The 72,089-nt window shown below is 38.6% G+C and overlaps 2 protein-coding genes across 2 annotated transcripts; both read right to left on the bottom strand.

Annotated features, from left to right (window-relative positions):
• Positions 1-22,796: 22,796 nt before the first annotated feature.
• Positions 22,797-27,318, bottom strand: sost (sclerostin). Its single transcript, XM_084435199.1, has 2 exons — positions 27,024-27,318; positions 22,797-24,736 (listed from the first exon to the last, which is right to left on the bottom strand). Exons 1-2 carry the CDS (start codon positions 27,262-27,264, stop codon positions 24,342-24,344), a joined length of 636 nt encoding a protein of 211 aa, XP_084291325.1. The 5' UTR covers positions 27,265-27,318; the 3' UTR covers positions 22,797-24,341.
• An 8,333-nt stretch (positions 27,319-35,651) lies between these two features.
• dusp3a (dual specificity phosphatase 3a) lies at positions 35,652-71,580 on the bottom strand. Its single transcript, XM_084434910.1, has 3 exons — positions 70,978-71,580; positions 44,989-45,215; positions 35,652-39,523 (listed from the first exon to the last, which is right to left on the bottom strand). Exons 1-3 carry the CDS (start codon positions 71,142-71,144, stop codon positions 39,315-39,317), a joined length of 603 nt encoding a protein of 200 aa, XP_084291036.1. The 5' UTR covers positions 71,145-71,580; the 3' UTR covers positions 35,652-39,314.
• Between the last annotated feature and the right edge of the window lie 509 nt (positions 71,581-72,089).

The raw sequence follows: 72,089 nt of genomic DNA, 5'->3' as shown, positions 1-72,089 counted from the left end.
AAGGTTTTAAGCCAAAAGTGTGTTTTTTCTTGCAGTAGTTTTGTATGTTGGTTTCAAAAACCAAGTAGTCACACGTATTTTTGTTTTAATTATACAATTTATTTTCAGTATTAGTTGGAAAAAACTAAGGTTTAAAGTTTTGTATTTTTGCTGTTTCAGGAATTGTTTTACTATTTAAATTTTGAGTATGATAAAAATATACAGTCTAAAAAATGCTGGGTTGTTTTAACCCAATGTTGGGTCAAATATGGACTAACCCAACGTTGGGTTGAAAATGCAATTTAAAAATGGACAAACCCAGCCGTTGGGTTACATTTTTAATGTAACCAATGCAATTTGTCAATTTTTTAAGTGCATTTTTGTCCATTTTTTATTTTGACCAAAATGCAATTTGTCCATTTTTAAACTGCATTTTTTAACCCAACGTTGGGTTAGTCCATATTTGACCCAACATTGGGTTAAAACAACCCAGCATTTTTTAGAGTGTAATAGGCTGTTTAATGGTACATTCCACTGTGACATATTACCTCACATAAGGGCTTTTCACACTGCACTTTAACCCTGGATTATCATCATTCTAATCCCCGCTTTTAACCCTGGGTTTTTTAGAACTGGAGTTTGCACTGTTTTCCCAGGGTTATGAAACCCTTCTCCTGAGCAGGGTTAGCACCGCTTTTGCTGTCTTAACCCCAAACTTCTACAGTGTGAAATCACATGCTTTGGACAGTCACGGAAACGGCACACGTTGTATACAAACAGGCATTTCAGCATTTGGGGGGACAAATGTCGAATGGTGACAGAAAACAGGACAATTGGAATAAAGAAGAGACTGTTTTCTAGTCCGAAAAGTCCATAAACTTAATAGTACAATCGGCAATATGTAATATAAGGATCCAAAATGTTACAGCTTTTAAACAAATTGCGTTCTGCGTTTGTCCAATGAATGACAGTGACATCTCAAAAAAATGCAATAAAAACATTAACCCAGGGTTTAGGAATGTACATTGTGACTGTCAATAATCAGCATATGAATACCCAGGATTAATTGTTAATCCCGGGTAAATTATGAGCAATGTGAAACGTAAAGCAAGATCCCAGGATTCCGTTTAACTAATTCAAGTGTGAAGATCCCTGTAAAGCCTGGTCTAATTTAGCCTGGTAATACCAAACTCTGCTACTTCACTTTGCTTCGTAGAAAGAGTCTGGAAGGGCATAATTGAAAAGCGTTTTCTTTCTCGCGGGGGGGGGGGGGGGGGGGGGGCGCTTGTCTGAAGTTTAAAATCATTGGTTACCCGTAAGCCAATCACATAACGTTTGGTTATGGCGTGTGTTATGCGCATGCTCAGCTGCATCTAATGCTGGGTACACACCAAAAGATTTTTTACATCTTATAAGATTTTCAAAATGTGACAGACCACAAACATGAGGACAAAAAATCCTAGATTTAAGCGTTTTGCTCATATAGTGTGTGGTGTGCCATGATGTGACAAAGACAGCACACCACACACAAACAGATTTTCAACCAGAGTCTCGACTATGAACACAGGAAATCTCGCAAAATATCGTGAGACTTCAGAATAAGCATGACGGACGATATGCAGGAAGAAATTGCGATAGTGTTTGGAATGATTTTCACAGAAAATTCACGTGAAAAAAACATTTTACCTACCATTATATATAACCTTTTATACAGAAATATATTCATTCTTTATTGTCTTTATTTATTCTTTATTGGATTTATTGTCTCTTTAGAAAAAGTTATTTAATCCCTCTAGTCTATAGAACCTCACTGAACCCTTAACACTCAGCTTTTTTTTTTTTTTTTTTTATCTTTTTTTTAAATTGATTTTAAGAATTATACAATTACAGTCAGGGGGGTACAAAGAGTAAAGCCGATAAACAAACATAAAAAGACATATACATAAACAGTGACAAACTTAAAAGTTAAACAAAAATTTGAAAATGTTTACAGATTGAAACGCACTTTGCAGCTTTCTTATTTTTCAAACCCAATATTGTGTTTAGGTATTGTAAAATTTCTGCTCTTAAAATGAAAAACAAAGGCTTGTTTCCTCGAAATTTACACTTATGAATACTAAATCTTAACATTAAGCTTCCTGCAAGTGTGTGTGTGTGTGTGTGTGAGAATGACCGTGTCTTCCATCATCTTGCTTTCTGATTGGATATTGTTTCGTTTCACGTGATAATCTCCAGAGCGTGCGCGTGTTTGTCCTCGGAGTTCCCCCCACACATCAGGATTTCTGATCATAAATATTAAACATGTTTAATATTTACGATTCGCGATCGGAGCGGCTCCGACGTTCTTCCGAGCAGGTTCGGACACTCTTAACACACCTCACACCAAGGGAAAATCTGATTAAATAATCTGTTAAACCATCAAGATAATCGGGACATAGCTAGGATTGTCGGAAGGGGAGAAATCGGCCCAAAATCAGCCCGATTATCTTTTGGTGTGTAGGCTACCCAGCATTACTTAACACATGATGCGAAAACAAAACCATTGAGCGAAATACCGGAGTGAACATGGCTGTGAACGACTTTTGCAGATTATGTGAAGTAAATCTACGCATCCACGGTACAATCAGCGTCTACGTCACGGCTCTCAGCCCGCCCTCTGTTCGTTGATTGGCCGGCTGTTTTGGGGCCGGAGGAAAACGGGGAAAACGGTCGCTATCTCAGACTGATTACAGAAGCGAACTGAAATTGAGCGGAAGTACGAAGTCTGACGTAGTCAGGCTAGGTCTAATTGTGTTAAAACGTACATTTTTGTATCTTTGGTTAGATGCTGAAACGTACAGTTGTTCATACGTAAATCATTTACATTTTAATGCTGTCAATACATCAGTATTGTACGTGTCAGTGTGTATGACAATTTAAGTAAATGTACGTGTGGTAGAACAACACATACTCAGTTGCCTTTATCTTTTTTCAGGGAAATAATAGTGAATATGTTCAATAGCTTTTTTTTGTAGACAAGACTAAGGTATATTGCTACTGTATACAGAAATTTACTTTCAAAGATAAACTTGGATAAAAAAGTGGATTTACTAAAGTAAAAAGTGTGACAACTTGCCCTTGTCTCCTTTATATAATGTTTATTTGAACTTCTAAATACTCAAATACTTTCTTTTTTAGTTTAAATATATATATTACTATGAATCTCTGAATAATAGCACCACAGAAAATGTTCTTGTAACTAATTGAATTTGTCACTTGCAAGCACGATCGTTTGTTAAATCCTCAGGGAGCACACATCCTTGTAAATGTGTAACTTGAATGAAAGTCACTTTGAATAAAAGCGTCTGCCAAATGTAAAAAATGTCAAGTTAAAGCACAACTAGTTCACTATGACTGATTTGAGCATTACATCTGGCAGCCTACACACATCCTCTCCAACAGAGCCAAGACCACGTCCTGGTGGGGGACTCGAAAGTTTAATCTTCCATTACCCATCTTCTCCTTTTCCTTACCTCCATTCTCATCCTAAGCAAACAGCTCAAAGTATAGTGTTACCGCCTACCAAATCCCCAATAAAAAATAAATTTATATGCTTTTATGTAGTCACTCATTGGCATGCTGGAGACTTACGTAGGCCCGGTATCGGGAGACAGCCGTGGTTAAGGCTCAGGAGTGTTAGATGTCCTTCAAGAGCTGAAAATGCATTCAAATCAGCTTAACAGAGCTTAAACTTAATGGCCAGTGAGAACACAGAGACCTCAAGGCATTAACAAAAGTTGTGCACCTTAACATGCGTATACCTTCTATGAACACCTCAGAAAGAACAATGATCAGGTGTACTTCAAAACAAGATTTTTTAATTGGCTTTATTTGGATTTTATGCTCTCTTTATTATTTCAACATGTTTTAAAGTAACGCTAAACGATCTTTGTTTCCTAAAAACCCATTTGTAATTAACTGCAAAAAGCTGTTTTCGCGGTTTCTACTGTGTATCAGTCTGGCTTGCAGTTGTGTTTCTGAAAGCAATCAGCTTTAAAAAAAAACGTTTTATGATTTAGTGAGTGTTGGACGAGTCGTGATCCCTGGACTTAACAAACAGCCAGTGGCAGTAAAACACACTCCCTGAATGTCACCCACCCCCCCTCATAATGAAACAATAAAGCAGGCCCGTTCTGACATGCACAGAACACAGCTGAGAGAGTGGCCTGTTCTAATCGGGTCCCTGGAGAAAGACCCGCAACCAGACACAGACACCGAGACACTTAAAAAGTTCTGAGACTGCAGAGACAGGACAGAGAGTGACCGTGCGAGGCTAATGGGGACCCTTCGTAAAGCGCAGGTGCAGATGTGTATCCAGGACAAGCAGGGTAAAGGGTTACGCACACAAGCCCCCCATGACTCCTCCAGGGGCTCTTTGCAGAACGAGTGCGCGAACAGGTTCTGGGAGTTCATTCAGGCTGAACAATCTCCGCATTCGTCATTGACGAGGAGAATGTTTTATCTGCACAGTCAGTCTCTAAATTCACTGGTTTGCCGTTGTCGCGAGGGTTGAGATGCTCTTTCTGGCCGCAGCACTGTTAAGAAGACAGAGTATGTAAATTTTTATGCCGCTTTTCAAAGACGACAAGTGAACCGGACGTAGGAGTGCATGATCCCTCTTAACCACCTACAGAGGTTAAATGATTTATCGTGTTTCATGTGAGCATTCTGGAAAATCAGAACACTCTTTTGGAAAGTCTAGCAGCAGATGCCGAAGATTTCCAGATGCACGATTGCCAACCGCAGGTTTAATGGAATGACTCTCTTGATTTTTTTTGTGTTTTTCTTTCTCTCTCCAATCTGTCCCTTTCTTCCCAGTCTTTCAAGGAAAATAAAATCTCTCTTGGCGGCAGATTAAGCGTTCGATGGGGTGGGTCAACCTGCTGATGTCTTTTCATTGTAATTTATGTACCATCTGTCTGCTCAATCAGCACCTTAGAGACACAGGGCCGTAATTCTCTACAAGTGCCTTCAATCTTAATGGATATCACAGCACTTAACAATTACTTCCCAGCACTGTTAACAAAGAGCACAAAGAACATTTTAGTGACCTACTGATAGCAATTTCAAGGAGGATTATCATGAGACTTTTCGTCTTGTGTTTTATTTATAGTGTGCACATTCTGTATTTCTCGTTTAGTTTTAACTATAGCCTTTTGCACAACTCATAACCATTCAAATTAAAACGGTGTTCATTTTTACAGATTTTTTTGTCATAGTTTTTGCCTTTTTAGCAAAAATGACGGTGGCTGAGAGAGCTCAACACGCTGCAACTGAAGAAAACACATGCAAATAGAAAAAACACCTGCAAATTAAGAAAACATCATCAGTTTTACAACACACGTGTGCTCCAAATACTCACAACACAACCAAATACAGAGACGCGCTGCAAAAGTTCACAACACAACCAAATGCAGAATTGTTCTGCAAATAGCACAGACCACAACGGAAATTTTTCCAGGGGACCCCAATAAGTGACGAACCCGGCTGGGGTTTTACTTTTTTTTTCTTGCAAAACATACAGAGATGACATGTGTTTACAATATACAAAATGTATTAACAATATGTTCAATGTCATCATACAAATGAGAAAAGAAGATAGATACAGAAAAAGAACATGAGGGTAAGATATTAATCTATACATCAGTTACATTGTAACATTGTTGTCATGTAATGTTTAAATAAGTTGCATAGGTAAGAAATGTTAGGTAATGCAGGGTCCAAAGATGAGACGGTAAGTTTTAAAATTGAGCCACACACACACAGATGCACTCACCTAAAGGATTATTAGGAACACCATACTAATACTGTGTTTGACCCCCTTTCGCCTTCAGAACTGCCTTAATTCTACGTGGCATTGATTCAACAAGGTGCTGAAAGCATTCTTTAGAAATGTTGGCCCATATTGATAGGATAGCATCTTGCAGTTGATGGAGATTTGTGGGATGCACATCCAGGGCACGAAGCTCCCGTTCCACCACATCCCAAAGATGCTCTATTGGGTTGAGATCTGGTGACTGTGGGGCCATTTTAGTACAGTGAACTCATTGTCATGTTCAAGAAACCAATTTGAAATGATTTGAGCTTTGTGACATGGTGCATTATCCTGCTGGAAGTAGCCATCAGAGAATGGGTACATGGTGGTCATAAAGGGATGGACATGGTCAGAAACAATACTCAGGTAGGCTGTGGCATTTAAATGATGCCCAATTGGCACTAAGGGGCCTAAAGTGTGCCAAGAAAACATCCCCCACACACCACCACCACCAGCCTGCACAGTGGTAACAAGGCATGATGGATCCATGTTCTCATTCTGTTTACGCCAAATTCTGACTCTACCATCTGAATGTCTCAACAGAAATCGAGACTCATCAGACCAGGCAACATTTTTCCAGTCTTCAACTGTCCAATTTTGGTGAGCTCGTGCAAATTGTAGCCTCTTTTTCCTATTTGTAGTGGAGATGAGTGGTACCCGGTGGGGTCTTCTGCTGTTGTAGCCCATCCGCCTCAAGGTTGTGCGTGTTGTGGCTTCACAAATGCTTTGCTGCATACCTCGGTTGTAACGAGTGGTTATTTCAGTCAAAGTTGCTCTTCTATCAGCTTGAATCAGTTGGCCCATTCTCCTCTGACCTCTAGCATCAACAAGGCATTTTCGCCCACAGGACTGCCGCATACTGGATGTTTTTCCCTTTTCACACCATTCTTTGTAAACCCTAGATATGGTTGTGCGTGAAAATCCCAGTAACTGAGCAGATTGTGAAATACTCAGAGCGGCCCGTCTCGCACCAACAACCATGCCACGCTCAAAATTGCTTAAATCACCTTTCTTTCCCATTCTGACATTCAGTTTGGAGTTCAGGAGATTGAAGCAACTGCCATGTGATTGGTTGATTAGATAATTGCATTAATGAGAAATTGAACAGGTGTTCCTAATAATCCTTTAGGTGAGTGTATATAACGCATATTTAAAAAAAAAAAATTCTAAAATGTATATTTATTTGCAACAGTTATGTTAACAGCAATAATAGACATTTCTGTCGTAAGAACAGCTATTCAGCTGATGGACACCGTGCTGCATTGTCATGGGAACATCCCAGGTGAAAATAATGACGAAATTACGTTGTCTTTCGTTGCTCCCTTCGCCAAGTGCGTTCCAAACGGCTACATAATGGCACACACGTGCCCTGCTCACTCCAAATTCCCCACTTCAAGGGCTTTGCCCATCGAAGGGAGTAGGGCATAGGGATGCTCACTTCCAAGCAATAAGCACGTCCCAGCCGGGTTCGTCACTTATTGGGGTCCCCTGGAAACATTTCCGTTGTGGTCTGTGCTATTTGCAGTGCGTTTCTGTATTTGGTTTGTGTTGTGAACTTTTGCAGCACGTCTCTGTATTTGGTCGTGTTGTGAGTATTTGGAGCACACGTGTGTTGTAAAACTGATGCATGTGTTTTCTTCAGTCGAGGGCTCTCTCGGCCACCATAAAAAAATATCCTTTAGATTTAGTCAATATCGTGTCATATCGTATTCATTCATTTTAGTTAATTGTAATCTGACTGAAATGGTATTTAATTTTAGCCAACAAAAATAATATTTAGTTGACAAAAAATTAAATAAATTATATTTCTATTATGACAACTTATGACAACTCTGAAGACTTTTAGCATGGTAATGGATAAGACAATGTTAATGTACAGTATATGGTCTTCTTGGCAGAATAGAGCTGCTGCAGAGGAACTGGTTTCTGCCAACATAAACCGATACGCTTCTATGAGCATGTAAGACATGCTGCTGCATAAATAGCATATAAAATTACCCATGGCAGATCTATACAGGTGGAGCTGGGGAAGGTGAAAGGTTTCAGAGGAACGCTGAAAGCGCACTGCAAACTGCTATAGTTAATGCTAACCAGCTAAATGTTGAGCAGCAAGCTCATTGGCTGCAAATGCGACATGACCCAATCAGCTTGTGCAATATAGTTAACAATGTTATTATTATCAGGTTCCATTCCAAGTACAGCCTGCGCCACGTAGAGTTTAATGACATAACTTGTAAATATATATAACACTTTAATTATGTAACAGTTGTATAATTATAACCATGATCCACATTTTGTCTACTCTTATCGTTGACGAAATAAATAAAAAATCATTAAGGAACCTTTTCATACACAAAAATAATACTGAATTCAACCGTGGTTTATGAATTTGTAATGTACACTCTAATATAAACAGATGAATTTCATGTAAGCCATCAGTGAATTACATACTGGCAGAAACGCTATGGAAACAAGCCTGCCTGGTTATCAAATACATCTCAGCATGCAATATCCAGTTACTCATCCCTGATGGCTGTGTTTTGGCAGCGAATCACACGAGACTATACGCTATCAGCATGCTAAATAGACATACCAGATATTTAAATATATTCAAACATTTTTGAGAATCAACAGATGATATCGATGTGTATGAATTACATACAATTGGTATTCATTTATCTACAACAATAACAATAAAGCTGAAGAAATGTTCTTTATTCTTCTGTTTTAGCGATGTTTGATAGCACCGGATGTATCTCACTGTGAAAACATTGCTTTTGAAAGACAGATCTCCACAGCGGCCCATAGAGGTGTTCTGAGTGTTTAGACTGGAGGCTGTTTTTCCTCTGTCATATGAAGTTCATACAGAATTCATTCTACAGTCTGGAGGATTGGGGCTTCCAGGCCTCGTCTCCAGCCAGTGTATGATAAAATAATATGCGCACATTACATCTGTTTGGAGTGAGTAATACTATTTCTCTGTTAATAAAAAGAATACATGACAAAAATGAACACGTGAAACCGTCTTTATCTAAAAGCACGCCCATTGTGTGTGATGAAAGATGACACATCTCTCAATCTCCCTAATAACAAATGAGAACTTTTGTGTAACTTGGCAGATGCCTAAATATGGTGCTCGGTTCAACATAACGTTGCCTCTGTCTGGTCTGTTCTTTTTGACTTTCTTTTTATTTGTTGTGACACCTGATATACTTTGAACACCTATTTCATTTAATCATTCTTGAATTGTGTGACACTTCCACGGTATGTAAGACCGGAGCAGCTCAGCTCTGGGGAGTGTTACAGTAATGGTCCGCAGGTTGAGTCCAAGTGTGTGAGGGAGATCGGATCCGTCCTGACGCGGGAGGCACCTGTGGAGGGTAATGAGGCAAGGCAAGTGGGGGCAGGGGCAGTCAAGGGCTTTCCCTTCATGTCGACTTATTTGTGCTGTCAGAACGCGGGTCCACAATCAGCCTGTCACGTATCCTGATGGATCCCAGGACGAGGGAACCAAATGAGGCTGTCCGTCTCTCGGGCGATCTACCCCCATGAGCTTGGCCAGGTTCAGAAAGAGGATTTGTGTGAACTTCAGTTTGTGTCAGCAGGAATGTTCCTGTGCCGGTTGTCTCTTAGAGTATCAGCAGACCTGCTAGTTTAGAAGGCTTTGGAGGGGAGAATTTTTTTTTAACTTATTTCCATTCCTTGTCTGCTATATTTGGTCAAAAACCTTCAGGTATACTGATTCTGAGATACTGTACATAAGGTCCAAACACCTAGTGAACTTCAGGCAACATTTTAACTGAAATGGAACCTCAGTAGTAACTGATTTGGAACACTCCACATTAGCAGGAATTCTGTCGTATAAATACTGCTCTGCACAGCAGACATAATTTAATGAGCATACACAGAATTTTCATTATTTTATTTTATATAATATTATAAATTATGTTTTAACTGTTTTATAATATATACACCACTGTTAAAACATTTAGGGTCAGTAAGATTTTTTTTTTTAAAGAAATCAAAATGCTTATTCAGCAAGGACTTTCATTGTTATAGTTTAATGTAGTTAATTTCTATTTCAGATAAATGCTGTTCTTTTGAACTTTACCATTTTTCAAAGATTCATTAGATAAAATGTATCTGGGTTTATACAAAAATATTAAACAGCACTGCTGTTTTCAACATTGATTTTCTACATTGATGTTTTTTAGCGGAAAATCTGCATTTTAGAATGATTTCTGATGGTCCATGTGACACTGAACACTGGAGTAATTATTAGTAAGTATAATTTTATAATTTTTATTGATAATTTAAAAGTCTTACATTGTTTGCCATCTTAATTTTTTTTTTTTTTTTTTACTGAGCTTATAGCAGTGCATTTTGGGATTGCCTTCTTTATGAATCATATGTGCAATGCTGCTATATGCTTTGTTCAGCTTAAGTCTTTCAAACTGAAATTCCGAATTAAATGTGTTACAAGGAGTACACACATCACGCTAAATTTAATTTGCAAATTGCAATCAAATATAATGCCTCAATGACTGCTAAGAACATTTTTGTTAACCCGCCATCATCTTGGAATTCCCGAAAGCATTATTTGTTATCCGACTTCACAAGTCATTCCAGTGGTTATATTTAAACAGGAGGTGGGGGAATAGTCTGAAGCACAGTATTAGAATTTGGCAAAAAAAAGAAGAGACAGCATAATTAAGTTTCCAGTGTTTCGAAATATCCTTTGTGTCGTGATCCCTCCTATGATGCCTTAAAATGCAGCCTACGGAAGGGAGTACACTGGTGTTTGGAACGGAGCTTGTGATTCCAAACACAGGATGTTATACAAGATTAATAAAATAGAGATGTTTGTTGACCTTCAAAATATTTAGGAATTATGTAATGTTTGTCATGGCGTGTGCGATTCTACCATGTCCTTGTGCCCCTCCTGTGGAGAATGTGGGGTATGTGTGTTGCTGTTTTAAAGGGTTAGTTCAAGCTATGTCATATACAACCTATGTCTATATGACTTTCTTCTTTCAGCCAAGCACGATCGGAGTTATATAAAAAAAAATATCCTGGCTCTTCCAAGCTTTACAATGGGAGTGAATGGTAGGCCTACCTGGATGTATTTTGAAGCCCCAAAAAAGCGCATCCATCATAAAAGTAATCCATACGCCTCCAGGGGATTAATAAAGGCCTTCTGAAGCGAAGCGATGGGTTTTTGTAAGAAAAATATCCGTATTTATAACTTTATAAACTATAATATGCGTACTCATACGCGAGTCTATTTCCTGCGGTAGAGGAACTCGTCTGACCCGACACATGGCGTAGGATGTAGGTCTAGCGTAAGCTTAGGTGAGAGTAGGTTTGCGGTTCAAACAAATTGGGCAACAAACTCAAACTCCATCATTTCTCTTTTAAAATGACATTTTTAGACTTCTAATTCGTGACCGGTGTTTTGCTCTATCCTATACGCTTCCGCGTTCATCAATGCGTCATGCGTCGGGTTAGATTTCACTCTTCCACCAGAACTATACTCGTGTATGGCCATTACCGGAAGCAATTGATTATAGTTTATAAAGTTATAAATATGGATATTTTTCGTACAAAAAACGCATCGCTTCGCTTCAAAAGGCTTTTATTAACCCCCTGGAACCGTATGGATTAGTATTATGATGGATGGATGTGCTTTTTTGAGCTTCAAAAACTCCATTCACTCCCATTATAAAGCTTGGAAGAGCCAGGATATTTTTTTATATAACATTATGTTTGGCTGAAAGAAGAAAGTCATCGATGGCTGGAGGGTGTGTAAATTATTGGATCATTTTCATTTTTGGTTTAAACTAACCCTTTAAGGCAGTGTAAAAAGCAGCCACCTCTTCTGCATATGTGTACTTCACCCACGCTTTGACTTTAAGGGGAAAGCACCTGCTGGACGATTTGTGCTTTGTCTCCACAGCAACTCAGAGTTCACCGCTTTCTGGTTTCATTTATCAGGCCCAGGCAAGATGAAACAACCGTAATCACCGATCTTGGCCGTTAGAAATATCAGGGACATTTCTGGATGTGTCCTTTTATGGGAAAAATGTGCTCGCCTAGCTGCAGATGTATCTTTTATGCGCAAATGATCCGATTTTTCATTAAGTGGTAAGCGATCACAAGACAAATGGAATTTGCTCCGACCCACACCCTTTGTTTGTTATTTGCACGTCTCTCTGGTCTAGCTGCTGTGGGGTTTATTGTCCAGATGGATGCACTGAAGCCAAGGGAACCTGCAACATGCTTCACAGATTTCAACACTTGCGTTCACCCATAAAAGTAGAACGGCTCATTTAGAGAGGTGACCGTAGGGGGTGTAGGGTAGAGCTCTGATGCTTCCCCTGTTGACTACAGCCCTAGGTCTCGCGGATCTCAGGATAATTTATATTCAACAGCACACGTGCACTGTATGTCTAGGGTTTACCATTGCTATGGTTTCCAGAGGACTCTAATGTTTCAGAGGGGCCTCAAAACTATTCCGACAGATTGAAGCGTTCAAACTATTGACTTTTTGAAAGGAATGACTGATTTCAATAGGACATGTAGGAATATTGCTATTCGAATAATAATAATAATGTTGCCGTTTTTATTTTGTTATGCAGCTTGGAATTGCTTAAAGCTGTTTGAAGTTGTCTGTTCATATTGTGAATATTTCATATGATGCATTTTATGGCTGAAACGTGATGATAACCCAGGGAAAGTGAGAAAATAAAACAGCCTTTTGACTTTAATAATAAGAAGAACAAAAACTTGACAAACTGCCTCAGAGAAGCTGGGAAAATTGTCTCAATTCACTCATCTGGTGGGATTAAGACTGATTTCTCCAAGGGTTTGGTGACGATAGGAAGTTTCAAGTCAGAGCGTCATCAGAGAAAGTGAAATTCCTGGTTTAGGTATTTGGGTTCAGCCTTTCCGAAGATGTTTTGTTATGAGCTTTCTAGTTGGGTTTGATACCTGTCAGTCAGGGGCTGAACTGAGCTTTAGAGTCACTCCGGATCTAGTGGGATTTACAAACTGTAATTTTAGCCAGTGCCTGGTAATGTAGTTCACAGATCATAAGGCAGGTGACCCTTAGACTGGGTTTCGATTACTTGAGTTTACATAATATATTGACTTAACTATTATAGTGTGTTTAATATCGGGAAACAATTGCATGCCATTATGTCATAAAATGTTTTTTTCTTTTTTTTTTTTTCTACGTAAACATTTACATTTAATTTGTTGGCAGCTAGAAAAGTATTATTGTGCAATTATAATAATCTCTCTCCCTCCTTCTCCATCTGTCTCCATCTCTTACACGCTCTCTGTCAGAAATCTCAGATGGTCTTAGATTGATAATGTGCTTTGCATATGTTTGAAGAAAAAATATTGAAAACACATAGTTAGGATGCATGTGAGGAGGACATGATGACTTCCATCACATTTATTTTCCATCTGGCTTGATGCTTTGACAATTTTTCTTAAAGAAATATGTGGCTTATGTCTGTTTTATTAACTGAAAAAAAAAAGAAAAAAAAAGTTTAGTTACCCTTAAGTTTAGTTTAGTGAAGAAAAATAGCAAATTCAACCAAATTCATAAAAATAATAGTACGTTTTCTGTCCAAGTCTTTCGGAATGACCATGGCTGATTGAGTGGAAAACCAATATGCCAACTTGCATGTTTTTCCTACATGATTCTCTTCTAAACATTTTTGTTTTTTATTGATGGATATGCATCTGCTAAAATCATCCCCTTGCAGGTCTCCTCCTTCTGAGATTAAAATGGGATATTTGCCCATCTTCATTCCATCTTCAAATGCAAGCTCAATCGAGAGGAAAAATGAAAGTAAGTTCAGATATCTCTATGCTTCAGAACTCAGGGGTCTTCCACATCTTTGAGATTCTTAATATTAATCAAACTCTGGAGAGTCAAACTTTGGCCAAGTCAATGCATATTACATAATTCATCAACGTTTTCTCTGCTGAGCCCTGCTGAATTATATATTCTCTATACTCTTACAGGGATTTGGATTTGGGTTTTTAAATCAAAGTTTACCTCTGTTTGGTATTTCAAGTGAGGGAGTTTGCATGGACATTCCCAGAGGCTGTATGTCATCTGATAAGGCTAGAAAGCTGAATTGATCACTGCATTCAAATCCCTGTAAGCTTCAGAGATCCAAAAGATAGCTGCTAACCCCCTCTTGGGCTATGCACCAGGCCACACGGATAGGAAACAATTTTCACCGCATTTTTACTGATTGCTATTTTTTTCCTTCTTTCTTTTTTAAAGGATTCAAAAGAGACTGATTGAGCACTCAAAATACCAAAAATCAAAACAGTTCCCATCTGTAACACAATCAGATGTAACTCACACAATGACATGTTTTTCAAGAAACAGAAGACAATGGTGTCAGGCACTTTGAAAAACCCTCGGATTGCGAGCTATGGACGCCAAAGAACTTTATAACTCAATATTTGCTTGCTGGTCTGTTAATAAATGTATGCTTTGCTACGTTATTTTGCCCGAGACTTTCTGGTAGAACTATAACTATCATGTTCACACAACGCCTCTGCACCTCACTCCCGATTTCTCTCAACATGGGGACAGGAGAGCTGCCAGTCAATAAATGGGAAAGCAAAGGAACTTGCATTACTTATTTGAAAAAGCTCAGATATTCTGTTGTCAATTTAAAAGTAATGTGTTACTTTACTCATTACTTGAAAAAGTAATCTGATTACATAACTCTACTTGTTATGCCTATGCCCTCATCAATTGTATTTGTGTGCTATATTAAAAATCATGTAGATGTAGATTTTGTTTTACCGGTCCCTAATCCCAGAAGCAGATGTTCAATATTTAACTATAAAAAGCGATTATAAAATATGAATTGTTAAATAAAGCATTTAAAAAAAAAAATGTTTTACATTAAAGGTGTCATTCCATGGATTATTTTTATTATTTTATAATGTTTCCAGGGGTGCCCTTATAATGTTAGTATGTTTTTTAGATCAAAAATTGTTATAATTTAGAAATAAAAGGCATATTTCCTAGCCTGATTTCATTCCCTGGTTTGAACACTCTGTTTGAAGGGGCGTGTCTGCTGTGAGACTTCAGTGTAAACGCCCTCTGCTGTGATTGGCTGACATGCTTGCATATGAAATATCTGGCATTACATGTGGAACTATCTGGAAAACTTTTACTATTACAGCTATTATACGTTTTTACTATTACAGCTATTGGGATTAACGAATCATGAGAAGTTTTTTAAGTATTTAGATCTATTACCATCACATAAAAGGTTGCAGTGATGAGCACTGAGCAGATGACAGTCTGTTGATCGCGTGAAAGATCTTATCATTGCAACGCAGTTTCTGCACTCTCACTAATGATTTCACCAATGCAAACATGAGGCATATAAATACAGTAAGAGCTTCGTTGTGCAGTGTAACAGCGTCATTGATTTCATAACGAGTTTTGGCAAGTGTCCAGATAAACTCGCGCTGTGTGATTGATAGCTTGGGCGATTGGAAAGGGATTGTTCTTTGATCGCTTTCTGTATATTAATCACAGTTTAAGTAAGATTATTTTCATCCTACTAAGAGAAACGAACGATGTGAAGAGTGATCGCTACTTCCATATTAAATCACTACTTGTACTTACCGCTTGCTGGAATATAGTTGAAATAGTCCCCTTCGTCAGTATGAAACGCTGAGAGAAGTCTGCTTGATATTATTCCAGGTTAGAAAAACAGTCCGTGGTGAAATGGACAGAGCAAACTAACAACTTCGAATTAAACTTTTGCGGTATCCGATTATAGATAAACATCAACCACGTCTGTTGACATTTCGCCATCAATACGCCTGTGTTCCTGTGGGCGGAGGTTACGGTTCTAGTGACATCATTAAAGCAGGATGTAGAGGGGTGTAGTCCAATCCAGCCGTTTTTTGTAGTCAACTTCTGTTAAATAAAATATCTCGCTTGGCATTGAACTTTGAGCTTTATAATTTTACAGATATTATTTATACTCTAACAACAACATTACACACTAACTAAAGTTTGAAACATGGGATCACATAGAACGGGACCTTTAAATGGCTTCATCCTCATTGTGGTGTCATTTACAACAAACTATTTTTATGATATTTCATTAATGTCAATTATTATTATCTAATATTTTTTCAAATATTAGTGTACTACCAGATAACAGTGAAGAAGGTGCTTTAGAATATGATGAAACCCAAAGTAAATGTTATTTGTGGGCAGTATATTTTTATTGTATCGTTTCCAGTCAAGCTTTTGTCAGGAAGTGTTTTTTAGGATACATGAAGTCCTATACTTTAGCTGAAATTAGCATGTTTATCTACTGTTGGACAAATTAAATCAATAGTGAGAGGATGAAAAGTGTTTTAAGAGTGTTATAAGTCCAGAGGAAAAAAACGAATTACAAAGGTGTTTAGCATAGTGAAAACACTTTTGCACACATTATTGAAATAATTTAATACATTTATTGACCAGAATGTGCACCAAGAGAAGTAAATATCTGCTCTTTCAGTAAGAATAAATTGAATCATCTTGGCAATGATGAGGTGATATCTTAAAAGTAGTTCCCAGATTTCTGCATTTCTTCTTAAGCTGTTTTTGGGATGTTGAAGTTGTGGCATTTTTACAGAGACACAGTGAAACCACCATTAGAGCTGTCAGCCCCTGTGTTGAGTGGTGAGGTAATGCTACAGAGACATATGAAAGCTCATGGCAAAAAAGTAACGTTGTGTGCAAATCGAAACCGTTCTGTCATGATCAGAACCTGCTGTGGTGCACATCTGGGTGATGAGAGGTGGGCTTGGCCTGCATGGGTTTTCAATGGTTGGTACCATATTTTATATCCAACAGTGTGATTGCTCTTTGTCAGCAAATGGATAGACATTATACAGGCAATCATTTCCCCTACATTTTTCAAATCTAATCAGAGGCGGACAGAGTACACAGCTTCATTACTTGAGTAAAAGTACAGATACCCCTTGCTAAATTTTACTCAAGTACAAGTAAAAGTACTACAGTCAGATGTCTACTTAAGTAAAAGTACTAAAGTACTTGTTTTTAAAAGTACTTGAGTATCAAGAGTACAAGAGTACATTTTCTAAATATTGCATTACTACTGCCACAGTGCTTACATTGGTAAACACAGCAAACACTTGAAGCGAAAACTATCATTAACTTCTAGTCTGGCGAGGTGGGGCCATGGCTTGGCACGATATTTTTTTTCCCAGGATGGTAGGGGAAGACTCATGAATATTCATTAGGGAAGTCATCCCTGATTGGTCTGATGACCTACCCCTAACCCCAGCCCTAAACCTACCCGTCACTGGGGATCTTATGACCTCCATAACCCCGCCCCTAAACCTACCCGTCACTGGGGTTAAGACCAATCAGGGATGACTTCCCTAATGAATATTCATGAGTCTTCCCCTACCATCCTGGGAAAAAAAATATCGCGGGAAAGGATGGACCTGCTGCGTCTTCATCCATTGTTTCGTCCATGGTTTCTTCTCTTATCTAAATCTGACCATGGAGTTGACTTTGGCGGAAAGCTGAAGGTGATTGCTGATAGGCACAATCCAATCACATTTGAGAGGGTTTCCGAAATGTTTCTTTTTTCCTTTTTTTTTTATTACTTTTTTTTAGAAGAAGTAACGGGTACTCACAGTTATGGATAGAAATGTAGTGGAGTAAAGAGTACAATATTTGCCTCTCAAATGTACTTGAGTAAAGTCATGAGTACTCCCCAAAAATGATACTCGAGTAAAGTATAGATCCCTCAAAATTGTACTTAAGTACTGTACTCAAGTAAATGTACTCAGTTACTGTCCGGCTCTGAATCTAATGCATGCTTGATGCAGGCAGCGTTTTTTTTTTTCTCAGCCGTTTTGATTTGAAGGCCCCCTACGGTCCAACGCAATAGCGAAGGCCCCCCTTCTGTAGGTTAGATAAATAGTTCTGGTGTTTCTTCTGTAATGTTTGTTTTTTATTAACAGAAAATTGCTCTGTCATATTTTCCTGTCTTAGGCAGAAAGAATAAGACTGATTTCATTTGTTGTTGCTCAAGACATGCCATTCCAGAATATGTCATACAAAGTTCCATACATAATGAAGACTATATGAGACTTTCCATAAACATCAGACTGTGCTTATGTTAACTGCCTAAGCTGTAGAATTATTATATGTAATCAGTTCAACTTTCTGTATATTGGTAGCCATGACATCATATGTTGATGTCACACATGCGTATGGTGGCCTTTACCTGGCCTTTCTCCTTCCTCTCTGATGCAAGAGTGTTCAGCGCAGTACACTCACGCCATTTGGCATGTGTTTATTGGCAGAGCTGGGTTATGTTCAAGGTGTCTGTTTGACTTGGATGGATTGTAATCTTTTAAACAAACAAACTGCAATCCAGAGCCAAGGCTCGACACCCAGCTGGCAAGGCCTGTGGTTAGCACTGATATGAATGTTACCTCGCTTCCCACACAAACACATTGCTTGGTGTGTTTCTACAAGAAACTTCCACTTCTTTTGCCATATTGGTGACAATTGAGGCACAAAATGTCAACCAGTGCATATTTGTTTTGAGTTAGGATTTTAAATGTTTATTAACTATCCAGTTTCTTTTCCCGCTGCATATCTTTGGCCTAGATCGGATGCTGCCACTTGGTTGGGACGGTCAAGGCTCATCGAACGCTGCTGACCCGTGATGTTACCATCCACCCCTGGACACATCCGTTCTTCCCCCTTCACTCGAGTTTCCCACTGAGCCATCCTTCATGGATCATTGATAGGTGGACCTTTTCCACTCTTAGACCCAGGATCCGTTCTTTGAATCCAGTGAGCAGTGGACACTTAAAAGCCTTTTATTGGGAGGGGGGTGATGGAGGACATGCTGAGTGGCTCCAGTCTCTCTTTTCTGCCCTGACCCTGGCCTTTCCCTCAGACAACCCTCACCACCACCAGATCCCGTTCTCTTTCCTCTATAACACTTCCCATGTTCCCAGGTCTATGCCAAGTGCTGCTCTGCTTTGGATTTGTTAGAAGCTGTTAGTTCGAATGACCTGATAAGGGAGGGGCTGAACATCCATATCCAAATGTGTCCGTCATAACCCACATGTGTTTGACTTTGGAAATGAGTTTGGAGTGTCTGGAGTGCCTTGAATCAAGGATTTAGGGGGACTGACTTTGCTTTGAGTTAAAGTAATCCCTAGTAATGCATCCAATAGCATGGATTGCATCCATGTCCTTTTATTTTGATATGCTTTATATTATGGCATTGTTTCCTGTCTTTTGTTTCCTTTTGCCATTTGTTTTATTGTTTCCAGGTGTGTTTTGTTAATTAATCTCATTATTGTGACTTATTAGGTCATGTTCTTGAGCATTTAACTTACCCTGTTTGTTTTATCTTTGTTTGGACTTTTCCTATACAGATGCACTACTGAAAATGCATCAATTTTACATTTGTATAAAAAGAAATTGTATTTTTTTATAGCGTTCAAAAGTTTGGGGTTAGTACGTGTTTTTCTTTTTTACTTTTATTTAGCAAGGATGCATTAAATTGAGCAAAAGTGACTAAATTATGTTCTTTTAAACTTTCTATTCATCAAATAATCCTGAAGAATAAAAAATGTATCAGGGTTTACACACACACACACACACAAAAATGGATAATAATGAGAAATGTTTATTGAGCACCAATTCAGCATATTAGAATTATTTCTGAAGGATCATGTGACACAGATTTATGATGCTGAAAATTCAGCTTTGCCATCACAGAAATAAATGACATTTTAAAATTTATTAAAACAGAAACTAGTTATTTTAAATTGTAATAATATTTCACAATTTCACTGTATTTTGATTAAATAAATATAGCCTTAGTGAGCATAATCTTACTGACCCCAAACTTTTGAACGGTAGTTTATATATAATCTTAAATATTTCATTTTCATATCCAGTAATCAGAAATTTTCTTTCTTTTTGAGCATTTTGAAAAATGTGAAACTCTTCACTTCTTTACTTTGTTTATTTTCAGATCTAAATTAGATTTTGAATCTTTCCTCAAACTTTTGGGACACATTGTATGTTGTTGTTCCTTGTTTCTTGGATTTGGACAAACTCTGTCCTGACAAACTCTGCTTCTTTTATATAATATTTTGCTCAGTAAATATACCCACCCTAGGAAAAACTTGGACATTGATGATGACAGTTATTATGCAAGTCTAAAAGGAAACTTAATATTCAAACAATTATTTATGAGAATTTGGCCTTTACTTTTTTTTTTTTTTTTTTTTTTTTTTTTTTTTATTGAGCCAAAACTTACAACATAATCCCAGCTAACAGAGCAATCATCACAGAAAGATGATGTATTTCGGCTTTTGACATAAAATGTTAATCAGCTGATCAGATGGAGGATTTTTTGGCCTTCATTAGGAAGAAGATTACTTCATTAATGACTAGTGTAGCCAATCTATCTACTCATACTTTGTCAGCATGACAGAAGTGCTTGATTTAGGTACTCAAGCACTTCTTGAATTTCATGGGATAGTAGACAGCAGCTCCGTAACATTTCATTTCAAAAGCAGTGTCTTTAATTTTGCATGCATGCAGTCTGACCAGGAGGAAGTGACATTCTGGAGCAGTTCAGTGAGATTTACTTAATCACCATCATGTGTTGCTTGTCCGCCATGTACCACTGAAGAGGTCCACCTGTGAGCTTTGAGACACTAGAAGGTAGACGTCATCTTAGGTTATAATGACTTATTCAACAATGTATGTCTTTAATATAGTCAAGTGGATAACAGGGTTAAATGACACTTAGAGTTTATAGCCTCCTCATTTTCCTAACCCTCATACTGTGCCCGCCTGATCCTTGGATCACATTCAACACAAATTGAAAACTCATTTAAAAACTTCTTGAACTCTGTTTTTTCTTCTTCTTCTTTTGTAGTCCCAAAGTGCATTGTGATTTAAATATATATATATATATAGAGAGAGAGAGAGAGAGAGAGAGAGAGAGAGTCTACAACATAATCAGTTGCTAATATTTCATTGGTTCTCTCTTGCATGTGTTCATAATTTCTTTGTATTCAAGCCTGGCCAAAAATTATGTCTGTACTATTTAGCATGTTTCATTGTGTTGTCACACATAAAACAATGTTGACTTCAAGCACAACTACGCAATATGCTTACAAATTTGTAATAATATTTGACATAAAAGGGTGAAGATGTCAATTTTCATAGGCCGGACATCACTTTTGGCCACTACTGTATATAAAACTTGGACATTGATGAGTTATAGTTTGGGCGTCTAAAAGGAAACTAAAGACTGAAACAATTATTTGTGAGAATTTGACATTTACTTTTTTTACTAAGCCAAAACTTACAACACAATCCCAGCTAACAGAGCAATCATCACAGAAAGAAGATGGATTTTGGCTTGTGGCAAAACCATTTCTATAACATAAAATGTAAATCAGTTGATCAGATAGGGGATTTTTTATTTTTTTTGCCTATATTTGGAAGATCACTGCCTTCATTAATGACTGATGTAGCCAATCTATCGACTTGTGCTTTGTCAGCATGAGTTTATATACTTTGCAAACTCAAGCACTTCTTGAATTTCATGGGATAGTACACAGCAGCTCCATAACACTTCATTTGCAAAAGCAGTATATAGTATATATTAATAGATTTTTCATTTTAGTTTTTTAAGATATCAAATAATGCCATAAACAGAGAAGACATTTTTTTTAAGTGCTTTTCTTGAAATTGTCCCATAGCCAGTGTTCTAAATATCAAAAACGATTGTATTTATAGCATATTCATCAGCAAAAACAGGTCAAAATTGCTCCATGGACAAAAGAAGGGTTTAGAATCAATGTTAAACAACTTGTATTAGCATGCAGAAGTGTATGCGAGAAATTGTCTGCTCTGGCTGACTGGTTTCTGGAGGAGTTAAGTGTCTGAGCAGTGATGTGGCGTCTGAGATACTGTGGAGCAGGCACAAAAGTGTTAAACACACACTGAGGAGTGAGTCCCAGCTGACCTCTCTCACACACTCCTGCTTTCCCTGTGGCTGTGGAGGTCCGTGCCAGGTCCCTGCTGAGTAACGACTGCAAACAGGGGCCGTAACTAAGGTCAGATGCTTTGTCAGCATCAATTTATTTAGGAACTACTCATGTGACACATTCAAGCACTTGTTCTTGATTTACTTGGAAATGCTTCGGCCTGCCAGCTATACTTTTGAGCAAAAGCATGGCATGTCAAGCGGCCATGAATTTGGGACGATTATAGTTGAACTGCGGGAAAATATGTTCCCGATAGATGTGAACTAAATGAAAATCATTTCGTTTAGAATGTGTCCTCAGAGTTTGCTCATATACATCTTTTAGTCATTCTGTAAGATACATAAATGATTCATAAAAATGAATATTTGTTTGGTTTACAGCACAGAGACTCTATGTCGTTTTGTGTACTGAGCAGCCTGGACCCAGTTAGACTAATATAGAGAGTTTCATCATGAGAGAGCATGCAGACAAGATTAGAAGGACTAAAACAAGTCGGCCAATACACATTTTCTTGTCAATCTATGGCTCAGACTGTGCAAGCTTAAACAAACAAATAGATGAATGGAGGCCTGTGGGTTGAGTTCACCATACCGGACAAAAAGAGCTGTATCTGTTGTGACTGTAACGTTCCCGTCTGACGAGGAGATTCTTTCCTTTTCTCGCCTTTTGTAACGTGTCTTAGACATTCCAAAGTGCTACAAAGCCTCTACTTCCTAATTGCGGAATATTGTTTACAGAGGGTTCATTGAGGGCTGGATTTAGCGTGCGGGCACGGCCCAACAGGAGAAAGGATCTGTCAAAGCAGTCTGACAAGAATGATAACAAACACACTTCTTTTCACATATATACGTTGCTTAACTTTATTCATGTACTCTTTTTCGGTATGAAATTCACTATAATTACATATAGTACAATACTGGCTATTATTTTCTACAAAAAAAGATTGCATAAATAATTTAAATGATGAAATTGAAAAAATAAATATGCAGTTCATTCTTTGTAACAGTCTTTTGGTCAAAGAGAGAGAGTGGATCCATTCATCGAGGAGGATGACGCTCAATGAGACCACACGTACAGTATATACAAGTTGCTATTCGTGGCAAGTCTGCTTACATTATAAAAAATCCCTTCCAGTTGCTATTTTAAATACACAATTGAAAAATAAGCAAATATTATCAGCGCTGAAAAAACAAAAAGAGCTGGGGACGTCATGAGCAGAAAATGTTGAACAATTGGCATTGGCTTAATCTCTTTATCCTGTGTAAAATCAACATCCAGCCCACAATCTCAGAGTTTGGTTCACTTATTTGTCTCTTCTTTTTCCGGTCAAATGAGGAGACAGGAAGGATGACACCTTTGTTGAAGACTTCAGTAATGGATGTAGGTAACCTGCTAGCAATCGCAGATAGCTGAATATCTCCAAATGGTTTCCATTGAAGGAGGGTGCAGAAAGGTTTTTTGCCCGCGAGGAATTTTTGCAGATTCTTGCGCACATGTGGGCCTCTTTTTCGGGTGTTCTAACAAACAGGAACTGACCATTTCTAGAGGAAATGGCTTTTTATGACTCAAATCCTAAACACAGGAATGGAACTATTTGGTAATTAGGACAAGTCACAGGAATATCGTTTGCGGTTCTTGACCTCCGGGGACTTGGACCGTGGAGGGCTGACACAACTTTTCGAACTCTCCATAACGCGGCTCTAACTGCCAGTTCCGATCAGTTTCTTGTGGAAATGTGAAGTTGCAGAAACTCACATGGTGCCTGGCTCGGCTCCCCAGCCCGTCAAGAGCACTCATGGGCTGGTAAAACTGACCAAGGTTAAGAATTCTGGGCCTCAGCGATCTGTCAGCAGCGGCGTGTCTTTTGGGCCCGACACGGCTGGACGGTCAAATCATACGCTGATCCAAGTCCCAAAAGAGGAGGACAAATCTGGTGCACAAACATTCACATTAGCGCTTGGTGGATTGGTTGAGCGCTCAGTGTGTTCGCCCGTATGTTAGCTTACCCTTTCAATGAACTTCAAACTTGAAATGAACTGCTTGGGTAAGAATATGTGGAGTTTTGCCTCCTCCCTCAAAATATCATGAACTATCACATTCCCTGAACTAATCTCACATAATTGTATACGTCTTTTCACTCAAGCATCCATTAGTCCACTGGCATTCTATGATCAAACTGGGACTATTTAAGCTCAAGAGCACATTCAAACAGTGAGACATCTGAAATACATTGGAAACTTCTTGGCGTGCCAATAAGTTTGTTAAATGCTAATGTGTGTATTCCTTCCCTTGGATTGGAGTTTCTGAAATATGTGTGCGCATGTATAAAGGTGTATTTGTATGTGTGCAAGAGAGAGTTTCTGTATCAGTTCAACTTTCCCCCTCAGTACGAATTCCTGCTGACTGAGGGCGCTTTGCTACGGTGCTTCTTATTGCGCCGTGGCTTCTTAGAGGGCAACTCCTTGACATCCGATTGGTTGTGATGGCGAGTGAAGCGTTTGCACTTGCAAGACGTGACTACTCGGATTTTGTATGTCCGGTTTGGTCCGTTCGGACACTGGAGTTGTATCCGCTGAGTGCGGGAGTGAGCTGGGATGCAGCGGTAATCGGAGGAGCTGCTTCTCCACCATTTTCCCCTGAGAATTGAGTTTGGCATGAGATGAGCTGGAAGGCATTGACCAGAACACACCAGTTCCTTCACAGGTTTGACACTGCGGCAGGATCCATCAGTAACGTAGCGGGTAGAACGCAGCTCCCTGCAGCTTAGTTCAGAGGCTCCTGGAAAAGAGAGCAGAACCAGAACAGATTAGTTAAATGTTTATAAAATGGTTTAGGGATGCATCTTAAATAAAACACAGCTACCAACGCTGGTATTTATTATAGCCTGTGTGACACACAGGGTTTTGGATTGTTCGCAACTAGGATAAACAAATCAGATTTTATTTTTCATGTTTTGTTATATAAAGTACATTTCCTAAAGTTGACTTTGTTGTGTTTTGTCGAGTTTCCCAGAAAAATTTGCTTTGTGTCCATCTCGAGAGGAAACGCACGATCACAGTTTTATATCGGCTCAATATGTTTTTGTTTTTGTATTCAATCTGGTTTGGATTTGGCCTCTAATTTTTAGTATGTGCTCTTGGTTGAGGCTGGAATTGATGAGAAACCCAATCAATTAGAAACCCACAGACACTAAACAACATACATTTACCAGATTGTTCTGATAAGTACAGAAAGGACCGAATACTTGTAAAGCAGATCAAGAGACTTCTGTCTGGGTAAGAGCTAACATTTTCACAGTAATCTTTGAATTTAATGTAATCTCCTCAAACAGCATCGACAATGTCTTCATTTATGTTTCGCATTTTATGTGTCAGTTAAAAAGATGAAACTGAGAGTGAAAAGATCTATTTCCTTCTTCAGCTCCCCTCCTGGAGAAGAACAAAGGATTTATGTGTGTGATGAGTTCAGGTTCTGCCTCCCCTGATTCTCAGAAAATCTGATCTGATGTTTTATGAGGAGCTGGAGGAGAGCCAGAGGAAGATGAACATATCTCAACATGACCCCACACTGACCACCAGAGAAAATACACACGTCACCTCTTCAAGATCAGCACATGAGAGTGTGATTTCTCTCTCCAGCCCATCCCACCCCCTGACTGGCAAGTGTAACATACATGCTTGGCTTGAAAACTGTTTCCTTCTGCTGAAACACAACATCATTTTAGGACTGGTCACTGACATAACTAGTTATTTGGAATTATCTTGCATCTTCAGTTCACTTAACAAATTGCTCAATCCTTAATTATTTTTATAACCTATTATCGTGATAATTTCATTCATCTGTGTAATCTGGAGGATTGCTTATTATTATTTTTGGAAGTTATCAGTGTATTTATTTAGCAATAAATGTAGACATTCCAATTACTCAAACACAAGGCTTTATAGTCCAAAGTCTTGATTTGTGTTCTGGAAACAAGTTCTAAGGGTGTTTTCACAAGAGTCCTCTTTAAAAGAACCAAACTAAGACCCCTGAAAAGGGCCGATTGTGTAAACACCCATCTTTTTCTTTTTTCCCGCTAATTCGTACATCCACATACACAAACACACATTGTACATTGTTAGAACTACTGTTGGTTTGAATTCACAGTAGTTTTACTTTTCACAGGTGGGAGTCATTCTCATGGCAATGCCCTGAAGAAATGACCCCTTAGAAAAACTTCTCACATTTTCAACTACCCTAAAACCATACTGTTGCAATTAGATGGAAAGGCAGACCTTGTCTAATTATGTAAAATTGGGGATACAGCAACAAAAAAAAAGGGGTTATTGAAGTTAGTGTATCACTTGGGCTGGTGAAAAGGTGGAGCGGCATGCATTCTTTCTGAATTTGAGCTTTTATTTAAAAGCGGCACATCTGTTTAGAGCCAGGATATCCAGTTTTGTGGAAGTTTATAATGATTCTATGTGCAGCCTGTATACATTACACTATAAAATGCAGGGTGGATTTTTAAAGTCATTAGTTTAACAAATTACTGGAGCAAATACCATTATAGATAGGCTTGTTTACTTTCAGTTGCTGAAGTCTAATCCGTTTTAGATAACAAAACCGTGTAGGTCTCAAGATCTATCTAGTGAAAATCTAATTCTAATATTTGAGACTAATTTATTCATTTATTTAACTTGCAAACACGCAAACCCTCGCCAAGCAGCATATTCCTGTTAAAATGTTCAGATATATTTTACAATCTGTACTTGTCTACATAAAATATCTAATCACTAATGTACTTTAGTGCTTGCTTAATCAAATAGCTTCAAATTCATTAAAGTCAAAATTACTAAGTTACATAATTTTATATCAGCATTAGGTTACCAGGGGGGGTTATTAACTTTAAAGAAAACATTTTTAAAATACTTTTCTATTTGATTACAAAAGAGCTCAGAAAAAGAAAAGAAAAAAATCCATGTTGAGAATTGGAACATCCATACAGTATTATGTTAATGTTGGTATTGATCTATTTTAATAGAGCTCAATACTGTTAATTAAAGATCTGTTTCTTGTTACTTACCATAAATGCGTGAGTTGGCTGATGATCTCCTTCCTCCGTTCTTAGCCCGGTTCATTGTGTTATTGTCAGAAAGTTGTATCTGCTCCTCGGGTTTATTCGTGTCCTCCGTGTATTCTGGTATAATTTCTGTAGCATCATTTTTTAAAGCCCTCCATCCGTGCGCAGCAGTGAAACATCCCTGTAGCAGCACCAGCAGCAACAGCCGCGCGCCGCAGTGCACGAGCGCTAGAGACACCTGCATACTGAAATAACGACACGTTCAGCGGGCAAACTCTGACCGGTTTTCTTCTCTTCGTGAGAGGCTTTCCCTTTTAAAGTACCACAGGTTTCGGTGGGGGGGAAAAACAGATAATTTAGCGCTTACACGAAGTGGGAGGGATTTAGGCAAAGTAGCTCATTCAGAAACTGATAGGGAGGAAGGGGCACCCGCAGAAGTGTAAGGTCAACCTGAGAGGAAAGTCATCTTTTTTTTTTTCCTTTCTTTCTTTTTTTTTTTTTACCAGAAATTAGACAGCGTGTTACTGCTCTATTTCATGTGTCGTGTGCTGTTGTCTTCACTTCGAAAGATCACAAAGAAATATAGGCCCTGCTACAAATCAGAATTTTGGACAGACCTTTCCATTCTTTAAAATGTAGGCCTATTTGTGCTATTATATTATTTATAGCCTTCAATTATAGTTTTATTATTATTGTTGTTGTTGTTGTTGTTGTTGTTGTTTTGTGTGCAAACTATACAATGGCCTGAACGAGTAGGCTAATACACTTTTCTTTAGAGGAATTCTCAGCTAAATCTTTCAGCAGACACAGTCGGTTGATAGGCTATTTCTCACAAGTAACACGAATTATAATATAGCCTAGCATACATGTTGTGACATTTAAACAGAATACTAAAGTTTTTTTGCGATACATTTATGATAATAAATTGGGGCTAGAGATGCAATAAAGTAGGCTAGCTACCGATCGCAATGGAAAACGTGTCTTGTGTAACTTGTTATTTGGCGACCGGTGAATTTTATGTGCTATGATGAACTGGAACTTTTGAAAACCTTACAGGCTATAGGCAAGGACAACTTTTACTAACCCATCCCCCTCTTCCTTTGACTCTATTTTTGTGTGAATATTTTAGGGACACGTGCATTATCAGTCTGGCAGTAGCCTATAAATTAAAGACTAGGCTACTATGAATGAGCAGTTGGACACGCACAAGATACAGATGCTTTATGTCACATAACTGTCACATCAGCGTTAAACGCACCGCTTTGTACAAACACTGCCCTCTTGAGGGAGCCCAAACAAGCAAAAACCTTGAAAGGATATTATTTCTCTTTTATTGCATACATATAGGAAAACGTTCTGCTTGTCCTGTCTGTTGCATTATTTCTGCATGAAATTCTTAAGCTAAGCAATTGTCAGTGTGCATGAGACTGGTTGAGCAATAACTTCTAATGCTACACTGATACATTGTGTCCAGCCAGTCTTTTAAGCTTAGAAACCACTTTGGCAGGATAGATGGAATTCTTCTGCGATCTATTGTGACTCTTCTTTTTGGCCCTGTCATCATGAAGAAAAAGAAAGATCACAGTGTCCACCACAGGCCCAGTCTGATTGTAGCCTATACTCTTTCCCTGTCATTCGCTAGCTGTTTTTATACCTCTTTGGGTTTGTGCACAGAAAACACAGTCTCCAGGCATGCTTTATCAAGATAGCAGCTTGAGCATAAATAACACTTAGATGTGTTCCAGATTTACAAGGGCTGCCAGCAAAAGATATTTGTATAAAAAAAAAAGGAAAAAAGGGCAACACTATGTCAAAGCCACATAAACAAAGCATTTAACTCATCTGGACTGACGGGGCTAGACTCTCAATGCATGAAATGCAAACATACCAACTTGCAGCTGAGCATTAAAAGTTTTCAGATAATGGAACAGGGTCAAAGTTGAGCAGAAACGTTAATCTTGCGAAAACAAAAAGTGCTCTCGGGCCCTGCTAATAAGTTTCTATCACCAGATTCATGGTTAAATCTTGTATAATAATAATATAAATATTGCTTATTTAAACATTTATAATGGTGGCTCAAGTGTCACTTACATTTATTTACAAGATCTTACATGGGTCATAATAAAGTGTGAACATTTTCTTTTGTATATGATAATCAGGGCAATTTTTCAGTCAGCAAAAAGCTTAGGAGATACTCTGAGGGATGTATTCATAACATTTCACAAAGTCTGATAAGAGGATACACATTAGTGTGTATGAATATAATGTGGTAAATTGAGTAGTTTGCACAAAACATTAGTGATTTCTACTTTCAAATGCGCAGATTACACCATTTCCAGCTGTCCTGGGATCTGATGTCTCGTTTAGAAATACAGCCCTGACAAATAGTATTATAAATGAAGCATCTGCGCAATGTTACTGAAGAAAAACATTTATGGATCATATTTTATCTGTACAAGTACCGCTCCCCTGCAGCTTATGAACCTAGAATATTACAGTAATACCTCACATCTCAATCTGCCAAGTCATTTCCATTTGTCATTAGTAGCACATTTGTCATTCTGGATATAATAGTCTGAAAATTTCACAGAAATAGAAACACATTAGGTAAATAAGCCATGACTAGCTGAATCAAGCACTTCCAAGACTAAATCATGTTTTAAAAGAGTTCATTTGAGTTTAAGAGCAGCGGAAACCTCAGCTGTGGTTTTGCTGAGAGTCTCGGCAAACCTTGCTTACCGCTGGGTCCATGTGTTAACCGCTCTTTAACCACTCTATGTACAACAGAGCTGCCACAAGTGCAATTGTAAACAGTGATCACCTAGCCAATATTTATCCACTGATTCTTACAAGATATGCACACAGACTGCTAGTGTAGTTGCAGCTATAGCATGGTGGGGAAAAATAACAAAATGCCAAGCCATTAAACTCATTCTGACGAAATAGAGTTGTGGGAGAAATATATCGGCAGTGATTGTTATGAGAGAATATTATTGAGAAATATAGTGCGTCATTGTTCTCTGGGTCACTTTGTTACAATCCAGATTGCTAGGTTTCCTAAATTATTTATTTATTTATTTAATCGAATCAGATCCAAGGTTACTGGAAGTGAGACTGTGCAGAACAATGTCAGAACAACGTCATTTCAATGTCTTGAAATTATCAAGCAAGTTGGCATTGTCATTTACACACTGTTACCGTGATTTTGCCAAGTAAGAAGAAAGTAAGATATTTTGTCTTAACCATATCCCTACCCCTAAACCTAACCCTACCTATAACTTATCCCTAAAATCAGAGGGAAATGATAGTTGAATAACAAAGCACCTAACCCTGGTTGAAATTGAAAATGTTGCACTTGGTGAAATCATGTTCACCTTGTGGGTCATTATGATGTTCAATCTTAATGTAATGAATAATTTTAGTGTGTATTAATACCTCAGCATTGTACTTGTTCACTTGAAAGGTCGCTTGATTTCACAAGATGTAACACATTTTGTGTGTTCTAATCTTTGACGGAAAACTCAAAATATGTGGATCAGTAACTCATGATATTTTGCAACAGTTTGTAAGAGCCGAATGCCATTTTCATGAGACATGAATCATTCTTTCAGTGGCTGTTAATTTTTTTTTTATGAGTGGAAGTGTCTCTGAATTTATTTGGAAACTGAAAGCGACTGTTGAAATCTGAAGCAGATTTTTAATTGCAGAAACACACAGCGATGATGTGCTCTTCTGATGGGGCGCCACCATTTCCCAGAATGCTCTGTAAAGGTGTGTTAATTAGCCATGAACGTATAAAAAGGCTCAGATGTTGAGCATGCAGGAATTTATTTGGGTTCTAAGAGAGGGAGGGGGGGAAAAGGAAGTTATTTCAAGAGCATGTTTCAAAAAGCTCCACAAGTTTACTTTTTTATGGGATCAATAAAACCAGATAACAAGCATGTGAAAATAATCTAGCTCTCTGGTATCTAATCCAATAAAGACTAATTAAAAACAGGACTAATAAACAGGGTCATGACACTGGCTGTCATGTGAAGATAGCTGATGATGGAGTAGCAGGAAAGATATTCCCACTGGCCACCCACACTGAGGAGACTGTGCTGAGAAAATAAACCTGCTTTGGGAAGGGACAGGTTTCAGACACCTCGCAGTGTGGACTTTCCTTCCGTCTGTTTTTGTCAATGCTGTCGATTTGTCACGGACTGCCTAATACAACAGATGTGTATGTAAATCCTACTTTGTGCTGATGTATTCTTCGTTTGAGTTTCCTTTACATTTACATTTAGTCATTTAGCAGACGCTTTTATCCAAAGCGACTTACAAATTAGGACTAAATTAAGCGAGTCATCATGAAGAGGCAAAAACAACAACAACGCAAGAAGTGCTCAAAATACGAAGTTAAGGCATTATTCAGAGTAGCATAAGCACGATAAGTGAGGTTTTAAAGGGAAAGTTTTTTTTTTTTTTTTTATGAAGTTAAGTGCTCACGGAAGAGATGGGTTTTCAGCTGTTTTTTTAATGTTGTCAGGGATTCTGCATTCCGGATGAGGGTGGGGAGAGTGTTCCACCAGCATGGAACTGTGAATGAGAATGTTCTGGAAAGTGATTTTGTGGCTTTCTGTGATGGAACCACGAGACGTCGCTCGTTGATCGATCGTAGGCGTCTGGTAGGGATGTAGACTCGTAGGAGTGAGTGAAAGTAGGAGGGAGCTGAGCCTGTGATAGATCTGTAAGCAAGCGTCAATGCCTTGAACTTGATGCGAGCAGCGAGAGGTAGCCAGTGCAGAGATATGAACAGAGGAGTGACGTGGGCCCTCTTGGGCTCGTTGAAGACAAGACGAGCTGCAGCATTCTGGATCATCTGTAGAGGTTTGGTTGCACATGCTGGAAGTCCGGCCAGAAGAGCATTGCAGTAGTCAAGCCTAGAAATGACCAGGGCCTGGACGAGGAGTTGTGTTGCGTGCTCAGTTAGGAAAGGCCTGATCTTCCTGATGTTGTGCAGCGCAACAACCTTTGACCTTTAAGTCAGAGGTCACTCTAAAAGGTCATTTTTACTGTCGCCATGGCAAGTGAAAAGTGTTATTATGTCAAACTAAATGCATACAGCAAACAATTGTAGTGGTTCCATGTTAGGGCTCATTGCGTTTTTCATTTCCCAAGCATTTTATGAATATTTTTGGTTGAAATAACTTTTTGAACTTTTTGCCATTTTGGTTTTCTGCCGCCCACATTGAGACTTCGATGTCTTCCAATTCTAGCTAATGGATTAATACTTGACCTTGCAAATATGGGTCAAATGTGGAGTCTGTTCTTCATTAACTCATGTTTCTCTGTTGTATCTTAGCTCTGTCTTTTATTTATGCATAAATAACAGAGCTGAAAATCCCTTTTCATGTGGTTTTTGTGTGCTTGGCTAATCAGAGATAATTTCGGTTGATCTTCTAAACCGATGAAGTTGTGCTTTAGATGTGTCTAATTTGTTGTTCTACATGACTAGGAACAAGTGCCGTGTGTATATTTCACGCCTAAAATCAAACAATGGCTTTGGAAAAATAACAGCGCATCCAGCTTTCCTTCCCATTTGCTTCCAAATCAAACACTCCCGGCAGTATCTCACCAGCAATCTGACTTAGGAGCCACGCAGCCATATTCTGCTGTTTTTTACATGACAGTTCTTTAATAAATATCAGACGCACTTGGCAAGGCAACGCAGGAACGCCACAACAGCAGAGTGCAGGAAGATGAAACGAGCAACACCACTGCGGGCACAAGTGCTTGGAAGAGGATCTGAAGCCCATCCATTCCAAGAATGTTCTCTCCCATATTTCCCAATAATTAGCGCTGCTCCACAGATGTTCCTTCTTTTTTTTTCTCTCCAGTTTTCATTATGGGAGCATGCGGTGAAATGGAACAAAAAAGTGGAAACATCATACGATTTTCATTTAAGCCAGTCATTAAGGAAGACGACAAAGCAATAGGGGGATATCATTCACAAGAAGTGCCGTTAATAATGAGATTTTTAAAAGATTAGTTGTTACTGAAACCATGTTCTCCTGCCAAATTATCTATCTGGAATTCGGTCAAGCCCAACTGATGGTTACACAATCTGTCAGGCAATGTTTATAATAATATAAAACACAATTATACTTGTCTTGAAATAACAATTTACCTTTCTTTCTTATTAATTTAACAAATTTACACGGACATATCATCCATGACCTAAAAGAATTAGTTAACCCAAAAATTCTAATTCTGTCATCTTTTATTCCTCATCATCTCGTTTTTGTATTTTTATTTTGGAAATTATTAAGTTTATGTAAAGTAATTAAATTGAATTTAAATGTAAAAAAAAGTATGTATAAATATACATATATATTTATAAAGTGCTGCTTGAAAGTTTGTGAACCCCATGCAGAATCATATTCAGAGGGATCATACAAAATGTTGTTTTTTTTGTACTGTCCTGAATAAGATATTTTACATAAAAGATGTTTATAGTCCACAAGACAAAAACAAAAAGCTGAATTTATAAAAATGACCCTGTTCAAAAGTTTATGTACCTTAATTCTTAATACTGTGATCCATGATTTATTTTTTATTTTTTTGTGTGATGGTTGTTCTTGAGTCCCTTGTTTGTCCTGAGTAGTTAAACTGCCCAGTGTTCTTCAGAAACATCCTCCAGGTCCCGTAAAATTCTTCAGTTTTCCAGCATCTTTTGCATATTTGAATATTCCAGCAGTGACTTTATGATTTTGAGATCCATATTTTCACACTGAGCAGCTTTTTTCACAACTTAAAAAAAAAAAAGGTTAAAACATTCAACAATGCTCCAGAAGGAAACACGATGCATTAAGAGGACATTTTTCTTATGTTGTTTAAAAATATCTTTTCTTCATTTAGCAATGCCCATTGGAAGCAACAGAAGAGTTATTAAGTACAATTTACCTTGATCTTCAAATTCAAAAAGTTTTCACCCCCCATGTGTGTCTGTGTCTGTTTTAGCTGCTGTGTTTGTCCTGACGTCTGAGGTGCTTTGTTTCTCCTTCGGGTCGGGCTCTGTGGTCCTGCATGGTTTGTGAGTGTGACAGTACAGGGTGGAGACCCTGGACAGAAGTCTCTAAGGACCCCACAGCTGGGCTCGGGTAATTGCAGTCTGCACAGGGTCATGGATAGAGATCGGCCCTAGTGTCAGACCAATTGATTTGAGCGTTTTCAATGATCCTTGTGGATACATGAAGTCTGAAGCTGGTCATCCCCAGCGCCAGGTGTGCTGAACAAATGCTAAAGGACCTCAAAGACCATCCGCTTCAAATCACAGGGAAATTGTCCTCTGTGATTCTGTGACAAAGTGTTATATGAGTACGTGGATATGAGTATGTACTGTGTGTGTCAAAAGAAAGTGTTTTTTTAGTGTGCGGGTCATGGTGCAAGGCGCACAGGGCCCCAGAGGAAGACAGATTTATGGAAGCATTTGTCTCCATCTGTTGGAGACAGACTATAAACTCTTACCATAAAGCATCTCTCAGATATGTGCATAAATAACGTACATACTGTACTTCCATAAATATTCACACATCCTGACCCAAAACCTTAACCCTGCTCTCATATTTTATAATGATCTCTTCAACAACATAAAACATGATGATATATGCATTAAATCTGGCTGTGAATATGAAGTCCTTCATTTGCTCAGTCTTTGTAGATTTGCTGAGGCGACTCAAATGTTGCATTAAAGTCTGTACGCAGCTGAATGTTACCCTACTTATCTCTGTTACCTAACAGGAGTAATTAGGGGCTGTAGTAAGTGCTTTTTCATGTGCCTCATTCTGTTGTAATCAAAGACCGCAGAGGCCCACAGACATGGACTGCTTGCAACACATAAGGAGAACTAATAGTGTATTGTCATGCAAACTACTCCTGCACATGAGAAATGAGTCTCTCTCATGCTTCTAGGAGGAAATGCAAAAATAATTTATGATTGCATTGAGCAATATGAGTAATACGAGACAATGAAATGTAATATTAAGTGTTTTTTTCTGGCTTTGGACTTTGGAGAGACAATACAAGAAATAAAGAAGGGTGAAAAAATGTGATACATTTTGATATTATACTCTTTCACTGTCATATATTATATCATATTTATATATTTATCTGTGTACACTTGTGGTTGATACGATTTTTTAAAAAATATTTTAACTTTTAAAGCTGAATTTTCCGCAGCCATTACTTCTGTCTTCAGTCTCACATGATCCTTATGTTAAAAACAGCTGTTCTGCTAAATAATTTTGTGAAAACAATTATACATTTTTTCAAGATTCTTTGATGAACAGAAAGCTGAAAAGAACAGCATTCATGTGAAATAGGAATATTTTGTAGTGTAACTTTTGTAATATATAGGCTATATATATATATATATATATATATATATATATATATTTTTTTTTTTTTTTTTTTACTGGCTTCAAACTATTGAAAAGTAGTGTATGTGATGTGTACAAATGGTTCATCATCCAAAGTGTCATCCACAAAAATAGACAACTTAATATTTGTATATTAATTTGTAATTGTATGGGTTTAACAATGCATACTCACAGGTAGGAATCGCTATCTTAATAAATCAAAGACAAAAAATTGCACATTTTAATTTCAGACATTTATTTTGACATCATAAAACAAAAAAACATTTTTCCAATGTAAGAAAAATAACTGTGATTTAATCAAGTGCACTTCAACAAAGTGTCTGTAGACACGTCTGTACACCTTGCTTTGTGAAGTGAAGACATGAATCAAAAAAATATATATAATCCATCTTCAGGATAAGGCTTTAAGGTGGGATGTTTAGACAGCCTGTGTCATGTGAATGCATTCAATTGACCTCCGTTTCAAGCATCCTGTAAATCCTTTCCCGATTGAGTCAGATTAAAAAACAAAACCAGAATTCTGTCATTTAGCCACTTCAAGCAACTCCCTAACTCAAAATGTTAAACATAATTTGAGAGTGTGAACATTTGTGCCAAACTCTTCTGCCAAATATGCAGCTGCTGAGGTTTCCATGTCCTTTACAACAAACAAGTGGTCAATCATGTACAATATCACATTACAGCAACAACACAAAGCATAGGCCTACAGGAGTAAAAGACGGCACATAGACGATATAGAGTTACGTTTAGTCAGCGGCGTGCACACATGAATGCAACTATGTGCTTGTACGCGTGGACAAAACAAATTTCGACGCAAAAATACAGACAATACTTCGCACCGATGCCTAAAAATGCACGTGCATCAAAAATGCATCACTTATGCATGTCGACGTGTTAATCTACTTAGACAGTGTGTGTTCAGTCTTAGGTAGTGTTCCTTCAGTGTTATAGAAATAAAATGTAAAAAATATATTAAATAAAAAACAATCACATACTTAGAATGGGACATAAATACAAAATGGCCAAGCAGCATTGTGATTCATTGTTATATACTATTGACATCATCAAGCCATATAGTGGTAAAACCGTTTTCATTTAATCTTCCCTGTATAATTACACTGTTTACAATTTCTATACACTGTGTAACATACAATCGGATACATATGAATAAAAGGCAATACATAGCAGGACAGTTTGTGCAAACCACACGGGTTATCAACAGCAGATGGCAGTGTTTCTCCTTCCACAGATCCATTTCAGAAAAGGGAGTGTCCTTCATCTGAAGCATTGAAGCCAACAGCGCCAGCAAACATATTTACGTTGAAATTTCCAAATATGCTCATTCAAAATGCGTCATTGTTGCTCTTTGAGGTTAAAAGTTGCTGCTAAAAACTCAGGCAGATTTTGTTTGCCATTGGCACAGACCATCCTCATTGGTTCACGTTTTTTTATGACGGCACACAGGGTTCCATAGCTACAGTTGGTTAGGTTGTATAAAGCCTAGGTCTCCAGATTATAATAAAGGAATGTTTATAGTTTGAATGCTTTCATACATATAGGTATTTGTCCATTTTAAATATTCTTAGACAAAAACCCAAGGATAAAATGACTATGGGTTAGATAAGTAGCTACAATAGTATGAATGCTGTGAGGTAGCCTGCATCAATGTTAGCTGTGAAAACAGACTTTGATCCTCTAATAGGCCTACAACAAAAATAATATAGCAAAACGCACCACTCTCCATCACAGTGAAAAGAAAAACAGGATAATATGGAAGCTTTTAGCAAACAAAAATTGTGTCTTATGGGTAAATGTGCAATGGCATTCATGGTGTTTTAAAGTAAAGTGAATGTTGACAACAATATATTAGATATTTCTATTGTTAATAGATACTGGTCATACACAAATATTATGGACAGGTCATATACATTCATATATGTCAACATCTAAATATGTATATACAAGTATAGGCTATATATCTGGAATATAGAAATATAAAAAAGAGGCATAAGTAGTGCTTTGTGTTATAATCTAGCCTACGATTTGTACTATTATTTCCCCTCAGTAATAAATATGCAGAGGCCCAGGGGCTATTAATACTGTTTTAGATTGATCAAATTTGACAAACGAAATTAGATTAATTCAAAACGCTACATGTTCGAAAACTGGCGCATGCACTTATTCCAAATTAAGTAATGTTGGTTCACTTCAAAGGGGTCATATCATGAGAAATGTATAACTTTAAGGAATCTAAAACACCCTTTACTAAAGCCAAGCTACAAAAAAGTCTCATTCTGAAATGTTTAACATTTAAGATGCCAATACTTTAACATTTACACATCAACATGGCTCAACCAGTCCCAGAAAAGCTACATGGACAAAGTATGATAGATCCTGTTATTTCTAAACAATAGAATAATCATAATAATGATAAGAGAAATGTTCTGTGGTGTTGTCGTCTGCCTGTATTTCAGTCTGATCTGAAAACGGCACATTTCAATGTGGACCATTGAGTGAACCTGCTGCTGTCGGTAACTCATCAATCGAACTAGTTTCATATGCAAAGAGGATGCTTACATAGAAGTCTTAAAGGCACAGCAGCAAAAACGGCCTGTTTAATTGGATTAACGTTATAAGTGTACCTCTGGGAAAATGATTAAATGATATAAATATGTATGATATGACCCCTTTAAAACCTGAAACAAGCCAGGAATGCAGCAAACCGAGTCAATTCCAGTGCTAAAGCGATGCTGTTTAAAAGACAAAGCTGGGCCCGAAGTAAACCTATCTACCTTTAAATATCTACGCTCCACATGCTTTGCACTCCTTCCTCTGATCTTTGAACTAGCAGTATAAAGGCGCACAAAGCCTCTGGGGTAACAAACCTTGTGTAAGGGCACATCATTAGGCAGTTGGCATGGCAGAGGCTCTCCACCTATCGGACGTGTCTCTCTGGTCAAGGCTGACTGTGATCTTGGGGTGGACAAAATGTGGCATGAGACTTGGCAGTGAGAGACAGTGATTCCAGAGTAAAGAGATCTAATGGGGCTGATTCATTATCACTGCTGCATAGAACCGGGTTGAACCTGTTTGTAGCGTCTGTTGAAGCCGAGCTACAACATACGGTTGGCTTGTTGATTGTATGCTACCATTTGTGGAATGTTAATTTATCTCATGTTAAAAGAGTGAATGGGTTGTGTGCTGGTACACAACAGTTTTGTCCTCCTGTTTAGTCCTGATTTAAAATGCTGGAAAGCCATCAAAAATCTGGCCACAGTTCTGTAAATGAGTTAAAAGGTGTATTTCCGTGCTTTTTTTTTATACCTAAATATCATATTCCTCCACATACAAATAGGAATGGGTTAAACAATCGCAGTATTTCTGGCAAATAGGAGCCCATAGGATGATTGTGCTCTACTTTACAGATGATGTTTGGGCTAATCTGCTCCAAAAGTTGAATTTGTGAGATATACAAATAGTTGGCAATTGGAATGCTTTAGGTGTACCTGGTGAAACACAGACACTGATTATCATGGGAAATATGCGAAAGCAAAACAGTTGTGATGACATATAAAATGCTACCCTTGCTCCTTCTACAGCCTTAATTATTCAGTAAATTTCCCTTTACCAGCCAGCTGGAAGCAGGAGTAATTATTCAGGATACTGACAACACCTCAGGTGACCGTGTATGTGAGAGTGTGTGTGTGTGTGTGTGTGTGTGTGTGTGTTTGAATACACTTTGTATACCTCCATGCATATGCTCTGGATGTATGAATACATTCTGTTAATATACTTGGAAAGGAAATATTGTGCACACTAGTTTGACTGTGTGTGCCTGCATTTGTGAGTATATGTGGGGGTAGAGCACATTCTATCATTTGGTCTTCAACTTGCCCTCCTTCGCCAGCTTTTCGTTGAGTTGGCATAGCTGGCACAGGAATCCATCATTCGGGCCGATCTCTCTCTTGTGTCTTACTGTAGCTGTGGCAACTCGTACATCCATATTGTGACGGAGCATGAGGTAAGCGATGACGATGGTGGGCGAACGGCTGTAGCCCTCCCGGCAGTGAACATACACCTTTCCTAGAAGAGAAATCATTTAAAAAACGATTTAAAAAGGCAGTGTTTGGAGCGCTACCCAAGATCTCATCCTCTGAGGATACAAATGTGGCCTCTGCCGCAACATCCGTTTTATATACTACATTGCGAACCTTCTCAAGTCAAGTCAACCTTCAGACCAATTCCCATCCAAACATGCAAACACACACGTACACATCCATTATTGACCTGCCCACTCTCCTGGAGGAATTCACCTTGCCAGCCCTAGCTGTGCTTATTTGGCAGATACAGCAGAGGATCTGAAACATGATGCCTCCTCCACCAGCAGCCCCACTTACTTATGTTCTCCCGTGAGTCTTTGTGCTGTTTATGTGTCAAGGAGATAGTCTTCATTGATTTCTAAATCTCTGCTCCCTGTAGATCAATGTAGAGCTACATATTTTCAAAATCGACTAGCCAGTTGGTAAATTTAAACTAAACATTAAGGACGTCCTGTAACTGTAACTGTGCACGTTCACATAGGACACTTTCTTGGGCTGGTTGCACCAGCTGGTACAAATCTTCTTGCTCGGATGGACAGTATAAATAACATTTAATACTGACAGTATAAAATAATATTCAATGTCTTTAAGTCCATTCACAGCCAGCGATATTTCTCTGAATAAGTTGTGAAGTGTTTTTTATTTAAGTCTTATTAACTGCTTTAAAATACATGCTGTTAACCAAACCACTGTCAAATCATTTAAATTAAGTGTAAGAATGAAAACAATATTATCTAACATAACCACAGCGAATAACTGTATAAGGCAAATTAAGTTGTATGCACATGCCTTAAAAGCATAAATCTGTATTCAGATTTCAGAATGAGCACTTTGACATTTGCAGAATATGTAGCTCACACACAGTTGTAATAATCAGGGAAAATTCACTACATTTAATAAATAATTATTAATATGCTAAGGGAATTTGCATTGTAAAAATGTAGAGGTAGACTTACAGATATAAAAACGCTTGTTTGGTAATGTTTACTCGTTGAAATCAAATGTCATGAGAAATTCAGTTCTTTATTATTAGTAGTATATTTAAGATTGTAACCATGGCCTCTATATTTTTGATAGTAATGTGTTATTATAATATTGCGTTACTCCATTTAAGAAGTAACTAATTACTTTTTATGGAAAGTAATATGTTATGATACTTTTGCATTGGTTTTTCTCACCTGGGCTAGGCATGCTTGTTTGTTTTTTAATATTTTATTTGATTTCATGTTTTATTTGTATAGGGACAGATACAATAAACATAGATAAAAGTGTGACAACAGCCATCCAATGCGTGTATCATAGAGCTTGTACAGTAGCTAAAGCTAATTTGCAACGCTTGTCCCTAGAATAACGAAAAAAGTTCTATTTTTGGCAAATGTAAAGGCACCATAAGTGAAATGAATTGGACTAAGTCAGAAGGAAATGCAAATTCATGCCTAAACAGTAGAGGACGCAGCTCAAACCTTTCATCTGTAGATTACCATTCTGGATTGCAGAAGAATAGGACACAGGAGAAGAAAGTGCAACACTCTTAGGCCCTGTCCCAAATGGCACACTTCATATGCACTTTCGGTCTTGTGGACTTACAATGGCTGACGAGTGCGCGCGTCCGTTAAGTCCAAGTAGGGTGTCCCATTTGTCATTTTAGGTTTCAGAAGGGTGCTCGCGAGCACCCCCCTTTGAGGTCGATATGCGCCCTCGATGCACGCTTTTGCCGAGCCCGAACTGTAGCGAGCTCTGCAGCAGACTTCTTCCCGACAGTCAAAGCGGCGTTACGTCACGAAAGTGCGGACTCGTAGTAAGACCGCAAGTGTTTAGGGTGCCATTTGGGACAGAGCCTTAAAAATAACTTACCTTACTATAAAATAAATAAATAAAATAAAAACACAAATGTGATGTTTATCCAAAGTCATTTTTGCATAATATTGCCATATATGATTGAATTGGATCGTCAAAGGACAGCAGCAAAGACATTGGTTAATAACATTTTATCAAATACATGCAGTATATTTGTGTTAATAAGCATTTCATTATTGCAGGTTTACATAATATTCCGAGTTTGCATTTCACTGTTTTTATTTAATTTAAAGAATACTAAATCTGTTTTTGTGCAAGTGAGATGAGTAAAGGCATGCTCACATTTAGTCTAGAATTACAATAACCATCATATTTGCACATTTTGTCAATCAATAAATGGAAAACATAGTGACTTGCGTAACTTATTTGAAATAGTAACTAACTCTAAATTTAAAAGTAATGCATTACTTTACTAGTTACTTGAAAAAGTAACTGATTACGTAACTCACGTTACCCCCAATACTGACCATAGCAACGTGAATGGCTTCTCATCAATTTAACTAAAACATTTAACTATTTTAATTTGACACACTATTCTACTGTCATTTACATAAAATGTATTTTTGCATTTCATTCTGCTGCTTTGACAGACTATTGCGCTCACGTCTTTTCCTGCATCTCGCATAACACGGTTTTCTAAAAACACAGCTCCCAAGTTAAAAAAAGTTAAACTTTTAACAAACGTATTTCTAAACCTTGCATTTTTTTGTCTCATTCCACTGCCCTGCATGTCACATTTTTAAATGCAAAAAAAAAAAATGTTTGTGTGAATGACATTAGCATCTAAACTATACTCTGAACTTTGGCCTCTCAATTCTAACATAAAATTGCAAGTCAAGATAATTAATAATTTTAGGCTCACCGTAGTGAATATGGGTAAGGCAAAAATAACGTTTTTTTTTTTTTAAGTACTCACGTAATGGAATCCTGCTAAATAAAATCCTCCGCGGTGCACCTTTAAAGCACCTACACTTAAAACAAGAATGGATCTAAGACTAGTCGACAAATCGGCCACCGTGACCCAACCCAATGCAGAGCATATTTTTAAAACAGATTCAATGTGACTCAGACAGGCAGCGGGAGCACTCAGACCTTTATCCCTCCCACAGCTCATTGTGATTCAGCCTGCAAATTCACCAGATGACATCAAGCCCACTGTAAGTATGGCTGTCGCAAATGTCACAGCTGAGCTCAGCCGGGCTGCGAAATGGCAGCATATATTTTAGAGGTTTTGTTTCAGCTTAAGCTCTCAGTGAAAAGATTAGTGTCCTCCCTCGACCCAGGCTTGGCGTCTGATTTACCGCTTACTGGGCTCCTGCTGCCAAGATGACTTGCAATTAAGATGCTTTATAATTGCTCCTCTGTGTTAGAGATGGCATAAAATCCATGCCATAAAAGATGGGTTTAAATGCACCAATTAAAACGACTGGTGTGAGATATCTAGGGATAAAATTTGTGTATAGGGACTACCAGATCCACTTTGGGATACATTATCCATGGATACATATAACATTTCAATAAATTGAAATACAGTATTCTTTCCTTTCATTTTTTACATCCTGACAAAGCATTAAAAAAAGACAGTGATACATACAAGAATGCTGGCATAAGGGAAAAGGGTTGGTGTAAAAATAAGTAACTTGCCTTGTTAGAGAAAGGTCAAGTTATAAATGCCACAGCATAGTCATGCATGAAATTTTACTCCGCAAAGACATCGCTGGCTTAGTACTTCATGAATTATCAATAATCTGTGTTATTTTAAAGGGATAGCTCGCCCAAAAATGAAAATTCTGTCATTAATTACTCCGAACTAGGGCTGCACGATATTGAAGAAAAATGCGATATGCGATAACTCATTAAATAATGATGTTCGATATGCGATACGATAACGCTTAAAGTGTGTAAAATAAACAAATTATCTTTAAAATATATTTAAAATGATATGATCTACATATTTGTTTCACATTCTTTTTGTGACAAGAAAAAATACCTACAACTTCTGAAAGTGAACAGCAGTGTTTTACTGTAGCATAATAAGTGTTATTTTAACATCAGTGTAAACCACAGGGTTTAGGGTTTCAGGTTATCCTACATTAGGTTTATTTAACAACAGAAACTGAACAATCAAATGTAAAAATAAAACACTGCTTAGTTTTCACTGTATGAATTAAATATATACTGATTCTTATTAAAGCTACAAAAGTTATTCAGCCAAGAGCGGTGAGTGATTTTCTCTTTGTCTTTTGTTCATGACCCCAGCATATTGCGATATATACATTTGCGATATTTCGATAATTTCTATATATTGTGAAGCCCTATTCTGAACCCGTAAGACTTTCTTTCATCTTTAGAACATAGAATCTTTTTAATGAAATCTGAGAGATTTCTGTCCCTCCATAGACAGCTACACAACTACCACTTTGACGCTTTAAAAAGTTAAAGGGTTAGTTCGCCCAAAAATGAAAATTCTGTCAGTAATTACTCACCCTCATGTTGTTCCAACCCCGTAAGACCTTCGTTCATCTTCGGAACACAAATTAAGATATTTTTGATTAAATCTGAGAGCTGTCTCACTCCTCCATAGGCTTCTAAGACACTATAAATTGCTGTCCCAGAAAATGTATTAAAGACAGCATTAATATAGTCCAAGTGACTCCAGTGGCTCAATCTTAAGTTAATAAAGTGACGAGAATACTTTTTGTGCGCAAAAACAAACAAAAATAACGACTTTATTCCACTTTTCATTTCCTTCTCTCTGGGCCTCGAGTCTTTTCACGTAGTGTTTAAGCGTAGCGCGTCTGTGTTGCACGTCACACGTAGGCTCACTATTGGGCGACGCTGGTTATGTGTGTGATACGTGGTGACGTGCAACACAGACGCAAATTAATTGAATTATTTAATTAAATAATCGAATTAATTGAGCGGTTCAGTCCAAATTTTATGAAGAGACACAATCGCTTTATACAATAAATATTGAATTTAGGCTTTTATTCACATAAACATTCATCAACTCACACATCAGCTGTGGGAAACGGAAGCTCAAGTATGTTCTCTTGACGAGCGAGAACCAATGAGGTTCATTCTCGTGTTTCACAGCATGTCTGTTTCGCAGAGGTTTGTTCATGCGCGTCAAGCCGGTTCGGTTGAGCTGCTGTTTATGTTGGCTGATCAATGTTTATATGTTAATAAAAGCCTAAATTAAATATGTTAATCATATAAAGCGATCAAGTCACTTCAGAAAATTTTGACTAAACCGCTCAATTCATATGGATTAGTTTTACAATCTCTGTATGAACTTTTTAAAGCATCATAGAAGTTGCGTACCTGCCAAAGGAGGGACAGAAAGCTCTCAGATTTCATTAAAAAGATCTCTATTTGTGTTCCGAAGATTTGGGTTTGGAACAACATGAGGGTGAGCAATTAATGACAGAATTTTCATTTTTGGTTGAACTAACCCTTTAAATGGACTGAAAAAGATTTCTGTAATATCTTGGGATAGTCTTATTGGTGAATGGGAAATGCTTTCTTTATAATGAATTTATATAGGTCTAAAGAAAGACAAAAAAAAGAGAAGAGGGACGTGCAACCAACCTTTTCCATGTGCCATAGCCTTATCAATGAAGTCTGCCGCTTCCTCAAAGAAGGCACTGATGTTGAACTGCTCAGTGTCATTGGCCTGTATGCCGTGGTACGTGATCCCAGTTCCTGTGTAGAACTCTGCATTGGTGTTCACATGCATAAAAGAGTTTCCCTCTGCGACATTCAGTATGTGTGTCACACCCGCCCGCTGCAGACGCATCACATTCTGGGCCACAAACCTGGGGAGCAGAAGCAGAGCACGTGTGAGACTCACCTGGAACACACAAACCAATTTATTAAATGGTTTGTGGTAGTGTTGTAGTTGAGACCAGCTCTTTTGAGTCAAGACCAAGACCAGAAGTGAGTTGAGACCGAGTCAATGAAACCAAGAACATGAAATATGACCACATTGTTCATTTTCAATTAAGCCCTGTTCACACTGTCAGCAAAAAGATGTGGCCGTGTTCAGTAACACAACAAAGTTCATGAAGTTTATAAAAAGTAAGAACACAAAACAACAACCTTAAAGGTGCTCTAAGCGATGACACACGTTTTTTAGGCCAACATTTTTTTGTCACATACAGCAAACATCTCCTCACTATCCGCTAGCTGCCTGTCCCTTGAACACACTGTAAAAAAACGCGGTCTCTGTAGAGAGCCCAGGCTCCACAAACGGCAAGAAACCACGAAACATAACAAACAGTGTTCCAGCCAATAACCGACAAGAATGATTTGGGGGTGGGGGTTGAGGGGTTAGTGCGCGTGCACATGAAGGGGGGTGTGGGGATTGGAGGAGAGAGAAGCATGAATAGGGAAGTTAGCTAGAGGAGAGATGTCCTAGACAACGACTAACGTTAGAATTATATTCTCTTGAATTTTGATATGGCCGACACAGTCACACGACCAAAGAGACGACGTTCCGATGAACAAATAGCAAAGAAGAGGGAAAAGGAGAAGGAACGTGCAAAGTCCCGAATTTACATCGGAAAAGCTTCCGACTCGTTCATGACTGTTTCAGGAAGCACGGAAGGGAGGGGGAGGGGACGGGACGGGATGAGGAGGAGGGAGGGTCGAGCTAGCCTTCGTTTTGTTTGACAATACTTCAAACGTCAACAAGAAGTGATGCCACCCAACATCGCTTAGAACGGAAGTGATGTTCATAAACATTACTAGGTCAACCAGAACTAGGAGAGCCAACTAATGACCAACAAGTCCAGCGACAGAGTGGCGAACGAGGCTCGAAAGTTGGCCATCACAGCAACATTAGTGACAGCGACCTTTGGTGATGTAGTAATTGAGTTCAGAGATATGACTCTTTTTTTCTTTCTTTTTTTATGATGCAAATGAGCTGTGCTCACAATTCAACATCTACCATTAGGAGTGAAGACACTGTTCATACAATTTGTCTCTGCCCAGTGACAAGTTATAACAATTCTTGGAAAACCATGTCATAGAAATTGTTGCCATTCATTTCTGGCAGCAAGAAAACTTTGTCTTTAACAAAAATAAAATAAAAATATAGCTGCAAGCAGCAATTATCGGGGCCAAGCGCAAGCAGATGACAGGATATGCCAACATGGCTGAAGGTGTCAGACCATCTGCAACAATGAGCAATTAAATACATTTAAAGAGGATTTTAGGCGAAATGGCTGAAAAATCATATAAAAAGTCATTCAAAATATGATTTGATGGATTATCACTTTCGACCAATAGGTGGCGCAGTTACAAATGTGATGTGATGTGGTCAGAGTGAAGTGACAATGACACATACAAAGTTTGGTGTCAATATGTCAAGGCATTGCAGAGATAAAGCCTGAATAGTGCTTTTAGCATCATGCCTCAAGTTTGCTGCTACGCTATACGAAAACGGTTTCGTCTATAGACACGAAATCCATAACTTTTAGTCAGCACAGTCTGGAGATGATACGATTCGATTTTGGTGAAAATCGGACAAACGGTCTAGGAGGAGTTCGAAAAAGTAGGTTTTGAATGAAAATCAAGATGGCGGACAGGAAGTTTGGCCAAATAAAGAAAACTTGGTATCTATGTTCTCGGCTTGACCCAAGGAATCTATTAAGACCAGTGGCATTTCAGTAGCCAGATTTATTCAAAAGTTATTAGCCTTTTTGGAAATGTTGTTATAACTTTTGACCACTAGGTGGCACTGTCTTGAAATATTTTGGGTACCTTCAGGGAATGGTGCTGATGGCACATTTTGAGTTTTGTAATATTACACCAATGCATTTGTTTAGTATAGCATTTTATTTCACAAAACTGTATTGAAGTCAATGGGAATTTCATGTTTTGTTCTATTATAGCGCTACCAAGAGGCTGAGTCCCACCATTTTTTTTACATGTCCTCAGAGTGAGCTCGTACATATGTGTGTCGATTTTGGTGAAAATATATCAATTCGCTTCGGAGTTATAGACATTTATATGAAAAAACACGTAAAAAATGACTGACACATGACTTTGATTGGAATTTACTACCCCTAAACATCAATATTTTCGCATTTGGGCATTGGCGTATAGCTATCGACCTATGTTTCCAAACTTCTGAAGGTGGTTTCGTCTCGATCGGACTAGCGGTTTCGAAGATATAGCCAAATGTTTTTTAAGCGCTAAATCACAACGCTACACAAACCGTAAGGCAAAACCTAGCATGTTTGGTATCGTGGGACTCGGCAACGATTCAGGACTCTAATGAGATGAGTCTCGTGAAAATAAGTCGACCACACCCAAAGTTATAAGCATTTGGAAGCATTTGGGAAAAAAAATTCACCACTAGGTGGCACTGTTTCGAAACTTCTCAGGCTCCTTCAGGGCATCGTGCTGATGATCCATTCCGAGTTTTGTAACGATACGTTCACGCGTTCATAAAATACAGCATTTTAGCACATAATTCAAAATGGCCGACAGCCAAAATGGCTGATCGGGGAAAATTGGATATCAGTCGACTCAGCATGATGCCCTGAATCTAACGAGACCACTTTTATGATTTTTGGACAAACCATTCAGAAGTTATAAGCAAAAATAGCCATTTTTCATATCTCCGGACCAGTAGGTGGCACTGTGCCGAAACGCAGCATGTTGCCTCAGGTCATGCTTGTGATGAGATGTACCAAGTTTGGTCTTAATATGATAAAGTGTTGAGGAGATACTGGCTTGTGTCTGTTTTCGCAAGCGCTACGTAAAATTTGTTTGCGCGGTATTCGAGAACGGTTTGATGAATCAACACGAATTCCATAACTTTTTGTCGGCATGGTCTGAAGATGATCTGATTCAATTTTCGTGGAAATTGGAGCAACGGCCTAGGAGGAGTTTGAAAAAGTAGGTTTTTCGGAAAATTCAAAATGGCGGAAAAATTATTATGACGAAAAATGACGTCATAGGGTGCAATCGAATCGCCCTGAGCTCAGAAATCAGAGGAAAAAAGAATTTTGTTTCTAGCCCTTGTGGTTCAAAAGTTATTAGCATAAACATGAGTGAAACTTTGGACAGTTGGTGGCGCTAGAGGGAATGACTTAGACACACCAAAATTGGTGTATTTAATGTTGGGACTGTCCTCTATCAGAATGTCAAACCATTACAACTTTCCCGCGATCGGTTCTATGGGCTGCCATAGACTCCCAGTCGGAAGAAGGAAGAATAATAATAATAAATATAGCTGCAAGCAGCCATTACCGGGGCCAAGCAGAATAAGACGACAAGACATGCCAACATGTCTGAAAGTGTCAGACCAACTGCAACAATGAGCAATTAAAGACATTTAAAGAGGATTTTAGGCAAAATGCCTGAAAAATCATAGAAACAATAATTAAAAATATGATTTGATGGATTATCACTTTCGACCAATAGGTGGCGCAGTTACAAAACTGATGTGATGTGGTCAGAGTGAAGTGACAATGACACATACAAAGATTGGTGTCAATATATCAAGGCATTGCAGAGATAAAGCCTTAATTATTGCTATTAGCATCATGCCTCAACTTTGCTGCTGCGCTATACGAAAACGGTTTCGTCTATCGACACGAAATCCATAACTTTTAGTCGGCACGGTCTGGAGATGATACTATTCGATTTTGGTGAAAATCGGACTAACGGTCTAGGAGGAGTTCGAAAAAGTAGGTTTTGACTGAAAATCAAGATGGCGGACAGGAATTTTGGCCAAATAAGGAAAACTTGGTATCTATGTTCTCGGCTTGACCCAAGGAATCTATTAAGACCCGTGGCATTTCAATAGCCAGATTTATTCAAAAGTTATTAGCCTTTTTGGAAATTTTGTTATAACTTTTGACCACTAGGTGGCGCTGTCTTGAAATATTTTGGTTGCCTTCAGGGGATGGTGCTGATGACACAATCTGAGTTTCGTAATATTACACCAATGCATTTGTTTAGTATAGCATTTTATTTCACAAAACTGTATTGAAGTCAATGGGAATTTCATGTTTTGTTCAATTATAGCGCCACCAAGAGGCTCAGTCCCACAATTTTTTTTACGTGTCCTCAGAGTGAGCCCATACATATGTGTCTCAATTTTGGTGAAAATATCTCAATTCACTTCGGAGTTATAGACATTTATATGAAAAAACACGAAAAAAATGACTGACACATGACTTTGATTGGAAATTAGTACCCCTAAACATCAATATTTTCACATTTGGGCATTGGCGTATAGCTATCGACCTATGTTTCCAAACTTCTGACGGTGGTTTCGTCTCGATCGGACTAGCGGTTTCAAAGATATAGCCAAATGTTTTTTAAGCGCTAAATCACAACGCTACACAAACCGTAAGGCGAAACCTAGCATGTTTGGTATCGTAGGACTCGGCAACGATTCAGGAGTCTAAAAAGATGAGTTTCGTGAAAATAAGTCGATCACACCCAAAGTTATAAGCATTTGAAAAAAAAAATTCACCACTAGGTGGCGCTGTTTCGAAACTTCTCACACTCCTTCAGGACATCGTGCTGATGACCCATACCAAGTTTCGTAACAATCAGTTCATGCGTTGTTAAAATACAGCATTTTAGCACAAATTTCAAAATGGCCGACAGTCAAATTGGCCGATATGGCAAAATTGGATATCAGTCGACTCGGCATGACGCCCTGAATCTATCAAGACCAATTTTATGATTTTTGGACAAACTGTTCAGAAGTTATAAGCAAAAATAGCCATTTTTCATATCTCCGGACCTGTAGGTGGCGCTGTGCCGAAACGCAGCATGTAGCCTCAGGTCATGCTTGTGATGACATGTACCAATTTTGGTCTGAATCCGATAAAGCGTTGCGGAGATACAGCCCTACGACTGTTTTTGCAAGAGCTACGTAAAATTTGTTCGAGCGTTATTCGAAAACGGTTTGACGAATCAATTTGAATTCCATAACTTTTTCTCAGCACTACCTGAAGATGATCTGGTTCAATTTTCGTGAAAATCGGACAAACCGTCTAGGACGAGTTCGAAAAAGTAGCTTTTTCAGCACATTCAAAATGGCGGCCATATTTATATGCCGGAAAATGACGTCATACGGTGCACTCGAATCGGCATGAGCTCAGGAATCAGAGGAAAAAATAATTTCGCTGATTGGCCTTACGGTTCAAAAGTTATTAGCAAAATAAAAGTGAAATTTTGGACAGGTGGTGGCGCTAGAGGGAATGACTTAGACACACCAAAATTGGTGTATTTAATGATGGGACTGTCCTCTATCAGAATGTCAAACCATTACAACTTTCCCGCAATCGGTTCTATGGGCTGCCATAGACACCCAGTCGGAAGAAGGAAGAATAATAATAAGAACGGGAACAGATACAATAGGTGCCTACGCACCTTCGGTGCTTGGCCCCTAAATATAGCTGCAAGCAGCAATTACCGGGGCCAAGCAGAATAAGACGACAAGACATGCCAACATGTCTGAAAGTGTCAGACCAACTGCGGCAATGAGCAATTAAAGACATTAAAGAGGATTTTAGGCAAAATGCCTGAAAAATCATAGAAACAGTAAATAAAAATATGATTTAATGGATTATCACTTTCGACCAATAGGTGGCGCAGTTACAAAACTGATGTGATGTGGTCAGAGTGAAGTGACAATGACACATACAAAGTTTGGTGTCAATATGTCAAGGCATTGCAGAGATAAAGCCTGAATAATGCTTTTAGCATCATGCCTCAACTTTGCTGCTGCGCTATACGAAAACGGTTTCGTCAATCGACACGAAATCCATAACTTTTAGTCGGCACAGTCTGGAGATGATATGATTCGATTTTGGTGAAAATCGGACAAACGGTGTGGGAGGAGTTCGAAAAAGTAGATTGTGAATGAAAATAGCATTTTATTTCACAAAACTGTATTGAAGTCAATGGGAATTTCATGTTTTGTTCTGTTATAGCGCCACCAAGAGGCTCAGTCCCACAATTTTTTTTACGTGTCCTCAGAGTGAGCCCATGCATATGTGTGTCAGTTTTGGTGAAAATATCTCAATTCGCTTTAGAGTTATAGACATTTATATGAAAAAACACGTAAAAAATGACTGACACATGACTTTGATTGAATTTTACTACCCCTAAACATCAATATTTTCGCATTTGGGCATTGGCGTATAGCTATCGACCTATGTTTCCAAACTTCTGACGATGGTTTCGTCTCGATCGGACAAACGGTTTCGAAGATATAGCCTAATGTTTTTTAAGCGCTAAATCACAACGCTACACAAACCGTAAGGCGAAACCTAGCATGTTTGGTATTGTAGGACTCGGCAAGGTTTCAGGAGACTAATTAGACTAGTCTCGTGAAAATAAGTCGACCACACCCAAAGTTATAAGCGTTTGAAAAAAAAAATTCACCACTAGGTGGCGCTCTTTCGAAACTTCTCAGGCTCATTCAGGGCATTGTGCTGATGATCCATACCACGTTTCGTAACAATCCGTTCATGCGTTCATAAAATACAGAATTTTAGCACAAAATTCAAAATGGCCGACAGCCAAAATGACCGATATGGTAAAATTGGATATCAGTCGACTCGGCATGTTGCCCTGAATCTAACGAGACCAATTTTATGATTTTTGGACAAATTGTTCAGAAGTTATAAGCAAAAATAGCCATTTTTCATATCTCCGGACCAGTAGGTGGCGCTGCGCCGAAACGCAGCATGTTGCCTCAGGTCATGCTTGTGAGTACATGTACCAAGTTTGGTCTGAATACGATAAACCGTTGCGGAGATACAGCCTTACGACTGTTTTTGCTAGCGCTACGTAAAATGTATTCGTGCGTTTATCGAAAACGGTTTGACGAATCAATTTGAATTCCATAACTTTTGGTCAGCACTGCCTGAAGATGATCTGGTTCAATTTTCGTGCAAATCGGACAAACCGTCTAGGACGAGTTCGAAAAAGTATATTTTTCAGAAAATTCAAAATGGCGGCCATATTTATATGACGGAAAATGACGTCATAGGGTGCAATCGAATCGGCATGAGCTCAGAAATAAGAGGAAAAAAGAATTGTGTTGATTGGCCTTACGGTTCAAAAGTTATTAGCAAAATAAAAGTGAAACTTCGGACAGGTGGTGGCGCTAGAGGGAATGACTTAGAAACACAAAAATTGGTGTATTTAATGTTGGGACTGTCCTCTATCAGAATGTCAAACCAAAACAACTTTCCCGCAATCGGTTCTATGGGCTGCCATAGACGCCCAGTCGGAAGAAGAATAATAATAAATATAGCTGCAAGCAGCAATTACCGGGGCCAAGCAGAATAAGACGACAAGACATGCCAACATTGCTGAAAGTGTCAGATCAACTGCAACAATGAGCAATTAAAGACATTTAAAGAAGATTTTAGGCGAAATGCCTGAAAAATCATATAGAGTAATTAAAAATATGATTTAATGGATTATCACTTTCGACCAATAGGTGGCGCAGTTGCAAAACTGATGTGATGTGGTCAGAGTGAAGTGACAATGACATATACAAAGTTTGGTGTCAATATGTCAAGGCATTGCAGAGATAAAGCCTGAATAGTGCTATTAGCATCATGCCTCAACTTCGCTGCTGCGCTATACGAAAACGGTTTGGTCTATCCACACGAAATCCATAACTTTCAGTCGGCATGGTCTGGAGATGATACGATTCGATTTTGGTGAAAATCGGACAAATGGTCTAGGAGGAGTTCGAAAAAGTAGGTTTTGAATGAAAATCAAGATGGCGGACAGGAAGTTTGGCCAAATAAGGAAAACTTGGTATCTATGTTCTCAGCTTGACCCAAGGAATCTATTAAGACCAGTTGCATTACAATAGGCCTCTGTATTCAAAAGTTATTAGCAGTTTTGGAAATATTGTTATAACTTTTGACCACTAGGTGTCGTTGTCTCGAAATATTTTGGGTACCTACAGGGGATGGTGCTGATGGCACATTCTGAGTTTCGTAATATTACACCAATGCATTTGTTTAGTATAGCATTTCATTTCACAAAACTGCATTGAAGTCAATGGGAATTTCATGTTTTGTTCTATTATAGCGCCACCAAGAGGCTCAGTCCCACAATTTTTTTTACGTGTCCTCAGAGTGAGCCCATACATATGTGTGTCAGTTTTGGTGAAAATATCTCAATTCGCTTCAGAGTTATAGACATTTATATGAAAAAACACGTAAAAAATGACTGACACATGACTTTGTTTGGAATTTACTACCCCTAAACATCAATATTTTCGCATTTGGGCATTGGCGTATAGCTATCGACCTATGTTTCCAAACTTCTGACGGTGGTTTCGTCTCGATCGGACTAGCGGTTTCGAAGATATAGCCAAATGTTTTTTAAGCGCTAAATCACAACGCTACACAAACCGTAAGGCAAAACCTAGCATGTTTGGTATCATAGGACTCGGCAATGATTCAGGAGTCTAAAAAGATGAGTTTCGTGAAAATAAGTTGACCACACCCAAAGTTATAAGCATTTGAAAAAAAAAATTCACCACTAGGTGGTGCTGTTTCGAAACTTCTCACGCTCCTTCAGGACATCGGGCTGATGACCCATACCAAGTTCCGTAACAATCCGTTCATGCGTTCTTAAAATACAGCATTTTAGCACAAAATTCAAAATGGCCGACAGCCAAAATGGCCGATATGGTAATATTGGATATCAGTGGACTCGGCATGTTACCCTGAATCTAACGAGACCAATTTTATGATTTTTGGACAAACTGTTCAGAAGTTATAAGCAAAAATAGCCATTTTTCATATCTCCGGACCAGTAGGTGGAGCTGCGCCGAAACACAGCATGTAGCCTCAGGTCATGCTTGTGATGACATGTACCAACTTTGGTCTGAATCTGATAAAGCGTTGCGGAGATACGGCTTTACATCTGTTTTCGCAAGCGCTACGTAAAATTTATTCGTGGGTTTATCGAAAACTGTTAAGCGAATCAACTTGAATTCCATAACTTTTTGTCAGCATGGTCTGTAGATGATCTGGTTCAATTTTCGTGCAAATCGGACAAACCGTCTAGGACGAGTTCGAAAAAGTAGCTTTTTAGATAAATTCATAATGGCGGCCATATTGTTATGACGGAAATGACGTCATAGGGTGCAATCGAATTGGCATGAGCTCAAGAATCAGAGAGAAAAAGAATTTTGTTGATTGGCCTTACGGTTCAAAAGTTATTAGCAAAATAAAAGTGAAACTTTGGACAGGTGGTGGCGCTAGAGGGAATGACTTAGACACACCAAAATTGGTGTATTTAATGTTGGGACTGTCCTCTATCAGAATGTCAAACCAAAACAACTTTCCCGCATTCGGTTCTATGGGCTGCCATAGACTCCCAGTTGGAAGAAGGAAGAATAATAATAAATATAGCTGCAAGCAGCAATTACCGGGGCCAAGCAGAATAAGACGACAAGACATGCCGACATGTCTGAAAGTGTCAGACCAACTGCAACAATGAGCAATTAAAGACATTTAAAGAGGATTTTAGGCGAAATGGCTGAAAAATCATATAAAAAGTAATTCAGAATATGATTTAATGGATTATCACTTTCGACCAATAGGTGGAGCAGTTACAAAACTGATGTGATGTGGTCAGAGTGAGGAGACAATGACACATACAAAGTTTGGTGTCAATATGTCAAGGCATTGCAGAGATAAAGCCTGAATAGTGCTATTAGCATCATGCCTCAAATTTGCTGCTGCGCTATACGAAAACGGTTTCGTCAATTGACACGAAATCCATAACTTTTAGTCGGCACAGTCTGGGGATGATACGATTCGATTTTGGTGAAAATCGGACAAACGGTGTGGGAGGAGTTCGAAAAAGTAGGTTTTGAATGAAAATAGCATTTTATCTCACAAAACTGTATTGAAGTCAATGGGAATTTCATGTTTTGTTCTATTATAGCGCCACCAAGAGGCTCAGTCCCACAATTTTTTTTACGTGTCCTCAGAGTGAGCCCATACATATGTGTGTCAGTTTTGGTGAAAATATCTCAATTTGCTTTAGAGTTATAAACATTTATATGAAAAAACATGTAAAAAATGACTGACACATGACTTTGTTTGAATTTTACTACCCCTAAACATCAATATTTTCGCATTTGGGCATTGGCGTATAGCTATCGACCTATGTTTCCAAACTTCTGACGGTGGTTTCGTCTCGATCGGACAAGCGGTTTCGAAGATATAGCCTAATGTTTTTTAAGCGCTAAATCACAACGCTACACAAACCGTAAGGCGAAACCTAGCATGTTTGGTATCGTAGGACTCGGCAAGGTTTCAGGAGTCTAATTAGATGAGTCTCGTGAAAATAAGTCGACCGCACCCAAAGTTATAAGCATTTGAAAAAAAAAATTCCCCACTAGGTGGCGCTGTTTCGAAACTTCTCACACTCCTTCAGGACATCGTGCTGATGACCCATGCCAAGTTTCGTAACAATCCGTTCATGCGTTCATAAAATACAGCATTTTAGCACATAATTCAAAATGGCCGACAGTCAAAATGGCCGATATGGTAAAATTGGATATCAGTCGACTCGGCATGTCGCCCTGAATCTAACGAGACCAATTTTATGATTTTTGGACAAACTGTTCAGAAGTTATAAGCAAAAATAGCCATTTTTCATATCTCCGGACCAGTAGGTGGCGCTGCGCCGAAACGCAGCATGTAGCCTCAGGTCATGCTTGTGATGACATGTACCAAGTTTGGTCTGAATACGATAAACCGTTGCAGAGATACAGCCTTACGACTGTTTTTGCAGGCGCTACGTAAAATTTGTTCGTGCGTTTATTGAAAACGGTTTGACGAATCAATTTGAATTCCATAACTTTTGGTCAGCACTGCCTGAAGATGATCTGGTTCAATTTTCGTGCAAATCGGACAAACCGTCTAGGACGAGTTCGAAAAAGTAGGTTTTTCGAATGAATCAAAATGGCGGCCATATTTTTATTACAGAAAATGAAGTCATAGGATGCAATCGAATCGGCATGAGCTCAGGAATCAGAGGAAAAAATAATTTTGTTGATTGGCCTTACAGTTCAAAAGTTATTAGCAAAATAAAAGTGAAACTTTGGACAGGTGGTGGCGCTAGAGGGAATGACTTAGAAACACCAAAATTGGTGTATTTAATGTTGGGACTGTGCTCTATCAGAATGTCAAACCAAAACAACTTTCCCGCAATCGGTTCTATGGGCTGCCATAGACTCCAAGAGCGGAAGAAGAAGAAGAAGAAGAAGAAATATAGCTGCAAGCAGCCATTACCGGGGCCAAGCGCAAGTAGATGACAGGATATGCCAACATGGCTGAAGGTGTCCGACCAACTGCAACAATGAGCAATTAAAGACATTTAAAGAGGATTTTAGACGAAATGGCTGAAAAATCATAGAAACAGTCAATAAAAATATGATTTAATGCATTATCACTTTCGACCAATAGGTGGCGCAGTTACAAAACTGATGTGATGTGGTCAGAGTGAAGTGACAATGACACATACAAAGTTTGGTGTCAATATTTCAAGGGATTGCAGAGATAAAGCCTGAATAGTGCTATTAGCATCATGCCTCAACTTTGCTGCTGCGCTATACGAAAACGGTTTGGTCTATCCACACGAAATCCATAACTTTTAGTCGGCACGGTCTGGAGATGATACGATTCGATTTTGGTGAAAATCGGACAAACGGTCTAGGAGGAGTTTGAAAAAGTAGGTTTTGAATGAAAATCAAGATGGCGGAAAGGAAGTTTGGCCAAATAAGGTAAACTTGGTATCTATGTTCTCGGCTTGACCCAAGGAATCTAATAAGACCAGTGGCATTTCAGTAGCCAGATTTATTCAAAAGTTATTAGCCTTTTTGGAAATGTCGTTATAACTTTTGACCACTAGGTGGCGCTGTTTCGAAACTTCTCACGCTCCTTCAGAACATCGTGCTGATGACCCATACCAAGTTTCGTAACAATCCGTTCATGCGTTCTTAAAATACAGCATTTTATCACAAAATTCAAAATGGCCGACAGTCAAAATGGCCGATATGGTAAAATTTGATATCAGTCGACTCGGCATGTTGCCCTGAATCTAACGAGACCAATTTTATGATTTTTGGACAAATTGTTCAGAAGTTATAAGCAAAAATAGCCATTTTTCATATCTCCGGACCAGTAGGTGGCGCTGCGCCGAAACGCAGCATGTAGCCTCAGGTCATGCTTGTGATGACATGTACCAAGTTTGGTCTGAATACGATAAACCGTTGCAGAGATACAGCCTTACGACTGTTTTTGCAGGTGCTACGTAAAATTTGTTCGAGCATTTATCGAAAACGGTTTGACGAATCAATTTGAATTCCATAACTTTTTGTCAGCACTGCCTGAAGATGATCTGGTTCAATTTTCGTGCAAATCGGACAAACCGTCTAGGACGAGTTTGAAAAAGTAGCTTTTTCAGCACATTCAAAATGGCGGCCATATTTATAAGCCGGAAAATGACGTCATAGGGTGCAATCGAATCAGCATGAGCTCAGGAATCAGAGGAAAAAAGAATTTTGTTGATTGGCCTTACGCTTCAAAAGTTATTAGCAAAATAAAAGTGAAACTTTGGACAGGTGGTGGCGCTAGAGGGATTGGTTTTAAGACACCAAATTTGGTATGGTGACTTTTTGGACTGTCCTCTATCATTGTGCCAAATTTCATAACTTTCCCGCAAGCGGTTCTATGGGCTGCCATAGACTCCCATGGCGGAAGAAGAAGAAGAAGAATAATAATAATAATAATAATAATAATAAGAACCGGAACAAAAACAATAGGTGCCTCCGCACCTTCGGTGCTTGGCCCCTAAATATAGCTGCAAGCAGCCATTACCGGGGCCAAGCACAATCAGACGACAAGACATGCCAACATGTCTGAAAGTGTCAGACCAACTGCAACAATGAGCAATTAAAGACATTTAAAGAGGATTTTAGACGAAATGGCTGAAAAATCATATAAACAGTAATTAAAAATATGATTTAATGGATTATCACTTTTGACCAATAGGTGGCGCAGTCACAAAACTGATGTGATGTGGTCAGAGTGAAGTGACAATGAGACAAACAAAGTTTGGTGTTAATATGTCAAGCCATTGCAGAGATAAAGCCTGAATAGTCCTTTTGGCATCATGCCTAAACTTTGCTGCTGCGGTATACGAAAACGGTTTTGTCAATCGACACGAAATCCATAACTTTGAGTCGGCATGGTCTGGAAATGATACGATTCGATTTTGGTGAAAATCGGACAAATGGTCTAGGAGGAGTTCGAAAAAGTAGGTTTTGAATGAAAATCAAGATGGCGGACAGGAAGTTTGGCCAAATAAGGAAAACTTGGTATCTATGTTCTCAGCTTGACCCAAGGAATCTATTAAGATCAGTTGCATTACAATAGGCAACTGTATTCAAAAGTTATTAGCAGTTTTGGAAATTTTGTTATAACTTTTGACCACTAGGTGTCGTTGTCTCAAAATATTTTGGGTACCTTCAGGGGATGGTGCTGATGGCACATTCTGAGTTTCGTAATATTACACCAATGCATTTGTTTAGTATAGCATTTTATTTCACAAAACTGCATTGAAGTCAATGGGAATTTCATGTTTTGTTCTATTATAGCGCCACCAAGAGGCTCAGTCCCACCATTTTTTTTATATGTCCTCAGAGTGAGCCCATACATATGTGTGTCGATTTTGGTGAAGATATCTCAATTCGCTTCGGAGTTATAGACATTTATATGAAAAAAACACGTAAAAATGACTGACACATGACTTTGATTGGAATTTACTACCCCTAAACATCAATATTTTCGCATTTGGGCATTGGCGTATAGCTATCGACCTATGTTTCCAAACTTCTGACGGTGGTTTCGTCTCGATCGGACTAGCGGTTTCGAAGATATAGCCAAATGTTTTTTAAGCGCTAAATCACAACGCTACACAAACCGTAAGGCGAAACCTAGCATGTTTGGTATCGTGGGACTCGGCAACGATTCAGGACTCTAATGAGATGAGTCTCGTGAAAATAAGACGACCACACCCAAAGTTATAAGCATTTGGGGAAAAAAATTCACCACTAGGTGGCGCTGTTTCGAAACTTCTCAGGTTCCTTCAGGACATCGTGATGATGACCAATACCAAGTTTCGTAACAATTCGTTCATGCGTTCATAAAATACAGCATTTTAGCACAAAATTCAAAATGGCTGACAGTCAAAATGGCCGATATGGTCAAATTGGATATCAGTCGAATCAGCATGTTGCCCTGAATCTAACGAGACCAATTTTATGATTTTTGGACAAACTGTTCAAAAGCTATAAGCAAAAATAGCCATTTTCCATATCTCCGGACCAGTAGGTGGCGCTGCGCCGAAACACAGCATGTAGCCTCAAGTCATGCCTGTGATGACATGTACCAAGTTTGGTCTGAATACGATAAACCGTTGCGGAGATAGAGCCCTACGACTGTTTTTGCAGGCGCTACTTAAAATTAGTTCGAGCGTTTTTCGAAAACGGTTTAACGAATCAATTTGAATTCCATAACTTTTGGTCAGCACTGCCTGAAGATGATCTGGTTCAATTTTCGTGCAAATCGGACAAACCATCTAGGACGAGTTCGAAAAAGTAGCTTTTAAGGACAATTCAAAATGGCGGCCATATTGTTATGAAGAAAATGACGTCATAGGGTGCAATCGAATTGGCATGAGCTCAGGAACAAGAGAAAAAAATAATTTTGTTGATTGGACTAACGGTTCAAAAGTTATTAGCAAAATAAAAGTGAAACTTTGGACAGGTGGTGGCGCTAGAGGGAATGACTTAGACACACCAAAATTGGTGTATTTAATGTTGGGACTGTCCTCTATCAGAATGTCAAACCATTACAACTTTCCCGCAATCGGTTCTATGGGCTGCCATAGACTCCCAGTCGGAAGAAACGGAAGAATAAATATAGCTGCAAGCAGCAATTATCGGGGCCAAGCGCAAGCAGATGACAGGATATGCCAACATGGCTGAAGGTGTCAGACCAACTGCAACAATGAGCAATTAAATACATTTAAAGAGGATTTTAGGCGAAATGGCTGAAAAATCATATAAAAAGTCATTCAAAATATGATTTAATGGATTATCACTTTTGACCAATAGGTGGCGCAGTTACAAAACTGATGTGATGTGGTCAGAGTGAAGTGACAATGACACATACAAAGTTTGGTGTCAATATGTCAAGCCATTGCAGAGATAAAGCCTGAATAGTGCTTTTAGCATCATGCTTCAAATTTGCTGCTACGCTATACGAAAACGGTTTCGTCTATAGACACGAAATCCATAACTTTTAGTCAGCACACTCTGGAGATGATACGATTCGATTTTGGTGAAAATCGGACAAACGGTCTAGGAGGAGTTCGAAAAAGTAGGTTTTGACTGAAAATCAAGATGGCGGACAGGAAGCTAGGCCAAATAAGGAAACCTTGGTATCTATGTTCTCGGCTTGACCCAAGGAATCTATTAAGACCAGTTGCATTACAATAGGCCAATTTATTCAAAAGTTATTAGCAGTTTTGTAAATTTTGTTACAACTTTTGACCACTAGGTGGCACTGTCTCAAAATATTTTGGGTACCTTCAGGGGATGGTGCTGATGGCACATTTTGAGTTTCGAAATATTAAACTAATGCATTCGTTTAGTATAGCATTTTATTTCACAAAACTGTATTGAAGTCAATGGGGATTTCATGTTTTGTTCTATTATAGCGCCACCAAGAGGCTGAGTTCCACCATTTTTTTTACATTTCCTCAGAGTGAGCCCATACATATGTGTGTCGATTTTGGTGAAGATATCTCAATTCGCTTCAGAGTTATAGACATTTATATGAAAAAACACGTAAAAAATGACTGACACATGACTTTGATTGGATTTTACTACCCTTTACTATCAATATTTTCGCATTTGGGCATTGGCGTTTAGCTATCGACCTATGTTTCCAAACTTCTGACGGTGGTTTCGTCTCGATCGGACTAGCGGTTTCGAAGATATAGCCAAATGTTTTTTAAGCGCTAAATCACAACGCTACACAAACCGTAAGGCGAAACCTAGCATGTTTGGTATCGTGGGACTTGGCAACGATTCAGGACTCTAATGAGATGAGTCTCGTGAAAATAAGTCGACCACACCCAAAGTTATAAGCATTTGGAAGCATTTGGGGAAAAAAATTCACCACTAGGTGGCACTGTTTCGAAACTTCTCAGGCTCCTTCAGGGCATCGTGCTGATGATCCATTCCGAGTTTTGTAACGATACGTTCACGCGTTCATGAAATACAGCATTTTAGCACATAATTCAAAATGGCCGACAGCCAAAATGGCTGATCTGGGAAAATTGGATATCAGTCGACTCGGCATGTTGCCCTGAATCTAACGAGACTGATTTTATGATTTTTGGACAAACCATTCAGAAGTTATAAGCAAAAACATCCATTTGTCATATCTCCGGACCAGTAGGTGGCGCTGCGCCGAAACGCAGCATCTAGCCTCAGGTCATGCTTGTGATGACATGTACCAAGATTGGTCTGAATCTGATAAAGCGTTGCGGAGATACAGCCTTATGTCTGTTTTCGCAAGCGCTACGTAAAATTTCTTCGTGGGTTTATCGAAAACGGTTAAGAGAATCAACTTGAATTCCATAACTTTTTGTCGGCATGGTCTGGAGATGATCTGGTTCAAATTTCGTGAAAATCGGAGTAACGGCCTAGGAGGAGTTCGAAAAAGTAGGTTTTTCGGAAAATTCAAAATGGTGGAAAAATTTTCATGACGGAAAATGACGTCATAGGGTGCAATCGAATCGGCTTGAGCTAAGGAATCAGAGAAAAAAATAATTTTGTTTCTAGCCCATGTGGTTCAAAAGTTATTAGCATAAACATGAGTGCAACTTTGGACAGTTGGTGGCGCTAGAGGTAATGACTTGGAGACTCCAAATTTGCTATGCTGATAGGTCAGACCCTCCTCTATCAGTGTGCCAAATTTCATAACTTTCCCGCAAGCGGTTCTATGGGCTGCCATAGACTCCCAGTCGGAAAAATGAAGAATAATAATAAATATAGCTGCAAGCAGCAATTATCGGGGCCAAGCGCAAGCAGATGACAGGATATGCCAACATGGCTGAAGATGTCAGACCAACTGGAACAATGAGCAATTAAATACATTTAAAGAGGATTTTAGATGAAATGGCTGAAAAATCATATAAAAAGTCATTTAAAATATGATTTAATGGATTATCACTTTCGACCAATAGGTGGCGCAGTTACAAAAGTGATGTGATGTGGTCAACTGGACCAACTGGAACAATGAGCAATTAAATACATTTAAAGAGGATTTTAGATGAAATGGCTGAAAAATCATATAAAAAGTCATTTAAAATATGATTTAATGGATTATCACTTTCGACCAATAGGTGGCGCAGTTACAAAAGTGATGTGATGTGGTCAGAGTGAAGTGACAATGACACATACAAAGTTTGGTGTCAATATGTCAAGGCATTGCAGAGATAAAGCCTGAATAGTGCTTTTAGCATCATGCCTCAACTTTGCTGCTACGCTATACGAAAACGGTTTCGTCTATCGACACGAAATCCATAACTTTTATTCAGCATAGTCTGGAGATGATATGATTCGATTTTGGTGAAAATCAGACAAACGGTGTAGGAGGAGTTCGAAAAAGTAGGTTTTGAATGAAAATAGCATTTTATTTCACAAAACTGTATTGAAGTCAATGGGAATTTCATGTTTTGTTCTATTATAGCGCCACCAAGAGGCTCAGTCCCACAATTTTTTTTACGTGTCCTCAGAGTGAGCCCATACATATGTGTGTCAGTTTTGGTGAAAATATCTCAATTCGCTTCAGAGTTATAGGCATTTATATGAAAAAACACGTAAAAAATGACTGACACATGACTTTGTTTGGAATTTACTACCCCTAAACATCAATATTTTCGCATTTGGCCATTGGCGTATAGCTATCGACCTATGTTTCCAAACTTCTGACGGTGGTTTCGTCTCGATCGGACAAACGGTTTCGAAGATATAGCCAAATGTTTTTTAAGCGCTAAATCACAACGCTACACAAACCGTAAGGCAAAACCTAGCATGTTTGGTATCATAGGACTCGGCAAGGTTTCAGGAGTCTAATTTGATGAGTCTCGTGAAAATAAGTCGACCGCATCCAAAGTTATAAGCATTTGAAAAAAAAAATTCACCACTAGGTGGCGCTGTTTCGAAACTTCTCACGCTCCTTCAGGATATCGTGCTGATGACCCATACCAAGTTTCGTAACAATCCGTTCATGCGTTCTTAAAATACAGCATTTTAGCACAAAATTCAAAATGGCCGACAGTCAAAATGTCCGATATGGTAAAATTGGATATCAGTCGACTCGGCATGTTGCCCTGAATCTAACGATACCAATTTTATGATTTTTGGACAAACTGTTCAGAAGTTATAAGCAAAAATAGCCATTTTTCATATCTCCAGACCAGTAGGTGACGCTGCGCCGAAACGCAGCATGTAGCCTCAGGTCATGTTTGTGATGACATGTACCAATTTTGGTCTGAATCCGATAAAGCGTTGCGGAGATACAGCCCTACGACTGTTTTCGCAAGAGCTACGTAAAATTTGTTCGAGCGTTATTCGAAAACGGTTTGACGAATCAATTTGAATTCCATAACTTTTTCTCAGCACTGCCTGAAGATGATCTGGTTCAATTTTCGTGCAAATCGGACAAACCGTCTAGGACGAGTTCGAAAAAGTAGCTTTTTCAGCACATTCAAAATGGCGGCCATATTTATATGCCGGAAAATGACGTCATACGGTGCAATCGAATCGGCATGAGCTCAGGAATCAGAGGAAAAAAGAATTTCGCTGATTGGCCTTACGGTTCAAAAGTTATTAGCAAAATAAAAGTGAAATTTTGGACAGGTGGTGGCGCTAGAGGGAATGACTTAGACACACCAAAATTGGTGTATTTAATGATGGGACTGTCCTCTATCAGAATGTCAAACCATTACAACTTTCCCGCAATCGGTTCTATGGGCTGCCATAGACGCCCAGTCGGAAGAAGGAAGAATAATAATAAGAACGGGAACAGATACAATAGGTGCCTACGCACCTTCGGTGCTTGGCCCCTAATAATAAGAACGCGAACGAAAACAATAGGTGCCTCCGCACCTTCGGTGCTTGGCCCCTAATAATAAGAACGCGAACGAAAACAATAGGTGCCTCCGCACCTTCGGTGCTTGGCCCCTAATAAGAACGGGAACGAAAACAATAGGTGCCTCCGCACCTTCGGTGCTTGGCCCCTAATAATAATAATAATAAGAACCGGAACAAACACAATAGGTGCCTCCGCACCTTCGGTGCTTGGCCCCTAATAAATATAGCTGCAAGCAGCAATTATCGGGGCCAAGCGCAAGCAGATGACAGGATATGCCAACATGGCTGAAGGTGTCAGACCAACTGGAACAATGAGCAATTAAATACATTTAAAGAGGATTTTAGATGAAATGGCTGAAAAATCATATAAAAAATCATTTAAAATATGATTTAATGGATTATCACTTTCGACCAATAGGTGGCGCAGTTACAAAACTGATGTGATGTGGTCAGAGTGAAGTGACAATGACACATACAAAGTTTGGTGTCAATATGTCAAGGCGTTGCAGAGATAAAGCCTGAATAGTGCTTTTAGCATCATGCCTCAACTTTGCTGCTACGCTATACGAAAACGGTTTCGTCTATTGACACGAAATCCATAACTTTTAGTCAGCACACTCTGGAGATGATACGATTCGATTTTGGTGAAAATCGGACAAACACTCTAGGAGGAGTTCGAAAAAGTAGGTTTTGAATGAAAATAGCATTTTATTTCACAAAACTCTATTGAAGTCAATGGGAATTTCATGTTTTGTTCTATTATAGCGCCACCAAGAGGCTCAGTCCCACAGTTTTTTTTACGTGTCCTCAGAGTGAGCCCATACATATGTGTGTCAGTTTTGGTGAAAATATCTCAATTCGCTTCAGAGTTATAGGCATTTATATGAAAAAACACGTAAAAAATGACTGACACATGACTTTGTTTGGAATTTACTACCCCTAAACATCAATATTTTCGCATTTGGGCATTGGCGTATAGCTATCGACCTATGTTTCCAAACTTCTGACGGTGGTTTCGTCTCGATCGGACTAGCGGTTTCGAAGATATAGCCAAATGTTTTTTAAGCGCTAAATCACAACGCTACACAAACCGTAAGGCAAAACCTAGCATGTTTGGTATCATAGGACTCGGCAATGATTCAGGAGTCTAAAAAGATGAGTTTCGTGAAAATAAGTTGACCACACCCAAAGTTATAAGCATTTGGAAAAAAAAATTCACCACTAGGTGGCGCTGTTTTGAAACTTCTCACGCTCCTTCAGGACATCGGGCTGATGACCCATACCAAGTTCCGTAACAATCCGTTCATGCGTTCTTAAAATACAGCATTTTAGCACAAAATTCAAAATGGCCGACAGCCAAAATGGCCGATATGGTAATATTGGATATCAGTGGACTCGGCATGTTACCCTGAATCTAACGAGACCAATTTTATGATTTTTGGACAAACTGTTCAGAAGTTATAAGCAAAAATAGCCATTTTTCATATCTCCGGACCAGTAGGTGGCGCTGCGCCGAAACACAGCATGTAGCCTCAGGTCATGCTTGTGATGACATGTACCAACTTTGGTCTGAATCTGATAAAGCGTTGCGGAGATACGGCTTTACATCTGTTTTCGCAAGCGCTACGTAAAATTTATTCGTGGGTTTATCGAAAACTGTTAAGCGAATCAACTTGAATTCCATAACTTTTTGTCAGCATGGTCTGTAGATGATCTGGTTCAATTTTCGTGCAAATCGGACAAACCGTCTAGGACGAGTTCGAAAAAGTAGCTTTTTAGATAAATTCATAATGGCGGCCATATTGTTATGACGGAAATGACGTCATAGGGTGCAATCGAATTGGCATGAGCTCAGGAATCAGAGAGAAAAAGAATTTTGTTGATTGGCCTTACGGTTCAAAAGTTATTAGCAAAATAAAAGTGAAACTTTGGACAGGTGGTGGCGCTAGAGGGAATGACTTAGACACACCAAAATTGGTGTATTTAATGTTGGGACTGTCCTCTATCAGAATGTCAAACCAAAACAACTTTCCCGCATTCGGTTCTATGGGCTGCCATAGACTCCCAGTTGGAAGAAGGAAGAATAATAATAATAAGAACGGGAACAGATACAATAGGTGCCTCCGCACCTTCGGTGCTTGGCCCCTAATAAGAACGGGAACAGATACAATAGGTGCCTACGCACCTTCGGTGCTTGGCCCCTAATAATAATAATAGGAACGGGAACAGATACAATAGGTGCCTACGCACCTTCGGTGCTTGGCCCCTAATAATAATAATAAGAACGCGAACGGATACAATAGGTGCCTCCGCACCTTCGGTGCTTGGCCCCTAATAATAATAATAATAATAAGAACCGGAACAAACACAATAGGTGCCTCCGCACCTTCGGTGCTTGGCCCCTAATAATAATAATAAGAACGGGAACGAAAACAATAGGTGCCTCCGCACCTTCGGTGCTTGGCCCCTAATAAAGACCCGTTCCTGTTTATTATGAGATACATGCTCAATTTACGTTGCCTGCCTCCTTAAATGCTCAAGCTCTTTAAAGCAGGATGGATTCTGATTCATTTATCAGCTAATAAAAATCGTTTTGAATGTGATTCCAATTGTTGTGGTGTAAACTCTGCTATTATTTTAAATTGATAAAGATTTTTAAAACTATATCATTATAGTTATAGTCCTTTGTGTGAATAGGCCTTAACATCTTATCTTTACCAGCACTATCTCAATTGTAAAAATCGCTGCCAGTGTAAACAGAGCATTATTCGCAAATATATTTCTAAAGGTAGGCCTAGATTAAAATTTAATGACATTTCTCGTGTTCTTTTCTTTCACTGTTGAATCATTAATTATTGATAAACTGCTACGTAACCCCTTATGTTACGTACATGTTTACGCATTAGCGATAAACAATGGCAATCTGCACGTTCTCAGTTTGTAGTTCCAACAAACCAAAGACCCTGCCAACCCCACCCTAAAGCCTCAACTACGGAACGGCCTGCTGTGTCTAGTTTGAGATTGATTGGAGTGAATTGTGGAGCCGCTTTTAGTTGGCAGAAATGTCGGCCGATGTCAGAGGGGCCCTGGAGACAGCAGTGTTCTAAACCAGAACAGACACACCAAGGAGATCTTGGCTGCCGCCCAGAGGCATACAAAGAGCCATAGGCGTCCAGCGTAGTGCCCAAAAATAGGACTTTAAGTCTACAGAGAGAGAAAACGAGAGATGAGAAGAGAGCGGAGCAGAATGCTCTGCAATGTAGTTGCATTGTCTATTTTGCTTTAGCACCTGGAACTCTTTCATCTTTGTCTGCTAAAAATCCAGCCTCTTTATGTCTCTCTCGTCCACTCCTCAGCGCCATCCCTCCTTACAATGCAGAAGATGAATGACTGCACATATGAGTAATGGAGAATATATATAGTGTATATTACCTAATACAATTAAAATACTTACCTAAAATTATATATGACACTGTATTTACACAGAATAACAAATATTTAAAAAAGAAACCTATAAAGATAAAATTTGCAGCCCTTTTGGTTTATAAGTGGAGGATGTAGCGACCCATCAGTCTCTGTTTCTGCCAGCATCGGAGGCTCTTCAGTGGTGATGAAGTGATGGACTCTGTTGCGCCGCCCAACGCCCATAATTCAAACTCTCCCCTACCCAGTGAGTCTGTCTATATGGAGCCTTTGCAGATTGTGGTCATATTTCTCCCTGTGTTTGTATATGTGTGTGTGTGTGTGTGTGTGTGTGTGTGTGCGTGCGTGCGTGTGCGTGTGCGTGTGCATGAGAGAGAAAGAGAGGAAAAACAGAGAGAGAAAGTGTTTGCTTTGCATCTTGTTCACCTGTCCTGCACTCTGTTCACTGCAGTCCCTTCACATGCATTATTAATGTAAGTCTTACAAAGAGTGGTGTGCAATGAAAAAAGTGGCCCATTGCCCCATACTGCACCTTTACATATGGTAAAAGGTTCAAACACTCTAAAGGTTACTTTTAACATGAACTGATACAAAAATATTAGTAGTGACAATGATGCACACAAATGCTGAAAACATTATCAATAAGCAGCACAAGCAAACTTTTAGGATTTATATATAGCCTAATCATAATGACTTTATATTACAAAAGACAGTATCATTTAGGTCATATCCTACAGTCATAACACTAACTGAATAATAACCCCAAAAATTTGGCACACTCTTATATCTGCACTCAGTTGCACTCTTATAGCTGCACTCAATCTGAACAAACAACAACAGTGCAGTACATGCTGTACGCAATGTGGACATTCAATCTTATCTAGATGGGTAATTATGGATGGGATCATCAAATTTCAAACATTATCGTTTTGTAATAATAGCCCTAATATACAACATTGTAAATCACTGTGCAATTTAATACGAGTACTTTTTGTGCATACCGTGCATATTGTGTAAAAAAAAAAAAAAAAAAAAAGACAGCAGGATTTGTTGTGCATGGTGTACTTGTCTATAAAGTGTATTCTTTTAATTGCATCATATGTGTGTTTTGTTTATATTGTAGACTATATCTATGTATGTGTATGTATGTATGTATCTATCTATCTATCTATCTGTCATATACTCATATTAGAATTGAATATAAATAAATCTGGAAGCTACAGACAGGGCGGATACAGACATTAGCAGCTCAGTGAGAATGTTTTGTCAATATCTACAAATGACCATATGTAAATTCCTGTTGCTCGTAGGAGCACAGACTAAGCCAGGCACATCAGACTGTAGTTTTATGCTCAAATTGATTTGTTGTTACAAAGAGATAATGTGCTTGTTCTATAATTATCCAAACAATGATGTTTACGGGAGCTGATTTATTAAACAAATAAGTGATACTGAGGAAATCACTCATAAAACATTAGAGTCTATGTCCAAGATGTGTGTTGTTTGCAGTCAAGCAATGGCAATTAATGCATAAAAAAATACTCCAACCATTCAAAATATCAGTTGCCATCACTAGCTCAGTTTCATTATAGAAATAAACATTATACTCAATAATAAAACCTTTTTATTATTATTATTTGGAATCTGCTCAGAATATTTGAAAACCTAAGAGCATTCTGGAGCCAATACAAGGGGAGATAATACACCTCTGTTAATCTGCCAATTAGGCACAATCATTCGCAAATGCTAATAATCACAAAATGGTCAATATTGGTATGCTATATGGTAGGCTATATTATATTACGTTAATTAGCAAACACCATCGCACACCTGCAGGTGATAGGTGAGTGGGGAAAAAAATACCATATAGTAGGTTAAAAAAATAATAATCTACAAACAAAGTTGTAGATTTTTTTTTTAAACGTCTTTTTTAACAACGTTGGTCTCACGACCTTCATACAAATAGGCCTATTCAAACTCAATCCCCTTTAAAATAATCACATGACCAATCAATGTAAAGATCCATTTGTAACCAATTAAGCTCAAATACTGAATACATAACACCACATCATCATAAACAGGTACAAACATAATTGTGAATAATATCAAAGTTAAACTTTTTTTTTTTTTTGCGCATGTCACGTGATCACATTTTTTTTTTTAAATTGTCGATTTTGATTTCATGGTAACTTTAACACCTGAAAATAAGTTAACGAACTCGACTACCTTTTGGATTAGCCTATCTTAAAACCAAAAATAGTGGAGACAGTGGACGTGTCACGGATTTTGAGTCCAAAATCCCAATTAGCTATACAAATTTTCATAAAAGTTTATTTTCTTTAGCACGTCGTCATTCAAAGTCATCTTTCAAGATGGATGCAGTTGAATCGGCAGGAAATTTAATCTGTGAGTCGAGAAAACTAATGACTTAAACCCCTCGTTTTCTCTTTGTGTGACAGAGGAAATATGCACTTAACATGCGTTAGTAATAATTTAATACAAAGAAACACGTGACTGATGTAAGACTGAAGCGATTTTGTAACCAGTGATCTCAGAGATAGCAAGATGTTACCGATAGAGGACAGTCGTGGAGAAAAGCAGCTTCCCTTGCAGACTGACACTATGTAAACGTTATCAAAAATCTCCTGGCTTCGTGATTGTTCTCATAGGTGGAGAGGTGACACACTCCCATTCACTGGTTTGTTGTTTCGCACCTAGACAATGTAAAAGATTCGGCTAGTACTGAGAGGTGTTATTTATTGATCCAGCTACAGATCAATTGCCAGTGCCACCTCACGAATCAACACACATTTGACCAAGAGCTGAAAGCAGATACCTGTCAAGTGTTTTCCTGCTATCAGAAGCAGACGAGTCTGCATGAGATCGTTTGAACTTACGCATTGCCGATGTAAATCCTGGGAAAGACCTCGTTGAAATGTTGTGCTGGGAGGCTATAAAAACCGCTGCCGTTGGACAGCAGCTTGTTGAGTTGTTGTACAGTCGCCTCGGTGTCTGACACGGTGACTTCCAGTGGTACCTTCGCGGGGCTGAGATGCTTCTTCATGCTTCTGTCCTCCTCCAAAAGCAAAAAGAAAGAAAATAAAAAAAAAAGAAATAAAGAAACAACAAGTGTCTAGTGATGAAGATGTGACAGCTTTCGAGAACCCAGCATTTTATTTCCCTCCCCTCTCGGTGTTATTTGCGAGCTTTCTGAACGCTTTCGCAGGCAGACAGACACACCCGGACTCGCCCACCGGCGGTCTGATGTGATGCTCCGGTGATGAGGTCGGTAACAGAACTGGCGGAAGATGGCGACAACGCCCCGATACACGAGTCAATGAGAGCGGCGTTAAAGGGGACTCTACTCGCTCGTCGAATCCATCCACATTTCAGTAAGGTTAGACAGCATTTTGCATATGCATGTCGCCTGTCGTGCGTAAAACAGTGTCTTTAAAGCTCATTCTCTACGCATAATCCGTTTAGTGTCTCCCATTGATCTAGTAACACTGAGCATCGACCCCTCCCTTCATGTGAGGCTAGATTTGTGTGTTAATTGATGTTGTGACAGGCAGCCAGGCTTAGTAAAAGTAATTAAGATTATTTATTTATTTCTCCCTCTCTCCTTTATTAATCCAACAAGTGGCTTTTAACCCACATGTTTTAACTCTGAAACTCAATGTCTGGTTTATTAGGTCAAATTTGACAGACCCTGAAGACAATTACACGAGCTCCAATAAGGATAATGTGTTTTTATCTGGACAAAATGTGGCAATAGAAAGAAAGTTAACTAAATATTTATGGAGTGACATAATTTGTGTATGAGAATAAAATGTGGGGATAATGTGTTTTTATCTGGACCCACAGCCACTTGCATGGTTTCAAACAAATAAAGAAAAAAAAATGGCTCATGTTTTTTATTTGAATCATAGCCACACTGAAACTGAGATCCAAAGGTCACATATTAAATAATTGTATATCGCCTTACAGTAAATTTTCACTCGGGGTATAA

The sequence above is a fragment of the Rutilus rutilus genome (genome assembly GCF_951802725.1).
Source record: "Rutilus rutilus genome assembly, chromosome: 16".
NCBI lineage: Eukaryota > Metazoa > Chordata > Actinopteri > Cypriniformes > Leuciscidae > Rutilus > Rutilus rutilus.
The sequence above is the reverse complement of the archived record's forward strand: the minus strand, read 5'-3'. Positions and strand labels throughout refer to the sequence as shown.

Excerpts from the sequence above, each read along its gene's own strand:
- sost (XM_084435199.1), bottom strand. The coding sequence starts at position 27,264 with ATGCAGGTGTCTCTAGCGCTCGTGCACTGCGGCGCGCGGCTGTTGCTG. Across the intron at positions 24,737-27,023 it reads AGCCAACTCACGCATTTATG|GAGCCTCTGAACTAAGCTGC; the intron begins GTAAGTAACAAG and ends TCTCTTTTCCAG.
- dusp3a (XM_084434910.1), bottom strand. The coding sequence starts at position 71,144 with ATGAAGAAGCATCTCAGCCCCGCGAAGGTACCACTGGAAGTCACCGTG. Across the intron at positions 45,216-70,977 it reads AGGATTTACATCGGCAATGC|GTTTGTGGCCCAGAATGTGA; the intron begins GTAAGTTCAAAC and ends TCTGCTCCCCAG. Across the intron at positions 39,524-44,988 it reads GGCTATGGCACATGGAAAAG|GAAAGGTGTATGTTCACTGC; the intron begins GTTGGTTGCACG and ends TTTCTCTTCTAG.